This window comes from Crinia signifera, chromosome 7 (assembly GCF_055691185.1).
Source record: "Crinia signifera chromosome 7, ASM5569118v1, whole genome shotgun sequence".
NCBI lineage: Eukaryota > Metazoa > Chordata > Amphibia > Anura > Myobatrachidae > Crinia > Crinia signifera.
Window position 1 is genome coordinate 39,043,952 of NC_139223.1, and position 69,542 is coordinate 39,113,493.

General features: G+C 45.3%; 1 protein-coding gene across 3 annotated transcripts; it reads left to right on the plus strand.

Moving 5' to 3' along the window:
• The first annotated feature begins 11,445 nt into the window (after positions 1-11,445).
• USP31 (ubiquitin specific peptidase 31) lies at positions 11,446-60,093 on the plus strand. Of its 3 annotated transcripts, none has more exons than XM_083152866.1 (17): positions 11,446-12,153; positions 31,528-31,653; positions 33,294-33,382; positions 33,598-33,690; positions 35,724-35,859; positions 39,338-39,482; positions 40,471-40,636; positions 42,641-42,752; positions 42,849-42,943; positions 45,506-45,583; positions 49,785-49,914; positions 50,253-50,372; positions 51,636-51,861; positions 52,080-52,238; positions 53,668-53,820; positions 55,592-55,645; positions 56,076-60,093. In XM_083152866.1, exons 1-17 carry the CDS (start codon positions 11,608-11,610, stop codon positions 57,482-57,484), a joined length of 3,837 nt encoding a protein of 1,278 aa, XP_083008992.1. In that variant the 5' UTR covers positions 11,446-11,607; the 3' UTR covers positions 57,485-60,093. The 3 variants fall into 3 exon arrangements, with proteins under 3 accessions (XP_083008992.1, XP_083008993.1, XP_083008994.1); XM_083152868.1 differs by lacking the exon at positions 11,446-12,153 and adding an exon at positions 29,322-29,646; XM_083152867.1 differs by lacking the exon at positions 55,592-55,645 and having other exon boundaries at positions 11,447-12,153.
• Positions 60,094-69,542: the final 9,449 nt, after the last annotated feature.

Here is a 69,542-nt window from a genome sequence, read left to right on the forward strand (position 1 = left end):
AAAAACAAGTGCTGTGTGTTTCATGGCTACTGATATAATCCTTAATGCAAATGTCCACCAAGTGTCAGTGTGGTCCCCTATAATAAAAAGGACCAGACTGTGGAAAATGTATGAAATAATATATTAATCTATTGGTGGACATAGTCATCAGTGATCATCATCAGTCGGACTGTGAATTTACATTTACAACATATACATATTGAATTCATGGTATTGATACATAAGGCAATAATTTTAGAACAAATCATGTATGCTGAAATGTGACCACGATCTGACAGTTATAATTAACTGGCCTCTACAGGAAACATCCTAGATTGTAACATTCGTTAAGACCCCCCGGGGCTATGGTTCCCAACCTGTGGATCCATTTATTCTCTATTTGAAGGAGCCGTTTACCCCTGTTTCCACCCCTCAAATTTTCTGGGACATGGTCAATTAGTTGGAATTTTAAATTGGCCATGGTGTGACGGGCCATGACAAAATGTCTGGCCACTGTCTGGTCACTCTGGCCCTTTTCAAGTGCCTTGCGTATGGCTACCCTGTGGTTGGCCATCCGTTCCTTGATGGTACCTATGGTTTTTCCAATATAGCTCAAACCACAGGGACAGGTCACCATGTATATAATGAACTTTGTTGAACAGGTGAGTATGTATTTAATGGGGATGTTTTTCCCTGATTGGGGGTGTCTGAAGGTGCGACCTGGAGTCATGTATCGACATGTTAAACATCCAGTGCATCGATAGCATCCATTAGGTCTAGACAGAAAATGAATGGGTGTAATCGAGGATAAACAATTTTTTGAAGAGCCAATCTGGTTTGCAATTGTTGGTCCCCGTAAGTAAGCAGTCTGCAATTTGGTGTTATTGAGACTAGGTAAAGCGGGATCTGTGGATACTATCGGCCAGAACTTTTTAACCCTTTTAACAATTCCCGGGGTTTTATTTGTGAAGTGAGTTACCCAGGTAAAGCGCTTCTCTTGTTGACCCTCATTTTTTCTACTGGTTTTAAGGAGATCATCTCTGGACATGGTCTTGGCCTTCATCATGGCCTGCATGAGTAGATCATATGGGTACCCCCGTTGTAGAAATTTGTCACACATGGCTTCTAGTTGTAGATCTCGTGTGAGGTTATCATTGTTGATTCTACATACCCTTAAAAATTGGGAGTAGGGTAAACTCCTTACTGTGGCCCTTGGGTGGAAACTCTGAAAATGTAAAAGCATATTTCTGTCAGTTTCCTTGGAAAACAATTTGGTGCTTAATTTGTTGCCCTTTTTGGTTATTCTCACATCCAAAAAATCTAATTGGTTATCACTAATGGTGAATGTGAATTTGGCTGGACACAACGAAGCATTGTGTTCAAGAAGTAAATTTACCAGTTGGTCTCTTTCACCGGTCCAGAACAAAATCAAGTCATCAATATAACGATAATAAAATATGGCATATTTCTTAAAAATTTCATTATTCAGAAAACAGTCTGTTTCCACCTGGAACATGAATGCGTTAGCATAGACCGGAGCAGCTGGAGATCCCATGGCACACCCAGAGGTTTGAACAAAAAACTTGTTACCAAACAAAAAAATATTATGAGTAAGTATAAACTCCAAAAGTTTAAGGAAAAAAGTAATATCAGGTCCAGTATATAGTGGGTTGTGTGCCATGAGATCTGCCGCTGCTCTCAGGCCCAGTACATGCGGAATGCATGTGTATAAGCTCGAGACATCTATTCCAACCAGTAGAGTATGTTCTGGAATGTCTCCTAAAGCGTTTAATTTTAATAGCAGTGATGTTGTGTCCTTCAAATAAGTGGGGGTCCCTTGAACACATGATTGGAGATGGAAATCAATGTATCTTGCAACCTGTTCACATAAGGATCCCTCTGCTGCTATGATCGGTCTTCCCGGTGGTTTTTGGGGGTTCTTGTGTAGTTTAGGCAGTACATAAAAATAGGGTATAAGGGTGTCTTTCTTGAGTAGAGCAGGTTTGACCTCTGGAGCAATGATATGGGACTGGATAGCAGTGTCCAATAGTTGTTCCAATTCCTGATAATGTTCCATAATGGGATTTCTTTCCAATGGAGCATATGTGGATGTGTCTGATAGAAGACGCTCACATTCCATCTTATAGTCCTCCTTATTCAAGACCACAATGGCTCCTCCTTTATCAGCCTTAGAGATGATGATGGTTTCTTTTTCTCTAAGGCTCTTTAAGGCCGCCAGCTCACGCTTGTTTAAGTTAGGTTTGGAGGAACCTTGGACATATTGGCTGGAATCCTCCAAAATCCTTCCAAATGTCTTCAGGGAGGGATTATTGCTTAGCGGGTCAAATGTGCTTTTGGGTTTTAGCTTCTGTATAATAGGATCAGTGGATGCTTCCTCATTTCGTGCAGGGGCCTGTTGGTCAAAATATTCTTTTAGTCTGAGTTTACGATTTATTTTAAAATTGTCCACCATCCAATCGAAATCGTCGAACCTTACATTGGGGACAAAATTGAGGCCCTTATTCAATAGGGTCAGTTCGTCTTGGCTCAATGGGGTGTCGGAAAGGTTGAACACTACATCCTGTGTTCTCTTCCCTGCTGACGCCTTCCTCTCCCTTTCTTTTTGACGACCTCGGCGTGTGCGCTTTGTATGGTGTTGGCATCCCTTGCCCTTGTGCCCACTGATAAAGGGACATGTACTTTAGGTTTTCTCTGTCTGGTGGCATTGGTCTGATCCGTCTCACTAGCTGATGTGCTGGTTTCATCTGCGACTGATGGATTATATCGCCGCCCTTGCCTGCGCATCGGTCTCTGACGTTGACCTGCAGATGCTGATCCTTGTAGCCACCGATATACTCTATGATTGGCATAATCTTCTTTCACTTTGGCCAGTTTTGTTTTTTTAAATTTTATCAGATCTTGCTTGTAAACTTCCACCTGCTCCTGTAGTTTAATCATGCTCTCCTTTTGATTCTCAGAATTTAGTGTACTGGTTTTAAGGGTATGTAGAATCAACAATGATAACCTCACACGAGATCTACAACTAGAAGCCATGTGTGACAAATTTCTACAACGGGGGTACCCATATGATCTACTCATGCAGGCCATGATGAAGGCCAAGACCATGTCCAGAGATGATCTCCTTAAAACCAGTAGAAAAAATGAGGGTCAACAAGAGAAGCGCTTTACCTGGGTAACTCACTTCACAAATAAAACCCCGGGAATTGTTAAAAGGGTTAAAAAGTTCTGGCCGATAGTATCCACAGATCCCGCTTTACCTAGTCTCAATAACACCAAATTGCAGACTGCTTACTTACGGGGACCAACAATTGCAAACCAGATTGGCTCTTCAAAAAATTGTTTATCCTCGATTACACCCATTCATTTTCTGTCTAGACCTAATGGATGCTATCGATGCACTGGATGTTTAACATGTCGATACATGACTCCAGGTCGCACCTTCAGACACCCCCAATCAGGGAAAAACATCCCCATTAAATACATACTCACCTGTTCAACAAAGTTCATTATATACATGGTGACCTGTCCCTGTGGTTTGAGCTATATTGGAAAAACCATAGGTACCATCAAGGAACGGATGGCCAACCACAGGGCAGCCATACGCAAGGCACTTGAAAAGGGCCAGAGTGACCAGACAGTGGCCAGACATTTTGTCATGGCCCGTCACACCATGGCCAATTTAAAATTCCAACTAATTGACCATGTCCCAGAAAATTTGAGGGGTGGAAACAGGGGTAAACGGCTCCTTCAAATAGAGAATAAATGGATCCACAGGTTGGGAACCATAGCCCCGGGGGGTCTTAACGAATGTTACAATCTAGGATGTTTCCTGTAGAGGCCAGTTAATTATAACTGTCAGATCGTGGTCACATTTCAGCATACATGATTTGTTCTAAAATTATTGCCTTATGTATCAATACCATGAATTCAATATGTATATGTTGTAAATGTAAATTCACAGTCCGACTGATGATGATCACTGATGACTATGTCCACCAATAGATTAATATATTATTTCATACATTTTCCACAGTCTGGTCCTTTTTATTATAGGGGACCACACTGACACTTGGTGGACATTTGCATTAAGGATTATATCAGTAGCCATGAAACACACAGTGCTTGTTTTTAACATTTCAACCTTTTTTTTCATCTTTTTCATCAATTTTCACTTTTGTTCACTTGTATGAAACACCATCTTATTTGTATATTGCATATTATAATGTTTTGCTGCACTTTTCTCTATTACAGCAGTATGGGCATCCTCCGCTGCCAGTACTTCGCGGCAGGGCACCACCTGATGACGTCAGGGGGTAGTCACCGGCGGAAGCCGCTCGGAGGGAGACGCCACGCTGCTGTATCTGACTCTGTAAGTATAAATGTATTTCATGTTCATTTGCACATTGTGTGGTCCTGAAGACGGTTTATCCGAAACGGCGTTGACCGTTACACTGCTTTAAATATATCTTTTATACGAAGTCCCGGAGTGACGCCTGTTATTTGTCTACAATTGTATGTACGGGCTGAGCCCAGAGGAGGAAGGCACCCGGGCACAGACATCTCCTGGATAGGAGTGCCGGACAATCCATCCCAGCATTATATATATATATATATATATATAAAACAGGAAAATGATGATCAGCATTTGTGTTAACTTTACTTTAAACTGATATTAAACATTTAAAACATTTAAACATTAAAAACACAGCACGCCATGTAGTTAATGGGTGAAACACACATTAATTGAGTCCACAACTGCAAAAAGGGGACGGTACTTGTTTCCTAGCACGGCGCCAATCGGGTCCCATCACATACCTTAACTTAAGGTATGTGATGGGACCCGACCGACCCGATTTCGGGCTTTTTTTGAAGGTTTCCCTACAAATGTAAAATCGGGTCCATCGCATGCCATTATAATGACATGCGATGCAACCGACACGACCGACCCGATTTTACATTGTAAGCATTGTATGTAATGTTAAATTCCTATGTAAAATTACAATAGCCATGCAGACCCCCAGCTCCCACGCCACACCAGCACAGCACCTCCCCGCCACAACGGGGTTGCAGGGCTATTGTTACGCCACTGTTTCAAAGGAATTTGCATTTGCAAGTGAACCAGAATAAGGGCCAAAAGTCGCACACACCTTGTACCTGATCATGTAAATAGTTTATTTCTGTTCTACCTTTTGTAAATTGAGATAACCCCATTCTTGTGGTCACCAGGATAGGTTTCTACATGCTGTGGAGCTGCTGGCTCAGAGGTGAATTGCGCTCTGGGAAAAGGAATTCAGCTTTCTTATGGTCCTCCCATTACTGTAGAGTAGACAACGGTGATTTGTTTTTGGTGTTGACCACTTGTATCGCATAATAGCCTTTATTCTGATCATTTCACCCCATTGCAATTTCACAACAAGAACCGATGTAGAAGATCTGCACATGCGTATAAGTGAATATGTGCATGTTCAGGCCTTCTCTGCAGGCCCCTTGAAGACTTGCATAGGCTTTTGCAGCGGGGTGGACGTACAGAAGGTGGGTTGGGGGCATTCCAGCGTTTCCTGGGCATACCACTTAAAACGCTGGGCATCCCGGTGCGAACAGGGGTGACTACCTGCCTTGTGGGGACAGGGAGCTTGCATAGTCTAACAATGAGGGCGGCATGCATTTGCATGGACACCCCATGGGCGGGCAGCTGAAGTCACTGGATGTCAGCTGCCCGCCCTGTTCACGGAGCAGGGCACTGCTAATCTCCAGAGAGTGAGTTAGATTAGCGAGCGGTTTTGAAATAATTTGATGGTCGTCGATCATCAAACTGATTTTGGGTCCCCAATGCAAGGCTGTGAATGGATGTTTATGCAGGGGACATTTGGCAGGCGGCGGGCGTTTGTGCGGGCGGCGTTAGTTGGCTCGCAAAGCAACGAAAAAATGCTGTGTTGCAAGTCAACCAGAATGAGGGCCATTAAGTAATGGGCATCTGTGGCACTAAGAACAACTGAACCATGGATAGTGTCTAGAAGCACAGATTGAGGAACCCATGGAAATTGAACAGCAAAATGCTGAAAAAAATGGACTGTGGACTGTTTGTAGCTGAAAGCTTTAGCTGTAAAGGACATGGCATTATGACACCACGCTGACAGCCCCCAATTACTGTCTCTGCAGCAAGCGTGCCTACTGATGCCAGTGCGAAAACACCAGGCAGAGCTGTAATAAAACTCTAATATCACAGAAAAATCCCAATAGCCCATGTTTTTCCCGGGTACAAAACCCAAGTTAGGACTCGACAGAAAGCTCTGAGCCCCTTTCACACAGCACATTTTACCCTGGAATTTCCCATGTCAACCCCTTTCACACAGAGGGCGGGATGTACTATGTCAAAATTTACCGCATTTTCAAATTTACTAAAACCCGACCGCACCGTCTTCGGTGGGCAGGGTATCGCCACTTTTGGGTGGCGTTACCCCCGCCGTCCGCACCCCCCTCCCCTGTCCTCCGTGCTGCTCCTCCTCCCCCAGCAGCATGTCACAGACGGGGATGTCCTTCCGGCTGCAGGGGGTAGGATGAGACGCCGGGGACGCCGCAGAGCCCAGGAGGTGCACAAGACATCACAGGTATCGCAGGTGGCCTCTGTCACCCCACCGCGATGCCAGCCGCATATGTAAGTACATATACCCTGGCATCGCGGCCTCCGGGCGGCAATGTATATTAATACATCCTGCCCAGAAGCTGATATACGAGGCTGCTGCTTGTGCCAAGCTCCTGCATAAACACAGAGCACATATAAGGGCGCACTGCGAGCACAGATGTGCATTTCTCCAGCTCCTGTGCCCCTGGGAATAGCCATACCCCTCCGTGCGCTACAGCCGATGCCAGCGTCTAGACACCTATAGCGCCCACAGACCCTGCAGTGCTGCCACCCTGTCCTAACCCGTATTATGGGCATTAGCAGGAACACTGTGGGGATCTGGGACAAGAAATCCCCCAGGAGCAATGATCGTAGTGCCCGGGCATACACAGAGGGGACGGCAGCCTGCACACTCACTGCTAGGCTACAGTATAGAGACATGCTCGCTGCTGTCAGTGATCAGTGCCTTTCTCTGTGTATTAATCCCAAAAACTTTGGCTGCACCCTTTCAGACAGCCAGCGACCCGGGTTTTTGGAATTAAGATCTGGGAAAAACCCTGGTAAATTCCAGGATCGAAGCGCTGGCATTTTAGATCCGGGTTGACTCTTTCACAGAAAAAAAACAACCTGGGTCTACCCTCCTGGGTCAGGGTAATTTTCTGTCTGAAAGGGGTGTAAGGGTTCTGTGCATCTAATACATATGCAGCTAATCGGTCCCGTTTGGAAGCTATTGTGTGTGTGGTTGTTTTTTTTAATTTTTTTTATTTTTTTATTTAACATGTATGTGCCTTATCCGGACAGATATGCTGTTCTTAAGCTGGCCATACACTTGGCCGATTTGGCCACTTTTCTCCCTATTCCAATGGATCGGGCTGAGAAATCAGGTGAAAAGTGGCCAAATCAGATGTTTGACTTTGAATTTTTGATCTATTGATTTATCTATTATTAAATAATATGTTTTTAATATAATAATTGTGGCATCACACTATTATCCCCCCCATTCAGCGCAGTCACATCATCCACCCTTTTTCTGTACCATAAATAGTTTGTCCTATTTTCACAGACCATTGTATCCTGAAATGCTCTCCAGTATCACGGCACTTCGCAGCACGATGCCCAGGAGTTCCTGCTCTGGCATCTGAACCATGTCCATGAGGATCTGAACATCGTTGCGTCTCTCATCCCTTCTTAAGGGTTTCTTACAGACTATTCAATCTCTTCCAAATGTGGGCCGAGATTGAATAGTCTGTTCCACAAATACACATCAATTGGTTTCAGAACTGTAAAAATATTAAGTTACAGTATAGTGTTTTTCCAGCTTGTGGCGGGAAATCATATTATGCTACGGGTAGTAGCCATTGGCATTCAAGGTAAACATGAATTGCTTAAGCTCAGTATCGTTGCATTATTTTAGTCAATAAGTTGGGTTACAGCAGTGATTCCCAAACTTTTTACATTCATTATACCCTACAATATTAGCATTGTTTTTTTTTTTCATAGCACACCTAATATATGTGGTCAAATACAAGCACAATATACTGTAGGTTCTCAAAGTATATCCTCTACTTCACTTAATATACATACATCAGAGACAGACTCTACTGGAGCAGTACTCACAAACCTAAACTTTTTTTCAATAAGTTTGTCCCAGAATATCAGCATTTTGTTGCATGCCGCCCCTAGGCCAGAAGTTTCTACCGGTCATCTCTATTTCAGTAGCGTGGTGCTGGACATAGTTGTGCCTGTATCTGACAACATATATTAGGATCAGCACACACGAACACTGGGTTTGCCTAGTACATTGACCATTGTGGGACCACTGCACTAGAGAAGCTGGAAAACCACTGCTTTCTGGCCATGCATTCATGATACCGTTAGTAGGTCTACAAATTCAGCTATGGAGCAACCACGTGTCTGATATGGCACAGAGACTTTTGTGTTGTGTTTGGGTTTGGGTGGCACTGTTTTTATTTACCCACTTTCCAAAGTGGGTAAATAAAAACAGTGCCCACCAAACCCAACAAACAGAAAAACTAAGGAAAATGATACCTTACGACAAGAGATAAATTAATTGGCAAATGAAAATCTTGGCTTAAAATATAAACTGTAGAGTATTAAGGCATATTCAAAGGCCGCAGCTATAATAAGATCTTATTATTAGCAGTGGCCTGCAAAAAAATAAAAATAGTAGTCATAAATATTTTTTTTAGCAGTCTTAAGAAAAAAAAAAAAAAAAAAATGAGCAGGATAAGAAAAAAAACAACAAAAAAAGCTCTGAAAAAAACCCCAAAACTTTAGGTACTTGTGTATTATCACGGCGCCCATCGCATTGCATCGCATACCACTAAATAGGGTATGCGATGCGATTTTTGCGTGAAAAAGCCTGAATGTACAATTAAAAATCGCATGCCAGCAAATGGCATGCGATGCGATTTTTTATTGTACAAGCACCCTGATGGGTGCATACAATGTTAAATGCCCCCAGAATGTTAAATGCCCCCCATTGTCAACGTGACCCCCACTATCAACGCCAACCCGAAGTGTGGCGAGCCCGCGAAGGGCAGCAGTACACGTCCTCCGACCATTTCATACCCTCACTATCCACATCGGCGTGGAGTTGATTTCAGGTAGTGTGGCAAGCGCACGCGGAATACATGTAAAGTAATCCGCATCCGCTCGCCACGCTTCGGGCTCGGTGGCTCGCTGCGCTCGCCACACTATCTACATTCAACTCCACGCCGGCGTAGATAGTGGGGGTATGAAAAGGTCGGAGGACGCGTACCGCCGCCCCTCGCGGGCTCGCTGCGCTCGCCACGCTTCGGGTTGGAGTTGATAGTGGGGGTGGCGTTGACAATGGGGGTGCATTTATCATTGTAAGCACCCATCAGGGTGCTTGTACAATTAAAAATTGCATCTGATCGCATCGCATTGCATGCATCGCATGCTGCTATATTGCATGCGATGCGATGGGATGCGCTGCCGTACGATCGACATCGTGGGCGCCGTGATAATACACAAGTACCAAACTTTATATACTATGCTATTCAATACAATACTTAGCTATGCTATACTAACACAATGGCCACGTGGACCGCACAGAGGGACGGAGGGATTTTGGGAAGGACGCCACGTGGACCGCACAGAGGGACGGACTGATTTTGGGAAGAACACATACATTTCAATGTATGTGTTCACACAGTGCCGCTGTGTTCTCCCTGAAATATGGTTAGCAGTGTCCGGATCCTATTCTGCAGCATCCAGCCACACTGCTGTGTATGACCCACCCCCCCTTCCTCCTTGTGGCCAAGTGGGTCCTGCAGAATGGGACCTGCTTGTCCAATATGTGCGGACCGGGGACCCGATTTTCAGGGAGCTTCTCGGCCATTCTGAGAGGGTAGGCAACCCTGGCCCAAGCTTTATTCCCCAGAGACAACTACATATCCCACCAGCATAAAGATAGATGTGAGACCACTGACACTAAACATAGGCGAATCTAGGGGGTGGTCCAGGGGTGCAAAGGACCACCCATTCGACTGCCCGGCGTCTGTACCTTTAAATATTTATTCTGACCGCCGCTGCCCGGATTTTATACATAAAACATGGCCACGGGACTCGGGAGGGTTGCGCGCATGCCCGACTGCATGCAGCTCCTCCCATGGTCCTTTGCGGAGCTTGCACCTGACCTTGGGCGGCTCCCTCCATGTCCTCCTCCCCGTCCTCCCATCTCCATGTGCTGCTGCGGCGGGGGCTAGCGCGCGTGTGTGCGTGCAGCAGCCAGCACAGGGTCCGGGACCGGGTCCCATCTGGGAGAGACTGCTCCTACTGACTCCTCTCCCTCTGGGCTCCCAGCGCCGGTAAGTGCAGAGACTCACAGTGATTTCAGCAAATGGATTTTATAAAACAAAAACAAAAACACTGTAATCTTTCCCAGTGCCCTGCCCAATAAATTGAAAGGCACTGGGAAAGATTACAGCGTTTTTTTTTTTATAAAAGCCATTGCAGGCTGCAAAATGCCCCTGTTAAGCCACACCCCTGAAATGAGTCCACACCCCTTTTTTTTGCAAGCTTCACCGCGCGCAAAACCATTACGTGTTAGGGATGGCCATTGTTGCCATTGCCATCGATGGTTGCCATCGATGGCAATTCTGCAACTGGCCATCGATAGTGCTTAACTATGCAATGGATGACCATCGATATTTTTACATATCGATGGTCATCTATTGTGTTTGATTGATTGGCCTGTGGGCCAATCAAAACGCAGGGGCGGGGCTTCGCGGGTGTCGGGGGCGGAGCTATGCTCCGTGTCCCGGCACTTTGAAAAAAAAAAAGCAAAACATTGTTTTGCTATTCCATCGATGGAGGGAAACCATCTGGTTCTCCCCCATCGATGGCAAAAGTATTCGACATCGGCCATGAACCATCGATGATTTCGAATCATCGATGGTCGATGGCCATCCCTATTACGTGTAGTCTGGGACCACCCATAGCATTTTTCTAGATTCGCCTATGACACTAAACCTCGCTCCCCATTAAATCCCCCCACAGGTGTAAATTTACTTAAGCTTCTGAAAAGAGGTGATGTTGCCCATAGCAACCATTTAGATTCTGTCTATCAGTTTCTAATAATATGAAATAGAGAGATTCCAAACAGCTTCTTTTCTTTTTTAGAAGCTTTAGAAAATGTACCCCACAGATTGTAAGCTCCACATCGGTAGGGACCATTATTATATAACCAATTTAAGTTTAAATAAGTAACATCTCACAGTCTGTCAGGGCTGAGGGCGGGGGTCCACACGTCACCATGGTGATAAGGTCTTGCCCTTAGGCAAGATGGCGGCGGCCGCCTCCCCGGACCTGGCAGTGTGGTGGGCGGCTTCGGTGCAGGTCACGTGAGACGGCGGCAGCCGGTGCGGGCAGAGTTGGGTGCACGGTGAGGTGCCCCCAGAGCGGAACAGCTGAGCAGCAGGAGCCTGGGGGATGCCCTCATGTCGCAGGTGTCGGGCGCTGCCCCGGCGAGCAGCAGCAGTGGCGGCGGGGGGAAGGAGAAGAAGAAGGTCTCCCTGGGGAAGAAACTGTTCTGGCGGCGGGGCGGGTTAGTCAGCCGCTTCCTGCGGACTCTCAGCACCCTATCCCACCTCAGCAATGAGCAGGAGGCTGCCGCCGCCGCCGCCGCAGCAGCTGCGGCTGCCGAGCCGCCCCCGGCCAGGGATAAGCCGTGCTCCCCGGCTCGCAGCCAGCCGGCCTCCCCGCAGCTCCCGCCCCCCAGCCTCCAGGTGCCCGGCCTGTCCGGCCTCCGCAACCACGGCAACACCTGCTTCATGAACGCCGTGCTGCAGTGCCTCAGCAACACCGACCTGTTCGCCGAGTTCCTGGGCCTGGAACAGTACAAGGAGCCGGGCGAGGAGGCCCCGGCCAGCCCCCTGCCCAGCCCCAGCAGCCAGGACCGCGGGGAGGTGACCGAGCAGCTGGCCAAGCTCCTGCGCTCCCTCTGGACCATGGAGTACACCCCCCAGCACAGCCGAGAGTTCAAGGTGAGGGGGGGCGGCTGGACAAGACAGTGCCAGTCCTGGTGGGGGGTTGCCCTGTTATTGCCCAGGCACATCCCACCATGGACCTTGTCAACCTCTCGCTGACATTTGTAGTTCCACAGCAGCTGGGGGGCCTTGGGTCGTCTTCCTATGAGTATAGTTCTTGTTTACTGGCAAACAGGTGATCTATTCAAATTAAAGATAGAGCTTGGGGAAAGCTCTGCACCTTTGTAGGTAGCGCCCCCCCCCCCCCCCATATCAGTGACGTAGAGAGGGCTGGACAGCCCCTGATAGTGACACCAGCCAGGTGACCCCCACCCCCCCACACATCAGGCAATGCCCCTCTTCCTTGTGCCAACTGCATTGTCCCCGCATAGGATTCTAGCGGGAACACTATTCAATTGTTTGCACCCCTGGCAGCTGCTAGGTGTTCAACTGAGCTATTGAAATGTAGCGCCATTGGGGCGCCTTAAGCTGCCTGCTTTTTCCCTGACACTCTTAGGGGTATTCAATGCTGTGGGCGAGCGGTGACAGCGAGCAGAGCTTCCTGCTCGCTGTCACCACTCACCCTGTCAGTATTCAACACAGCCCCCCGCATACGCCAATTCCCCCTCGCTCCATTTTTTGAGCGAGGGGGAATTGGCGTATGCGTCTCCAGAACTAGCAAGACTCGCGGCTAAATACAGCGAGTTTTCTGCATTAGCCACGGGTCTCGCTGTTTTGGGGAATTCCCCAGAACATTGAATAGAGCGAGCGGCCGTCGCGGGGGTTAAACAGTGAGGATCGCTGGTTTTCTGCAATCCTCGCTGTTTAACCCCCTCGCCGGCTGCATTGAATACCTGCCTCTGAAGGGGTGGCAAACTTACTTAAAGAACATTTGAGGGAGGTATTCAATTAGGACAGGGGAAATAGCGCCGGGCACCTATTCAATGCTGTCTTTTCTGACAGCATTGAAGACGCAGCTTGACAGAACGGATCCAACTTTAAAAACAGTCTGATTGTGTTTTGTGCCCATCAGTTTGATCAGGTTTAATAGCTATATGCAGCTGAACCCGATCCTAATTTCATAATCAGCATGAAAAAAACATCAATTACATCAACAATAAAACCAGAGCCTTTAAATTCTATAAAAATAACTTGAATGAGGAGGCATTCGCAAAATACAAAGAATCAAACAAAACTTGTAAAGGGGTAATCAAAGCAGCTAAAATATTATATGAAGAGTGCATAGCCACTGAAAGCAAAAACAACCCAAAGAAATTTTTTAAATACATAAATAGTAAACGTTTAATTAAGGAAAACATAGGCCCATTAACTGATACTAGTGGAAAAAGTGTTACTGAGGACAAGGGAAAAGCAAAACTGTTAAATGAGTTCTTCTCATCAGTATTTACTAAGGGAGAGCAGACTGTGGAACGAACATTTACCACAAACGGGACAAATAAGCCAGATCTCATTGTGGATTTCACGCCGAAAGAATTAATACTGAGGCTAAGCAAACTCAAAACAAATAAGTCACCAGGGCCAGATGGGATTCATCCGAGGGTATTAATGGAATTAAGGGATGAACTAGCTACCCCCCTACATTATATCTTTAGCAAGTCACTATCGTCAGGTATAGTACCAAAAGATTGGAGAATAGCAGAGGTAGTGCCAATATTCAAAAAAGGAAAAAAGGAAGATCCCGCTAATTACAGACCCGTTAGTTTAACATCAATTGTGGGTAAACTATTTGAAGGATTTTTAAGGGATAGTATCCAGGAATATTTAGATCATCACCTTCTACTCAGTACTAACCAACATGGGTTCGTGAAAAATCGTTCATGCCAAACTAATCTACTAGGGTTCTATGAAGAGGTTAGCAAAAACCTCGATAATGGAAATGCTGTAGATGTGATTTTCCTAGATTTTGCTAAAGCATTTGATACTGTCCCACACAAGAGATTGATTAATAAAATGGAGAACCTAGGATTGGGTGAAAATATCTGCAGATGGGTAGGGAATTGGCTATGTAATAGAGAACAAAGAGTGGTTGTGAATGGTGCCGTATCAGATATGATACCGGTACTAAGTGGAGTGCCCCAGGGTTCGGTTTTGGGGCCCATTTTGTTTAACATTTTTATTAACGATATTGGGATAGGGTTACTCAGCAATGTATCCATCTTTGCGGACGATACAAAACTTAGCAAAGTCATCAAATCACCAGAAGATGTCACCATGCTTCAAAATGATCTTGCAATTCTAGATGAGTGGGCAAAAAAATGGAAGATGAGGTTCAATGTAGATAAATGTAAGGTTATGCACCTTGGGAGACACAACCAGTGTGCAAGTTACAACCTTAGTGGAGAGGAACTGGGTAATTCCATACTTGAAAAGGATCTAGGAGTCCAAATAGACAGCAATCTAGGATGTAGTGCCCATTGTAATGTAGCTACAAAAAAGGCCAACAAAATTCTGGCATGTATTAAGAGGGGAATGGAAACTAGGGACTCAAGGGTAATTATGCCACTATATAAAGCATTGGTGAGACCTCACCTAGAGTACGGAGTACAGTTCTGGGCCCCACACTATAAAAAGGACATCATAGAATTAGAAAAAGTCCAAAGGCGAGCAACAAAGCTTATTAGGGGAATGGAGAATTTAAGCTACGGGGAGAGATTAAGCAATTTGGGACTATTTACATTAGAAAAGAGACGTTTAAGGGGGGACATGCTCAACATGTACAAGTATATCAAGGGCCAATATAAGGAACTGTCACACACCCTATTTTCTACTAGAAAGGAATCTAGGACGCGAGGGCATGAGTATAGATTAGAAGAAAAAAGATTTCATTCAGCTAGTAGAAAGAATTTCTTTACGGTCAGAACAGTCAAACTCTGGAACTCTCTTCCCAGAGAGGTGGTAACGGCTGGCTCATTAAATGCGTTCAAGGCAAAGTTGGACAATCATTTACTGGAGAAAAACATCCATGGGTACAAATAAGAAATATAATTTGTCTGTAAAATACCAGAACCAACCAAATCAGCAATGGATATCTATACCAGGTTGAACTAGATGGACGCAAGTCTTTTTTCAGCCTTACCTACTATGTAACTATGTAACTATGTCACCCTGCGATCTCCCATCACTTTAGATGGAAGATATGGTGCGATATGACCATTGAATACAGCACTGTGTGTGTGATGGGCAGTACAGATGGTGTAACGGTTAACCTAACTGCCTCACAGGTATGACGCCGATTGCGGCCTTAATTGTGGGGAGTTTGTATATTCTCCCGTTTGCTCCTACAATCTGAAAATATTGTAAGTCGAATGTGCACATACATGTGTAGAACAGACTAGATGGGTCTTGTTTCCTAGCACGGCGCCCAGATTTTCTACGTACGCTAACGTAGTGAAATCGCATCGCATGGGCCATTTTAGTGCCGTGCGATGCGATTTTTTTTTTTTTAAATGTAATTTATTCACTGCTCTACAATAATATGATTGTATGACATACCAAGAGGTTTTAGGCCCCCCCCACACACACACTATCCACTCCACCCCGAAGCGTGGCGAGCGCAAGCGGAACGCGTCGTCCGTTTTCATACCACAACTATCCATGTCGGCGTGGAGTTGATATTATATAGTGTGGCGAGCGGATTACTTTACATGTATTACGCATCCCCTTGTGGGGCTCGCCACGCTTCGGGCTCGAAGCCAACGTGGATAGTGGGGGTATAAAAACGTTGGAGGACGCGTTCCGCCGCCGCTCGCCATGCTTCGGGGTGGGGTGCCTAAAACCTCTTGGTATGTCATACAATCATATTATTGTAGAGCAGAAACTAAATTACATTAAAAATGGCACTAAAATGGCCCATGCGATGCGATTTTCACTACGCTTAGTGGGTGCCGTGCTAGGAAACAAGTACAAGTTCTTTTTACCAGCCGTCAAAATGATATTCTATACCAGGGGTGGCCAACCGGTCAGAGGTAAAGAGCCGAAAAATATCGGTAGTCAAGCTAAAGAGCCGACATCATGCGCATGCGCCAAAAAAGGGGCGTAGTCTATTTTGACCCCTTGGGTGGGTGTGATACAAATATGCCTCCAATAGTGCAGTGCCATATATTCATATGCCCCCAATAGTGCCAGATACACATATGCCCCCCACGGTGCCAGGTATGCACCACACGGTGCCACCAACTGATATGCCCCCACAGTGCCACCAACTGATATGCCCCCACAGTGCCACCAACTGCTTTGCCCCCACAGTGCAAATTTCCCAGCAGCATCACTCACTGTTGTTGCTGCTGCTGCTGCCGGGCGGGGAGAGGACAGTCTGGCGTCCCCCTGCAGTCCTCCTGTCATGTCACCGATGGGAGGAGAGCACAGTACACCACGCGTCTCCTTCCCCCTCACTTCCCTGTGACTGGGCCGCCCACCAATCAAAGCTCGCTGGCCGGCTCCTGATTGGCTGCTGGCCCACGAGCTCTGATTGGCAGACGGCCCAGTCACAAGAATGCACAGTAAGGGGTAGGAGAGATGCGCGATGCGCGCTCTCCTCCCCTCAGAAGGAGAAGGGATTCAGGGAACTGGCAGCTGGGGGGACTGGGACAGACGGTGGGCGGCGGGCAGCAGTGGGAGCAGGAGCCTCACTTTACAAGGGGGAGAGCCGCATGAGGCTCAAGAGCCACAGGTTGGCCACCACTGTTCTATACATTTGATATGCAAGTGTGTGTATGTAATATGTATAGAGCTGTTGCTGTAATAATTGCGTGGCTTTTGGTCAATAGTACTCTGGACTTGGTGCTTCGCTCTTCCAGTACTGCTTGCTTATTTTGTTCTTTGCAGTGTTAAGTGTCCTCTTGATAAGTTCTTAAGAAACCATTGTATTGCCAGAACGTGTGCTAGTATCACTTGTATGTTCTTAGCTGATCTGCTTACTTGGCACTGGAATAGCTGGAGGATGCTGTAAGAGCACTTGGTGATATCACCCAAATGTATGTCCAGGTTGTTCTGAAAAAGGCTACAACCTTATGGGCGAGTATATAAAATGATGCAGGCTAAAATAAGCCTTTTAGGATAGAGATATATATATATATATATATATATATATATATATATATATATATAGCGTGGCTGTAACTAGGTACAAACAGACAGCGGCACTCTGGGTTTTTCAAAAAAAGCGTGTATATTCTCTAACGTTTCGGGGACTAGCCCCTTTGTCAAGGTGCAGGAACACCTTGACAGAGGGGCTAGTCCCCGAAACGTTGGAGAATATACACGCTTTTTTTGAAAAACCCACTAGTGCCGCTGTCTGTTTGTACCTAGTTACAGCCATGCTATATATATCTCTATCTCTATCCTAAAAGGCTTATTTTAGCCTGCATCATACACCATGGTAAGATGTTTAAATTTAAATGAGACTTTAAAATACATTTGCAGTGCTTGGTGTGTATTAGAGAAGAGCATTACATGTGTGAATACAATATTTGAAAAAATCTATTGGTTTGCAAGTTTTGTCACACGCATTTAAAGTGAAGCCCCATACACACTTGCGGATCACCGCAGATTTTGTGGATGGGGAAGGGGAGTGCATACACACTTGCTGATGCCAGTTCCGAGGTGAGCGATGGCAGAAGGGGGAGATTCAGCCGTGCTGCAGCATATTTAATGGTGACCTTCCTCATTCGGACATGCTGGACAAGGCATGGGTCATTCACCACCAGCAGGAGTGGGCATCGTTCATGACAGGTAGTGTACAAACTAAAGGTGGCCATACACACGCAGATTTATCCGCAGATCTGTCTGGTTGGAACAAAAACCTGGTTATGGATGAGAGCAAATTACAGTTGATCATTTGCTTGGAAATGCTGGAAAACTGACAAACTGTCACTCATCCATAACCATGTTTTTATTCCAACCAGCCAGATCTTAAGATAAATCTTACTAGTGTATGGGCACCTTTAAACTTTCTGAGCGGTGTTGTGAACATTATCGCCTAGACAACCCACATGTCTCCTTACACTATGCTGACACGGATCAAAACTTGTGCAGATTGCTCTATATTATGTTTTATCTCAATTATCACATATATAAAATAAAACCGTCAAAATTAAATGTTTACAATACAGTGTATTCAAAATAGAATTGGTACTTGCAATGGTTTGGAAACGCTGGTATTGGCACTGCGACTCGCCCATCTCACTCCAGTTTTGAAGATTTATTTTTGTTTTATGCTGCAGGCTTGCCCGGCAATGATGTAGGAGCGCACAGCAGCGCTCACCGCCGGTGCATACACAATGGGCGGCTTTGAGCTGAAAGCCGCTCAAACCTGCGGTTTGGAATGACTTTTAGCTCAAAGTCGCCCAGTGTGTATGGGCCTTAAGTTGACAATGGGAAAGTCTTTCTGAAAATCCAGAATAAGGTTCTAGGCTCTTGTATTATTGCAGCAAAACTGGTCTCCTGGGGCTGATTATGGAGAATTTTGCTCTGCGCGCAACGCACAAAGTACTGAAAAGTGTTTTATTATTTGTGTGTGTGAGGAATAAAAACGACTTTATTCTGCTCACAGGTTTATGTTATTTGGCTATTTGTAGTCTCACAGACTTTGTGTATGTGTGGGAAAAATAGAAAATCTCTATTACATTCCTGCCCTGTTCTATTAGGATAGAAATAGCAGAAAACCGCTAAGTAACTCCTCCTCTAGTAGTAGTAGTAGTACGTTTATTTATATGGCGCCGCAAAGTGTCCGCAGCGCCGTACATAGCAAACAAAAAAAAATGACGAGGTAACGTACAGGGTGTGTTGAAAAATACAGTATAAATGGGGGTATAGCTGGTAGAACTAAAATCAGCATCAGTTCAGAAGTAGGTGTCAAAATTGTCAAGGAGACTAAAGATGAAGTAGAGGAAGGGAAGAACAGGACAGGAGCACAGGTGAGGTAAAGAGGTAGGGTGAGTACGTGAGGAAGGAGGGCCCTACTCATAAGAGTTAACATACTAAAAATAGGTGGGTGGACGAACGAAAAACAATAGGATAAGTAGGAACGGAGGGGAACGGAGGCAGGATAAGAGGATCAAAAGAGGTTAGGAGGAGGGATAGGCTAGTCGAAAAAAGTGGGTTTTGAGGGAGCGCTTGAAGGAGGTAAGGGAATCAGAAAGCCTGATGGGTGGCGGGAGGTTGTTCCAGTGCAGGGGGGCAGCGCGAGAGAAGTCTTGGACACGGGAGTGGGAGGAGGTGATTAGGTGAGAGGTCAGTCGGCGGTCAGTGATGGAGCGAAGAGGACGGGAGGGAGTGTGGATAGAGATCAGTGAAGAGAGGTAAGGAGCGGTGGAGGAGGAGAGAGCTTTGTAGGTGGTGGTGAGGAGTTTAAAGAGAACTCGGAAAGGAATGGGGAGCCAGTGAAGAGATAGACAGAGGGGGGAGGCGGAGGTAGAGCGGCGGGAGAGGAAGATGAGCCTAGCAGCAGCGTTAAGAATGGATTGGAGAGGTGCGAGGCGGGTGAGAGGTAGCCCGGAGAGAAGGATGTTGCAGTAGTCAAGGCGGGAGATGACAAGAGAGTGAATGAGAATTTTGGTCGCGTCAGTGGAGAGGAATGGTCTGATGCGTGAGATGTTGCGTAGGTGAAAGCGGCAAGACTGTGAGAGAGCACGAATGTGGGGGGTGAAAGAGAGGGAGGAGTCAATGATGACACCGAGGCAGCGCGTTTGGTCGGTGGACGTGATCTCGGTTTCACCAATGCTGATGGAGATAGTGGGAGAAGAGGGGATGTTCGGGGGATGGAAGATTAGAAGTTCAGTTTTAACCATGTTTAGTTTCAGGAAGCGTTGGGTCATCCAGGCTGAGATGGCCGTGAGGCATTCGGAGACCTTGGACAGGAGTGATGGGGATAAGTCGGGGGAGGAGAGATAGATTAGGGTATCATCAGCATAAAGGTGGTAATGAAAACCTCTAGCGGCATACCTGTTTTGGAAATGGGGAATCATTGACAGCTGGCTCTGTTGTTCTCGATGGACATTAATTAGCATTTGTTCTCTTTATCAGAAGGATGCAGTTACAGTAATTAGAATCAAAATGTAATAATCAAGCGTTTTTAGTGAACGCTGTATACGACTGAATACATGATTTCTAGCATGCTTGTGTAACATCGTCACATTTCTACCCAGCACGAAGAACAAATGCTTCCTGCCGCATACGTGTCCTTGGACAAATTGTGTACAAAATGGGAAAACATTTCCATTGTCGCATTTTGACGGACATGAATTGATGTCACACGTGGGCTTATTGCTGCAAAATAAGACAGAGACTCCAGCTAGCAGAGTTTGTCTTTCATATAGCTGTAAAAACATAGCTCACTTAGGAGTAAATGTACTAAAGCTTCCTAAAATAGTCGCCCACAGCATCCCATCAGATTTCATTATTTTTCTGTTGCATCTTAGAAAATAATAGAGTAAGAGGGGTATTCAATATGGGATTCCGACTGTCGGAATCCCTGGCTGTTTTCGGTTGGTCCGACATTAACTCGACAGTCGGAACTCAATGTTCCTGCTGACGGAATGCCCGCTGATCGGCGAAGAGGTCTGTGGATTGTCGAGAAACAGAATTCAATTAGACAAAACCAATCTGACTTTTTCCACCATCAGGGTGGCTGTACAATTAAAAATTGGGTCTGGGGGTGCATTTAACATAGGAATCAGCCATCAGGGTGGCTGTACAATGTAAAATCAGCTATGATCGTGTCGCATCTTATGCCATTATAATGGCATGCGATGCAATATTAAAATTGTACATTCAGCACTTTAAACCCTGAAATCGGGTCCCATCGCATACCTTAATTAGTGGAATGCGCCGTGATAATACACAAGTACCAAAAAAAATAGTTTTGCACACTTAGCACAATGTTGTCTATTCATGAAAGACACTGGTATAATTAATATAAAGACTGTGAAATGTATTTCTGTCAAAGACTACCTTTTTTATATAGGCCCATGTAACATGTCAGGCTGTAATACATTTCCATGCATGCCAATGCCTTGTGGTACAGACACACGGAGTATTCAGCCATACGCCTCTCACTGGGAACGTGCTTCCTTCAGAGGACTTTGATTTCCCTGCAGGTTTAGTGTGGCGGGTGTGGTTCTCCCCTCCTAGGCTTTCTGTAGAAATAAGTCGCCCACGCCTTGTACCTGATCATGTAAATACTCCTGTTCTACCTTTTGTAAATTGATATAACCCCATTCTTGCTGTCACCAGGATAGGTTTCTACATGCTGTGGAGCTGCTGGCTCAGATGTGAATTGCGCTCTGGGAAAAGGAATTCAGCTTTCTTTTGGTCCTCCCATTACTGTAGAGTAGACGATGTGATTTGTTGATGCTGTTGACCACTCATATCGCATCATTTGTGTGAAAACGTCATGTGATGCAGAGCAGGCAGGCAAAACATACTTTTTAGGAAAAGCTTGGGGCGGATTTTCAGTTGAGGGTGACTGTGTCCAGCTTTTGTGGGATGCAGGCAAAAACAGCCAGCATCTACCCCACATGCAAAAATAAGACGTGTATTTATTTGCATCCCTTGCAGTTTAGTTTGCTTCAGGGGCAGAGATGTTTGCATTATTGTTTTGCCCCAACTGCGCAGACCTGTTTTGATGCTACGGCTGTGTATTATTAATTACAGATCCTGTCTGTGGTTTACCATTATGTATGCAAGTATTTTCAATTCGAGCTGTGACGGTTTTCACTTTTACTTTGAGCTATGACAGATTTTAGCCCACACTCCCCACTTCACCCCCCACCCGTCCCTATCTGCTCCTACCATTTTGGACAATGGATTTAATCTGGATCTAGTGGCATTCTCTAAAGCCGCCTACACACGGGGTGACACCGCTGAGTGATCTGAGTAATGTAGATCGCTTTGCACACAGTGCTGCACAGCATTGTGTCAGCGCTGTGTGCTGAGCGGTCTATCAGGTCCAGTGTTATCTGGTGAGAACACTGGCCCTGACCGGCGATTATGTGGATTTATCCTGCATGCTGGATATTAATGGCCAGACGATAGTGACACGTATCGTTATGGCCCCTACACACGGAGCGATGTAGGGGTATTATCTAACGATCTAGTTATATCACTTAGAAAATAGGCTGAAATGGTCCCGTTTGTAGGCCCCATAATAAGCATTGTGTACCCCAATGATGTCACTCCTTATTAGTTTACAGATATGTTGTATTCTCCAATGTCAGTCCAGTAGACATAGACTCTCATTCTGTGTAGGTGACTGGGTGAGGGAGGCTCTGGGGGTCTGTACAGCTGTGTATGCTATTGGAATACTGAGTTTATTACAGTACTCTGTCTGAAGAATACTCAACAAAGCAGAGGTTAGAGTCTTGCTGCCTCCTGATTACCGTTCTTGAGAAATTGATTGTCCGGAAATCACTTCTGATTGTAATGAGCTGAAACAAGACAGTGACCTCTAAAACGAGAGACGGTAAGAGGTACTTCTTGGAATTGCTACATTATTATGTGTAGTAAACACAGTTATATGCGAAAACTCTGCGACATCGCACCAGGCCCATCTTGCTATAATTGCAGTAACTTCACTCGAGATTCCGTAAAGGAGGGTATTTAAAATATCCAAGTAGACCCAACAGCCTACCCTATGTGGCCAAAAGTATGCTGGATAGTTGCCAGGTAGTCTGTCCGTTGGGAGGGTTCCATTTGGAATTGTTTCTCTGAAGGTGTCTTTTGCCCACAGTTTCAAGATTATTATTTTTTCTTTTGATTGTGCATCCGATTTGTTTAAGCTGCATTGAGCGATAGTCTCAAACATTCTCTGTTGGATGATTTATTGAACGTGCATGGCAGGTATGTTTAGCATGGAGAACAGAATGAGAAATAAAGGATCAGAGAACTTGGATACCACTAGTAAAGGAAGTAGAAAAGACCAATTGGGTGCTATGAATAAAAATGGGTTGTTTGGGGCACCTGATGACTCCTTTCCAATGTCTCTTGCTTCTATAATTTATTTATTAAGTTTGTTATATAGCGCACACATATTCCGCCGCACTTTTACTGAGAATATATTCACATCAGTCCCTGCCCCAGTGGAGCTTACAATCTATATTCCCTACCACATGTACACACAGCCATTGTAGGGTTAATTTGTTGGGAGCCAATTAGCCTACCAGTATATATTTTGAAGTATTGGAGGAAACCGGAGTACCTGGAGGAAACCTACGCAAGCACGGGGAGAATATTCAAACTCCGCACAGTTAGGGCCGTGGTGGAAATGGAACCCATGACCTCAGTGCTGTGAGGCAGTAATGCTAACCATTACACCATCCGTACTGCCCCATAATGCAGTTGTCATGCAGGTGTCTAATTGCCAGTTATTGCAGAACTAGTCTTCTGTTTCCTCCCACCTAACTAGCTTAGAGTTTTTGGTTGGTTCTTAAGTCCCTCATTGTATGTAATAAAGCAGTCATGGGTTGCTGTTACACATTGCCTCCTTACATGGTCTTTGGGGGCAATTCAGTTGTATCTGCTCACCTCACCCTGAGACAGCAAGCAGAAATCTGGCAAAAGAAACTCAGTAATTTGCACGGGGTTAGCTGTTTTACATATTTAAACCTGGTGCATTTGTGTAATGAGTGTCCATGGCACACAGAACAACTGTCGGGTGTCTAAGAACTACTAAGTTTTTTTTTTTTTTTTTTTTGGGGGGGGTTTGTTCGTTGCTTCAAAATTCAACAACATGAGGGGCTCTTCAATACTAAAATCTTTTGCTGCGCTTTTTTGTACTCCGTTATTGACTCTTTTTTTTTTAACTGCCCATGGCTAGTATCTTGAAGCACAGATTGAGGAACCTGTGGAAATTGAACAGCAAAGTGCTGAGACAATGGACTGTGGGCTGTGTATAGCTGAAAGCTTTGCCTGTAAAGGACATGGCATTATGACACCACGCTGACAGCCCCCAATTACTGTCTCTGCAGCAAGCGTTCCTACTGATGCCAGCGCGAAAACACCAGGCAGAGCTGTAATAAGTCTCTTAGGGCTCTGTGCATCTAATACCATCTGCAGCTAATCGTTCCAGTTCGGAAGCTATTGGCTTTGTCCGTGTGGGTGGTGTTTTTTTTTTTAATTCTTTTTTTCTTCTACGATCCCCATGGCAGCCATAACACTGGGATGTTCCCTTCCCCCATAGAATTAGACAGGATAATTTTTCTCTAGGACCGCCCACCTTGGGGTATAATAGCCTCCTCTTCCCCCTCCTCCATGTCTTTTTTCCTGTCTCCGTTAGAGTTAGGACAGAGTAGGCTGTTATGTTTGTTTTAAGCAGGGTTACCTCACGCAGCATGGAGCTGAAGGGGTGGCTCCCCGGGGAGAAGAAGTGTCTAACTAGCTTTAGCTATGTTAGTGCAATGGTTCCTGCCTGTATACGCGATGTGAATGGTGACAGTCCCACGTGGAGCGGAGGTACCTGTAGTAGATGGACACAGGGCGCCAGCGGGATCCTTGTGGCAGGGTGAAGCTGTGTGCGCGCTCCACGTGGAGTGGATGCAGACCGGCTGGAAGCCGCGTCTGCACGCTCCGGATACATCAGGCAGAAGGGGCGGAAGTGTGCGCGCGCGTCACTTCCGCCTGCAAACGCCGGGGGACGGGCGGTAAATGCTTCCCCGCGGAAACAAGGGGAAGCATATTGGTTCCGCTCGGCCATCCTGAATGAAGGTGATCCGGGGAACTGAGGGTTAAGGCGCCATATTTAAAGGTGCAAATGGACAGCGTGCCTTACACTGATCTCAGTGCCTGGCTGTTTTTGACTGCTGTGTGCATCATGGATGAGCCTTCTCCCCATAAGCCGGATAATGCCCCTCAGAGGTAAGCCCTTGGTTTTTGTGGGCATTAGCTGTTTATTTGTAGCATTTTATTACAGAATAGTACTTAGTAAATTCTCTTTTGTAGTGTGCCTATAGAACAGGATGAGGATGTACCTGCTATTCCTAAGAAGAGAACAGCCAAAAAGAAATTTATACAGACTAATTGCATGTCATGTGACAAATCATTTGCATCTGCCCAGAAGAAATCTCTATGTGGAGAATGTGAGTCCAGGCAGGACAGATTAGAAAAGAAAGAAAAGAAGTCAGATGTTCTTAGAGAACTCATGGACTGGATGAAAGAGTCCTTTGTGTCAAAGCAGGAGTTTGCTCAGTCACAGACCCAGAAAAGATCCAGAACCCAGGCGGAGTTTAGCCAGGAGGAGGATACAATTGAAGAGATAGAGGGTGATAGAAGGGATTCTACAGATGAAGGTGAAGTTGAAGATGTAAGATCTTTTAATTTGGAGCTGGTGGAAAATGTATTAAAAAACATCTATAAAGCTATGAATTATAAAGAAGAACCAGGTACGTCGGAGAAGAACCCCCTATTTGAAGATAGGGAGAAGAAGGGAAGAACGTTCCCGGTTCACAAAATGGTAAGAGATACCATTTCCAAAGAATGGACGAATATGGATAAAAAGCTGACTCTGGGAAATCGTATTGAGAAGATGTATCCGTATAAGGATGATGAGTTCCTGGGATGGTGCTCTATCCCTAAGGTGGACGCTGCTGTAGCAGAGCTGACCTCCAAGTCTACTATTCCGGTGGAGGACGCAGCAGCATTCAAAGACTCAATGGATAGAAAAATTGAGAACGGACTTAGGAAGGTTCATACGGCCTCAGCTGGGTCTCTTAAGGCTACGGTAGCAGTCGCATCGGTGTCCAGGGCCCTGAGACTGTGGGCGACTAACCTACAGACAGACGTGGAGGAAAGAATATCTAAACATTATGTATTGAAGAGTTTGGAGGTGATGCAGAAATCCATAGATTACCTGTGCGAGGCCTCCCTAGATTCAGTGGCCTTTGCAGCGAAGACTATGGCAGCAGGGGTAACCGCAAGGAGGGCCCTGTGGCTAAAACCCTGGAGCGCTGACGCGAATTCCAAGAACAAGCTGACTACTCTGCAGTTTGAAGGGAAATTTCTTTTCGGCTCAAACCTGGACGCTATGATACAGAGATTGTCAGGAGGGAAATCTGTACGTCTCCCGCAGGACAGGAAGAGTCGCTTCCCGTACCCCAGCACGACCAAGCAATCCTATAGGGACTCTAGGAGTTATAGGCCTGGTAGGCCTTATTATAGGAGAGGTGGAGCAAGCACTTCAAGGCAAGCCTTCCGCCAGCCCTTTCGAGGACGCTTCCAACCTGACAGAGGAAGATCATGACTATGCCCAGGAGGCAGTGATAGGAGCCAGACTCCTCCAATTCAGGAGCCAATGGGAGAGTACCATATCCGACAGATGGGTACTGAAGATAATCCAACAGGGTTATCATATCGAGTTTATGGAAATCCCACTACAGAACAGATTCCTGACGTCCAGAGTACCTATAGAAAAAGAAAAAAGGTCAGTTTTATGCTCCAAGATAAGCCAACTACTGAAGCAAGGAGCGATCGAGTTTGTACCCGAGATTTACCACAAGAAGGGATTCTACTCCAACCTATTCTTAGTAGAAAAAAGCAGTGGAGGTTTCAGGACAATCCTGGATCTCAGGGACCTGAACTGTTTTATCAAGAAAATGAAGTTTCGCATGGAGTGTCTGTCATCCATAGTGACAGGCATAAGACAGGGCGAGTACTTAGTGTCAATCGACCTCAAGGACGCTTATTACCATATCCCGATTTGTATGGAACACAGAAGGTTCCTAAGATTTCATGTGGCCGGCCAGCATCTCCAATTCACGTGCCTCCCGTTTGGGTTGAGGACATCCCCAAGAGTCTTCACCAAAGTCTTGATTACGCTGGTAGCGGAGATGAGAAAACAGAAGGTCCAGATCTGGCCATACTTGGACGACTTATTGATAGCTGGGAGCTCAGTGGACGAGCTGAAGCAAAGCTTGAACCTGGTCACAGAGACACTGCAGAGCCACGGATGGGTCATAAACAGAGACAAAAGTCAGTTGATACCGACCAGAAATATTCTTTTTTTGGGGGTAAGGATAGATACCAGAAACTATTCTGTAGCCCTATCTCTCGAGAGGTGCATGAAAATAAGGGAGCTAATTCTGGAAGTCCTGCAAGGAAGGAAAATTCCCCTAATAAAAGCAGTACAGTTACTAGGAATGATGGTCTCCTGTATAAAAGTCATTCCGTGGGCACAGTGGAACTCGAGACAGCTTCAGTGGTTTCTTCTGCCCTTACTAAAAAGAGGACTAAGGGATCAACATATGATAAAGTTATCAAGCCAGGTGAAGCAATCTCTTGGTTGGTGGCTCCAAGACTTGGAAAACAAGACATCAAGTTTGGAGAACCCACAGTTCTTGGTCCTGACCACGGACGCCAGCTTAGTGGGGTGGGGAGGTCACCTCGAAAAGATGTCGGTCCAGGGAACTTGGTCCAAGGAAGAAGCAAGGAACTCTTCCAATCTCAGAGAACTGCAGGCAGTCTGGGAGGCTATGTGTCAACTAAGACCCAAGATTCGGGGCACCCATCTGAAGATTATGTCCGACAACGTGACTGTAGTCGCTCACATAAACCATCAAGGCGGGACCAGAAGCCTGAAACTGATGAGGATGTCGGAGGAAATTATGAAGTGGTCGGAGAACAACCTAAGGTCAATCTCGGCAACCTATATTCCAGGCAAGAAAAATGTCATAGCAGACTACCTGAGTCGCAAGACTATATTGCCGGGAGAATGGGAGTTGAACAGCGAGGTTTTTCTGCAGACAACAAGAATCTTTGGAACACCGGAAGTGGACCTGATGGCCACCTATTTGAACAGAAAGGTGAGCGAATTCTACGCAAAGTATTATCATCCACAGGCGAAGACGTTAGACACTTTCTCAATCAAGTGGACATTCAAACTGGGATACCTGTTCCCGCCATTCCCAATGATATCCAAAGTATTGAAAAAGATCAGAGAAGACCAAGTAATAGTGCTGATAATTCTTCCACATTGGCCAAGAAGAGCCTGGTTTTCCAATGTCTTAAGGATGGCGATACAGGGACCATGGCAGCTGCCCAACAGGCGGGACCTTCTTCATCAGGGGCCTATGCTGCACCCAGAGCCGGCGAGTTTACAACTAGAGGCGTGGAAATTGAGCGGCAGATTCTAAAGAGACACAATTTGTCACCCCAAGTGATTGAAATGATGCTGAGGGCCAGAAAGAAGGTTTCATCGGAGGCCTACTATAAAACCTGGTATAGGTTTATTAGTTGGGGACAGTTCAAAGATAACTGTTTGGACATTCCTACTGACCAAGTATTACAGTTCTTGTTTGAAGGTTTCCAGATGGGTTTGGCCACAGCGACGATTAAGGCACAGATATCTGCATTAAGTGTGTTACTGGACAGACCTCTAGCAGAAGAAAGAATTGTTAAAAGGTTTGGTAGGGCGATGAAAAGGATCAGGCCACCGATAAAATCAATTGTCGCCCCCTGGGATCTAAACCTGCTTCTGACGGTGTTAACAAAGGATCCCTTTGAACCACTTGAAGACTGCCCGCTAAAATATCTAACTTGGAAAGTGGTGTTCCTAGTAGCTGTGACTTCAGCACGACGGGTTAGTGAGCTTCAGGCACTGTGGATGGAGGAACCATACTTGATAATCTTCCCTAATAGGGTAGTATTACGGACACATCCAGACTTCGTCCCCAAAGTAGTGTCAGCGTTTCATCTGAACCAGGAGATAACCTTACCTGATTTCTATCCTCAGCCTAAAGGTAGAGAAGAAGAGGCATGGCACACGTTAGACCTGGTGAGAGGGATAACGTTGTATCTGGAGAGAACGAAGCCTTTCAGGTTAACTAAACACCTGTTTGTGATTCCGGAAGGAATAAAAAAGGGTAAAGCACCGGTGAAGCAGACCATATCTCGGTGGATTAGAGAGACCATCTTATTCGCTTATGAGAAGGAAGGCAAAGTACCACCTTCCATAGTACAGGCACACTCTACCCGGGCAGTGTCTACCTCATGGGCGAATAAGGCGAAGGCGTCAACAGCTGAGATCTGTAAGGCAGCAACATGGTCGTCCATCCATACGTTCTCAAACCATTATTCACTTAACGTTTCTACTGCCCACTTTGGGACGCATGTGTTACAAGAAGCCCTTACGGGTGAATGACTATATATATATATATAAAATATTTCATGCAGTATCTAGCCCTCCCGTGTGTTTACTTGGGTATGTCCCAGTGTTATGGCTGCCATGGGGATCGTAGAAGAAAGAGTCGAATTATACTCACCGATAATTCCTTTTTCTTCCTAGAGATCCCATGGCAGCCACTGGTTTGCCCTCCCTGTGTTATGTATTTTTCTCCAGGACATATTCGGAGACAAGAAAAGACATGGAGGAGGGGGAAGAGGAGGCTATTATACCCCAAGGTGGGCGGTCCTAGAGAAAAATTATCCTGTCTAATTCTATGGGGGAAGGGAACATCCCAGTGTTATGGCTGCCATGGGATCTCTAGGAAGAAAAAGGAATTATCGGTGAGTATAATTCGACTCTTTTTGGGGGTGGGTTGTTTATAGATTTAACATGTATGTGCCTCATCTTGACAGATATGCTGTTCTTAAGGTGGCCATACACTTGTCCGATTTGGCCACTTTTCTCCCTATTCCGAAGGATCGGGCTGAGAAATCAGGTGAAAAGTGGCCAAATCAGATGTTTGGCTTCAGTACTAATGTGTAATCCCGTGTGCATCGGATTGGATCCGGAGATTGAACCTGCTGTATATAAGATGTGCATCAGATTGGATCCAGAGATTGAACCTGCTGTATATAAGATGTGCATCAGATTGGATCCAGCGATTGAACCTGCTGTATATAAGATGTGCCGTCCCGTGTGCATCGGATTGGATCCAGAGATTGAACCTGCTGTATATAAGATGTGCGGTCCTGTGGGCATCGGATTGGATCCAGAGATTGAACCTGCTGTATACGTCCTGTGGGCATCAGATTGGATCCAGCGATTGAACCTGCTGTATATAAGATGTGCCGTCCCGTGTGCATCGGATTGGATCCGGAGATTGAACCTGCTGTATATAAGATGTGCATCAGATTGGATCCAGAGATTGAACCTGCTGTATATAAGATGTGCATCAGATTGGATCCAGAGATTGAACCTGCTGTATATAAGATGTGCATCAGATTGGATCCAGAGATTGAACCTGCTGTATATAAGATGTGTGGTCCCGTGTGCATTGGATTGGATCCAGAGATTGAACCTGCTGTATATAAGATAAATCTGAATCGCAGGCGTTTGCACATTACAGCTGCGATATCTCATCAGATTTCCCTTGGACTCCTCCGGCTGCTCCCCGTGATTCCTTTCATGCTATTTTTACATCCGATAAATCGCTTGTAAAAATTACACAGGAAGTACCAAATTGAATGGTATCCCTCCTGGGAAACTGCCGGGGGAATTCAGGTGAAATGGGATGCGTCTTGCTCATTTAGAAAAGTCGCAGTAGTGCGTGGGGGCCTTAAGAAAGCAGTAGTATGAACATGTTTGACGCTGCATGCGCGGTTAGCCTGATAATGGAGTAAAGCTTTAATAGTACAGTACGCAATCTAACATGATAGTGCTGGATATCTTGCTGCAGCCCCGGGTTCAGTTCCACTTATAGTCTTGGTGGTAGCTTTACTAAGCAGCGGTTTTACTGTGGTTCATGGGGTGACACATCACCTGCAGAGTGCCGCGCCAAAGTGCCCAATTTACTCTGCTGTGACAACCACCTCGCTTCCCTATTTTCTTTGACTGATTTGCAGCAGTCTCTAAACCTGCCACTTAGTAAATCTGGGCTCTAGACTTTGGATGGTTATCCCAAGTCTAATAAATTCTCCCAGGTGCATCCTAAATGTAATAACTGAAAGATCTGGTCAGGAGGATCTTAAATCTAACTGTGTTCTTCATGATCTGCCGGGGATACTTAGCCGTGTGCACATTGGCAAATTACGGTGAAGCCTTCCCTTGTGGCTCTATGGGGTGCAAGATAAAGGGGATCCTTCTTCTTATGAATTCCTTAGAGACGTCTAATACTGATATTGTTCAGTGTGTATGCACAATATAATTTTCCCTGGCTTACCCCCAGTATCCTTAACCATATTGTCAGTGGAGTCTTTTGTTTAGTGGTATTTAGATGCCGCTGTCACACCAGAAAGCAATTGACTCTCCATTCTCACGGTATGTGTGTGTGTGTGTGTGTGTGTGTGTGTGTGTGTGTGTGTGTGTGTAGAATTTGTGTCTTTGTTTAGAAATAAAGCAGGATTTTTTTGTTTATTACGGACTACAGTGCATGTGATTTGTAATAAGATGTTATCGGTGTGCTCCCATATCTCTACCATAAATGGTTTGTCCTATTTTCACAGACCATTGTATCCAGAAATGCTCTCCAGTATCGCGGCACTTCCCAGCACGATGCCCAGGAGTTCCTGCTCTGGCTTCTAGACCGTGTCCATGAGGATCTGAACATCGTTGTCAAGCACAAGCCCCGGGTGCGTGTCTCATCCCATCTTAAGGGTTTCTTAAATACACATCAATAGGTTTCAGAACTGTGAAAATATTAAGTTATAGTGTTTTGCCAACTTGTGGCGGGAAATCATATCATGGTACGGGTAGTACCATTGGTGTTCAAGGAAAAATGAATTGCAGAAGCTCAGTAACGTTATAATTTTATTTTAGTCAATGAATCCTGTTACAGCAGTGGTTCCCAAACTTTTTAGGTTCACTTTACCCTAGAACACAGGTTCCAAAAGGCGGTCCTCAGGACCCCACACAGTGCTTGTTTTCCAGGTCTCCTCACAGAATCAAGTGAAATAATTAGCTACACCTGTGGGTCTTTTAAAATGTCCGTCAGTAATGAGTGCACCTGTCGGGGGACCTGGAAAACGTGAACTGTGAGGGGTCCTGAGGACCGAGTTTAAGAACCACTGCTCTAGAACTGTTCACTTAATTTTTTTTTTGCGTCTTACTAGCATTCGGCTAAACCAGGCGTTCCCAAACTCTGTCCTTAAGGCACTCTTAAAGTGGCCATACACACGCAGATTTATCATCAGTTCTGTCTGGTTGGAACAAAAACAGGGTTATGGATGAGAGCAAATGACAGTTGACCATTTGCTTGGAAATGCTGGAAAACTGACAAACTGTCACTCATCCATAACCATGTTTCTGTTCCAACCGGACAGATCTGAAGATAAATCTTACTAGTGTATGGGCACCTTTAATGTCCAGGTTGTAGGGAGCTCCATGGTTGAATGCAGATGGTTAAATCAAATTACCGCAGGTATGCAGCCATCTGTGCCCATGCATTGTTCTACTTAAAGGCTGGCTGTCCTATTGTATTGGCACTTAATAAAGGAGATGAATTACTATTATAAGTAGAGTAGGTTATAATGGGGAAGATGTATTCAGGCTGGTGAAGTGATAATGGCTGCTGATAATGCAGCAGCCAATCAGCTCCTAACTGCCATTCTTCTAAGCCAGCCTGTAACTTGACAATTGGGAGCTGATTGGCTCCCAGTATGTTTGGGTCTGAATTAGTCCCCTGATGTTTGTGGATTGTGAATGGGTGATTATGCGCATGCCGTTCGCATCAGGCAGGGGGGCGGTGGCACGGGAACATGCAGCGTTTTATGGGCGTTCCCCTACGAATGAAGGCGTGACAAGGCCTACTCTGGGAAATTCTTAGGATAGCGGCTGGAATAAATGTCAGTCCATTCGTGCGATGGGGGGCTGAATCAGGCCCTTATCTTTACCAGCTAAATACATCTGCCCCATATAACCCTCTCACATCGCTATTCCGGATTGGACCTGAGATCTCAATACCGGACCCAGGTCCAGCACTTTCACATTAAACCTGGGTCGCCCATTGAACAGAGGGTGACCCGGGTTTAATCCTTCTTGTAACCAGAGACGAATTGCCGGGTGGATCAACCCGCGTTACAAGCTTTGGTGCTTTCACACCGCACCTCAACCCTAGTCGGCATCCCGGCAGTTATCCGGGTCCGAGGCGCCGTGTGAAGGGGGTTTGTGTAATGTGTGCTTGTCGGGAGGTCCTGTTGTAAAGCGGTGGTGGGTTCACGATGAGGTTCTAGTACGAAGGGTTTGTTGCTGACAGAAATGCTCATTATTGCAGCCGCCAGTGGAAGAAGATCTGACTGGAGACGGGCCGCCTTTCCCAACCAGCGGAACTTTCGTTCAGGAACTTTTCCAAGCTCAGTATAGGTAACATTGCCTCTCGCCTACAACGCTGCTTTGTTTTGCTTTACTAATTTGTAATACAACTTACACAAAGATCTGTTATAACCAAAGTCTGTGTTTTTTTTTTTTTTTATTAATATTATTCTGTTTAAAAACAATTGGTCTTTTCCAGCAGTTGTTTATGTTGTTTCTAACGCTGTTGTCTTTTGGTGTTACCGTTACTTCTTCCCATACTGTAGGTCCTCCTTGACGTGTCCTCATTGTCAGAAGCAGAGTAACACTTTTGACCCTTTCCTGTGCATCTCTCTGCCAATCCCCTTGCCTCACACACGGTAAGAACAGGTTACAGAGATTAGCACGTTCTTCATCCTTACTTCCTGCGGATTTCAGCTTTGCATTGTCGCTACAGAATTAGAGTGGAATCCACCGGCAGAGTCATTGACTTTCCATGTGCTATTCTATTAGCTCCCACTGTCGGCACTTATGAAGGGGTATGTTCCATCTGCCTCCGATAGTACGGCATGCTGCGATACCACAACAGACGGATGGGTTAGGAGTTGCCTAATCCTGACCTATTGTGTTATTCCATGGCCCAAATCCTTAAGATACCCGGCAGGTCCCAGGCAGCGGGATCGCATACAATGCATTGTATGCCAGTGATGGCTAACCTTGACACTCCAGCTGTTTTTGAACTACAAATCCCAGCATTCACTGCATCAATTTTTCTATTTGATGCTAAAACTGATGCAGGGCATGCTGGGATGTGTAGTTCAGAAACAGCTGGAGTGTCAAGGTTAGCCATCACTGTTGTATGCAGCACTTTTGCGTAAAATGTATGGTATGCGATCCTTTTCTTGGCTGCAGGATCCGATAGATCATTGGTGCAGCGGACACAATCTCCGATCCGATAGGCACCGGATAGTGCATCGGATCAGAATTGGAGGTTAAACAAATAGATTTGGGCCCTTTTCATCCGATTCCTCAGCCCGATGCCCCCCGGAATCGGATGAAAAGGGCCCAAATCGCAGTAGTGGAATGGGGGCTTTTAGTGTTTTGCAAGACTCTCAGAAATAAGCCATAATCTTGTGTTCTTACTCTGCTTCTTTAACTTTTGTTTTTTGTTATATATTGTTATTTTTGTGTTTGCGCCTTTTTTATTTTTTTTATGGGTAATGACATCCTTTCTATACAGTTCTGGAACTTTGCATAAATGCCCCTCTTTGTCTTTTTATAGGCCACGCAGTGCTATGAATGTGTTTTTTTTTTCCTTAACATTTAACAAGGTTTTTTATTTTTAATAAATACATACATCAGAGACAGGCAGCACTGTGTACTGGTGAAGTGCTTCCCAAATTCTTTTGAATAACTTTGTCCCAGAACATCAGCATTTTTTGCATGCCTCCCCTAGGCCAAAAGTTTCTTCCGGTTTGTTTCAGTAGCGTGGTGCTGGACATTGATGCGCTTGTATCTGACCACCTACAGTATGATTGGCACGCACAAGCGCTGGATACGCCTAGAACACTGACCATAAATAGTTTGATCTGGTCTTGGTACCACTGTACTGCAGAAACTAGTTAACCACTGCTTTCTGGCAATGCATTCTGGTCATTGTAGATGGGATACAGGGAAACATGAGGTATCATTTCTCTCTCCTCCTCTCTATGTACCTTATGCTGGCATTCAGGGATACATTTACTAAAGCTTCTATAAATGAAGAGGCATTGTTGACCATAGCAACCATCAGGTTGTTTCTATCATTTTCTAAGATACTATAGAGAAATGAGCGACAGACAGAATCTGGTTGCTATGGGCAGCCTGACCTTCATTGTTAGTAAATGTGCTCCTCTATGTGGGACTCGGAAAGCCGTCTTCCCCAGACACTGAGGGGCAGATGTATGAAGCCGTGATAAGGGAGGAGAAGTGAGCCAGAGGAGGAGTGGCCAATGGCAACCAATCAGCACTGAAGTAACATCTATAATTTGTATAGTCTAAAATTATACAGAGCAGATGATTCGTTGCCATGGACCACATCTCCCTTATTACTGCTTCATACATCTACCTCCGGTGACCTCTATGATGTCTGGAAGCAGATCAGCATGAATGATACAGGTTGTGCAATGGGGATGAGGGGATATCCTGCCACTGCTTTAAGCTTGTGGCGATTATTTACTACAGACATGGTTGTGTAGGGGTGCTGCTAAAGAGACGTGTGTGTGAGTTTGTGGCACCGTGAGCATGTGTAATGATGGGAGGCCGTAACTTTCTTACTGCTATAAAGTTTGCCTTTCAAATGTGTCCTTGTGTTAGAACGGAATAGCAGATGCGCCCTTCTGTGTCTCACGTGTGGCCTTCCTGTCTCATCCAGGCCTTTATATGTGACCGTAGTCTATCAGGGGAAGTGCTCGCACTGCATGCGTATTGGTGTTGCTGTACCGCTGTCTGGCAATGTGGTGCGATTACGGGAAGCCATAGCAATGGAGACAAAGATTCCCACAGACCAGGTAAGTCCTACAATTCCAGTAGCCATTTCTTATTTACTACTACTTTATTATTGTGTAAATGTACCAGAACGCTGCAGTTACTTCTGACTTTTTTTTTTTTTTTTTTTTTTGCTATTTATGAATATTTCTGTGTTTTTTTTACTGGTGGTTTATTTTAGTGACTATCCTCCTATTAAAAACCATAGTAAAGGAGCCAATACACGGTCCGTTGTGTACTATGCGATGCGCGCTCCCGCGCATCACATAGTACTGTACAAAAAAGTATGTGCTGCACTTACTTTTTTTACTAGGTAAACATCGGATCGCAGTGCATGCACAAGGCATGCGATCCGATACGATGTGTGCTGTCCGATGAACGGACCGTGTATGGGGGGCTTAATTCTAATCTATCTATTGTATACTTCTGAAGGTAGTCACATAGAGATAGTAAAATCTGATACGGGTTCTTCGTTTCGTCTTTGAGAATCCAACCTAAAGGGGCGTACACATGAGGCAATTTCAGGGCATTTTCTAAGCTATGACTAGATCACTTAGAAAATGCCCCTACGTCGCTCCATATGTAGAGGCCATAGTGATAGCCATGTGTGGCCCCGCGCGTCACTATTGCCATGCGGTTATAATATCCAGCATGCTGAATCAATCTACTAAATCGCTGCCAGACAGGGTCAGAGTTCTCACCGGAGAACACTGTCCCTGACAGATCGCTCGGCACACAGCGCGGTACTTATATGTTAGTTGGGCGCCCACTATAGTTAGTACGCTCATACCCCCACTATCCATGCCGGCATGGAGTTGATTTTATATAGTGTGGCGAGCGCAGCAGAAAACTAAGCACACAGCTTAGTTGGGCGCTCAACTAACATATAAGTACCCGCAGCACTATCACTCAGCGCATCTCCCCGTGTGTGTGCCCCATAATCTCTAATTAGCAGGGCCCTTTATTGATTCGTGCTGAGCACTGCAGAATGTGATGCTTCTACTCGAATTGTAACAGTAATGATTTATTATCTTTTATTTTTAAAAAATATATTAGCATATGCCATAATTCGGTTGCAATATAATTTGTTTAAAGTAACATTCTGGGGTAAATTTGCTAAGATGGGATGTTGCCCATAGCAACCAATCAGATGCTATCTATTATCTTCTAGTAGGTGCTAAATAAATAAGTAGAATTGTATTTGTTGCTATGGGCAACATCCCATCTTCAATAGGACTGCCATCTCAGTAAATGTATCCCTCCTGTGTCTGGAGTTCTGAAATAAACATTGGGTGAAATGTAATAGGATGAGAGATTTGGTAAGACATTTCCAGGTTTTTTTAAAGCGGCAATCATTTGCACTACAAAACCTTTTGATTTTGCCGTGTAAATGATTGCCGCTTTAAAAAAAAAACTGGAAATGTCTTAGAGTGTGTACACACGGTTCGATGTTCTGTGCGATCCGATGTACGATTCGATGTTTTGTCCGATTTTTACTTTTCCCTTTTTTTTTTTTTTCTCTACTCCTTAAGATATGCCTTAAGATATGCTTAAGATTTTGACTTTTTACCATACAATTTGCTATGCGATTTCCTATTTGATTTACTATGCGATTTCCTATGTGCCTTAAGATTTGCTTAAGATTTTGACTAAGCGATTTTGACTTAACAACAGGATGACTGACAGGGCCCTGGAAATCGTATAGCACATCGCATCTTAAGCATATCGCAAGGCACATACGATGCATGCGATATGCTTGCGATTTGTGCTAGATAGAGTGTGCTGCCCACTCTATCTCCCCTCCGATCTCTCCTTAAATGGGAGCGCGCATTGGGCTAGGAAGCCCTTACAATGCATACAATCAGTATGCGATATGTATGCGATATGGCTTCCGATGTTGACGATATCGTCAACATCGGAAGCCATATCGAACCGTGTGTACACACTATTACCGAATCTCTCATCCTATTACATTTCACCCATGTTCTCATTAGACTTCAATGTTAATGATTGAAATGCTTTCTCAACAATGGCCACTGGGTGGTGCTGTTCAGCAAACTTTGTAGAACACAATGGGGCAGATGTATTAAGCCTTAACATCTGCCCCAATATGATGTATATTTTATCAAAGAATATTTACAAGTGTTTTTTTGCAGGGCTACTGCAGATTCTAGAGAGATCTGCTTCTATAGAATGTAAGCTTGCAGCAGGGCCCTCCTATCTCAATGTCTGTCTGTTGTTACCCAGTTTGTTCTGACTGTCAACAGTTGTAAAGCGCAACGGAATCTGCTGCACTATATAAGAAACTGTTAATAAATAAAATAAATGTCCATCCCCCCCCCCACCCCACTATTTTCAAAGCAAAAGTAAGCCACCAAAGGTTTCAACAGTCCAGATTCCAGCAAGACAGACATTTATTTCATGTGCTTGTCTACACCGTTCAGATTTTCTAAATCAATGTGTTGCTAGGTAAGCTGTGTGGGATGATTAAATGCGAGCTGCATTCCAGGACCTCTGGCCTGGTTTGCTAATGCCATTTTCAGATGGCATTCGAAGTTGTCTGCCGTGGGCCCCGGATCCCAATAATTACCGGCAGAGGGATTGCTTTGATCCCACCCCTGCATTTTCTGCTCGCACGTGTGTAGTAGTTGTCCACAAATGCACAGTAGCGTTGGTGATCAGTTTATTTGTACATCTTGCAGGGAGGGCTGATCACTGCATGTGGCCGTATAAGGAAATGTATCTGATCTTTACTCATTGTCGTGACGAGTGCTGTTAAGAGTTTATTTGGTCTAATTAATAGGACTCTGTCATGGATAGAATAGGCCTCTCACACATTGGCTTAGCACTTAATGTGGCCGCACCTGTTTGTACTGAAATGTGGAAACCTTGGAGTACAATGTGGTTCTAGGTGCAAGGTGACTTATTCATTATTCTTGATGATGATTAATAATAAAAATAAAAAAAAATGGATCAAAACAAAGTGGTCTCTTTGTAAGCAGTCTGTGCTTTGTGTTTATAAGAGGTTAGGAGAACATCCTTTCTGGGAATAGCTGGGTTCTACTAGGTAAAGCTGCCATAGTTCTACCTTTAACAATACACTCCTACAAACTGCACAAAGTGATATGTCTGAAAGATTAAACATGCCACCACCTCTACATCAGCAGCACCTACTCCTGTCTGTCACTGCTCAGGGCTCAGGCTGTATTTGGGTATCATCACTATAGCACAGTGTAATGTAGGCCTGGCTAACCTTTGGCTCTCCAGCTGTTGTGAAACTACACATTCCAGCATGCTTTGCTACACTTAGCATCCACAAATATCCAAGCTGTGGCAAAGCATGCTGGGACTTGTAGTTTCACAACAGCTGAGGAGCGACAGGTTGGCCTGGCCCGGCGTAATGACTATGTACTGCCCCAGCTCTCCTCACTGTGGTGTGCGCCAGCTATGTCTGTCTTACGTCTGCCTTCTCCTCTTCTCTTTTTCTCTCTCTCACTCCAGATAGTAATAACTGAAATGTATTTTGATGGCTTCCATCGCTCCTTCTCTGACACAGATGACCTGGACACCATCCACGAAAGTGACTGCATATTTGCCTTTGAGACTCCAGAAGTCTTCCCTTCTGAAGGAATATTAGGCCAGAGAGGTAACGGTTACCATAGTGATGCGTCATTGCTCACCACAGACAAACGGGCATGGGTCATAGGGTCGATAGGTTAACACAAACATTACATCATCAATGGAAGGCCAACAGCCAAAAAGATCGACATGAATTTTTCCCGTTTGTCCCGAAAAAAAAAAAAAAACATGAAAAACTCATGTCGACCTTTTGATTTCCCATTGTCAACCTAATGCTTGTGTCAACCTCCTGGATGTTTTAACCTATTTCATGTGTGGACCTGAGCCCTGTTGACCTTTTGGTGGTCAACCTAATGTATGTCGGCGTGGCAACCCTATCCCAGCCACACTCCCCCTGAGTGTATGTGGGTCGGAGTCAGGGTGGTCCTGTCTCAGTGCGGCTCTCAGTCAGTATTGGGGAGGGTCTCCCTGTAAGACACTGTAACAGCCGCGGATTCTGACATCCACAGCGGCCATCGTCTTTATAGGCATCCACGTTCCCAAGTATGCATTGCACTGGTGACGTGACATCACCCAAGCTCCCGCGCAATGCATCATTGGGACCGGGGATAACCTCTGAAGACTAACGCAATGGCCGCTGTCGATGCCCTGGATGTCTGGGGACCAGGTGAGAATGGAATTGAAAAAATATTTCAAGATCCGCAATAATCCCTTATCCAAAATGCTTGTGGTTCCGATTATTTCGGATAAGGGATACTCGACCTGTATCTGTTACTATTCAATCAATTTTGAAGACCAGATTAATATGCCGCATACAACTGCGCTGTGGTAGTGTTATTCTAAAACGGAATTTTCAGCACTGTATTATTTTGCAGTTGCCAGGAACTAATCCAATGGTTCGTGCCCCCATATCCGTCTCTTAGCGTTCGTTCGTTGTCTTTTCTTCACCGTTATGACATTCATGATGCTAACCTGTGTATGTGTGTCTCATGGGGTGGGAGTAACTGAAGGGTTTGGGTTACTGCCGTTCTGAAGTCCTTTTCTCTGGCTTACAGGCATCTGTGTGAACAATAACCAGAACTATATGAGGAATGGCATTGACCAAAATAGGTCTCCTCACTACTCTGGTTCAGTTCGGCTACCTACAAACCGGTTCGGAGTCGGGGACCGGATTGTAATCCTGGTGTGTAACCGAGCGTACAGTGGGCAACATGGCAAGAGGTGGGCATTTTGCTTCTGTTTTCTTTGGCCTGTCCAGGTCTGATGCATGTTAAAGTGCAACAAAGTTGTCTGTTTTAAAATATGGATGGATCGAACAGCAAAATCGTTCGACATTACGTGTGTATGACACCCGATCCGATGTGCGGCCCTGTGCGAATCGGATCCGGAGATCATACGTACTGCACATAAGATAAATCTTTTATGTGCAGCTATCAGCAGCACCCACAATGTATCGCATCTGATATGGAGGGGACGCAAGGAGGCAGGCATGGGGAGCCGGGCAGTGGCGAATAAAAAAACATACAAATAAATGGGCAGCCACTGATTGGCTGAGAGCTATCAGCCAATCACTGTCTACCCTTTCATTTGGATTATTTTTTATATTAAACTGCAGCCCGGCTCCCTCTGCCCCACTACCCTGCCCAGCTATTGGCTCCCCCACCCGGCTCACTCCACCTTCCGCTCCTCCGGGGTTGCATGTGATAAAACTTGGCACATTAAGGGGGGTATTCAATCCCACCAGTGACAGTCCGAATTGTCGAGCATTTGTTTTTCTCGTTTTGCTCGCCATGAATATTTAGCTCGACAAGTCGAGTTCTCGCCTATTCAAACTATAATTTCAATCCCACCAGTAACAGCCTGAATTGTCGAGCATTTGCATTTGTTTTTCTCATTTTGCTAACTGAAAATTTAGCTCGACAAGTCGAGTTCTCATCTGCTCGACAAGTCGAGTTCTCCCCTAGAGAGGAAAGTGGCAATTGTCAGAGATAGGCTTCATTTTTATAGTCAATTATATAAAAGTAGATATCTTGTTAAAAATGAAAATTCTCCTATAAAAACCATTTCCAAATCAGCAGACTGCACTATGCTGGTGTCTCCCTGAAGTCTCAGTACAGGAATGAGAGCTCTGAGGTAAATTGCAATGCATTGCATTGTAGAAGTAAACAAAAGAATGGCAACAAACAAACATTGTATCCTGAGTAATTCTGCCCCAGGATGGATACAAGAGTCCTAAACATAGGTGTTTGATCAAACCAGAAGTATACATAAATAGACATGTATACAGAAGACTTTCAATGGGCAAAATGCAGCACAGTGAACATGAAAGGTGAGCAGAAAAAAAGATAATACTTCTTATATGCCAAATGGAATAATTTAAACAAATGCGTAATAATACAAGCTGAAAACTGATGCTGACAATGGAATAATGGGTACCATATAAACATGCAGCAAATGTAAAGTTAATCAAAAGAGGAATATTTAGCAAAATATCACAAAGACAGAAGTCAAGATAAGCACTACACACATTAGTACAATCCTGCATATACATTTAACACAATTTATGAACATGCAACAAGAGAAACTCCCTTGTCACGACAGAAAGAATTGTCAAGTTAAATTTGAGGGAAGAGTGATTTCAAACAGTCGAGGTCAGGTGAATTCTTTGACATTGAATAGGATGCAGGAATTATCTCGACAGATTTTACCCAAAATAACTCGACAAGTCGAGCAAACCGAAAACCAAATCAGGTGAGCTCTGCTCGACAAGTCGAGAAAACTAGACAATGAATAGGCGACCTCATAAATAACCAACCTCTCGTCGAGAAAACAACAAAGCTCAACAAAAATAAGGAGCTCGACAGACATTGAATACCCCCCTAAGTGCCTAATCGTGTTTGTCATCCTGGGGAGCTGCCGGGAAATTCCAGTCCGACTTCAGGCAAGTCTGCCTAATGTATGGGGGCCTTTAGTTAGTCAGACTTAATCAATAAACAAGCTGCTTGGTGACCAAGGCCAAGAACATAAATAAGTATGTATCCATATCATTGCTCACCATTACATGCCATGCATAGGGTTCTTGGCTGGTCACATGCAACATTTTACGCTCTACCCTAGAAATCGGGATGGTCACTGCTGTCCAATAGAACCGCTAGACAAATTAGGGAAGAAGCTTTCATACAAATACTATAATGAGCACTTTTCTGTCCTTCTCTCTGGACTAAGATTTGGGCAGCCCTTTGTTCTGCACTTGGAGAGGAACATCACCTGGGATGTCCTTCAGAAGGAGATCTTGGAGAAAATGCAGTACTCCTTGCGCCCTTTGGTGTGCGTTCAGGTGGGTGAGCCTGTATTATCGGAACGATCTCCCCATGTGGCTAGCCTTGCTCGCTTGTATACATGCATGATGCCACGCACTGTGTTCTTATTGCAGGTGTGTCCATTCAGTCTACGGGTGGTTACTGCTGTCGGGATAACTTACCTCTTACCTCAGGAAGAAAAACCTCTCTGTCATCCCACAGTTGAAAGGTAAACCCTGGCTATGTTCTCCTTCTTTAGGAGACATTGGGGGATAGTTTTTCGTCGAATTGGCTTCTTGTGTCTCTTACCAAAGGCTTTCCAATATCTGTAGTCTATAGATAAGGTTACACTAATGAGCCATAATATTAAAAACACCTTCCTAATATTGGGCAGGTGCTCCTTCCTGCCACCAAAACACCTAGGGCCCTTTGAGAAATAGGGGAAGATGCATTAAGCCTTAAAAATAGATAATCATGAGGGTGATAAAGGTCCAGCCAATCAGCCCCTAATTGTCATGTTATAGGTTGTTTGAAAAAAATGACAGGAGCTGATTGGCTAAATGTTTATCACCACAGGACACCCTCAGAGATCCTGCGAGGGTCATATAGTATCTGGTGCCAAGATGTTCGCAGCAGATCCTTTAAGTCATGTGCATTGGAAGATGGGACCTCCTGTGTGTGTAGGGCTTCTTCTAGCACACATGTGTTTTAAGTTTTAATAGGGTCCCGCTTCTTCTGCATAACGAGGAGAAACGGGCACCCGTTACAGCCGTATGTATTAAATTCGCCCACTGCCAATAAAGAGAGCCGTTATGTCCTGCGTCCTTAATGGAATGCGCATTAAAACACCCCTCCCCCCAGCCGCCTCACAAGATCTCGTAATTATCACAAGATCTCGTGTGCAGCCAGGACCCAGCAGCAGGGCTAGCGTTGTCCCTGCAGGGGTATAGGACAGTGCTGGCCGTGGCGGTTTAATGCCAAGGTGGCTGTTAATACATCGCTCCGGGGGAATTGTCCCTAGCGCACGTTAGGTGCGCTGTTCATACATTTAAAGGATTGAATCCCCCCCAGCTAACCAGCTTTAGGTGCAGCATACAGTAGGAGCAAGTTTCATCTTTGCTCCTTTGTCCATGGCTAGCCATGGCTATTCTATTGTTCTCAGCTGCAATACAATACGTATTGCAGCTGAGAACAATAGAATAGCCATGGCCAAAGGAGCAAAGATGAAACTTGCTCCTACTGGATATGCACGTAACGCTGGTTAATGCATCTGCCCCAGAGGGAGGTATTCAAACTGGGATTCCGACTGTCAGAACGTTGCGACAGTCCGAATAATCCGTTTCCGTTACGTTTGACAGCAACTCAACACCTGGAATTCAATGTTGCATCTATCGAGTGTCAGAAACTCTGCGGATTGGGAAAAAAACGGATGCAGGTTGGCAAAAAATGTCCGTAAATTTGACAATCTGTGGCCGTTTTCGACAAAACAGATCCAACTTATTACGATCTGTTTGGTAGGAATCTGCCTTCAATGCTGTCGGTAACTGCGGCATTGAATAGGTGGTGGAGCTGTTTTCCTTGTCGGATATAGCGGCCAGGATTAAATGCCCCCCCAGGGTTTCTCTTGCATTGAGATCTGGGGGAATTGGAGGCCAAGACAACACCTTGAACTCTGTTCCTATGAACATTTATAAGCAACGTTCATAGTGTGGTAGGGTGCATTATCCTGCTGAGAGGCCTCTTCCATCAGGGAATACCGCTGCCCCAAATTGGATACCCTGAACTGTAACAATTGTTAGGTACAGATGTAGCCACACTCATCATTGCTGCAACAATCGCCAAGTGCGCTTCCCGCAGTGATTGGCGCCATTCTGCCACCATTCGCGTGTGTATAAATTGCTCCCCTGGATCATAGAAACGCATGAAGTGGCAGTAGCGCAGTGTGGCGATTCTACTCCATGGGTGTGAATTTGGCGCAACAAATGGGCACGAGTGGCCAAATCGCAGCAATGATGAGCGTGGCTAGATCTGTATGCTTCAGACCAGTCCTTCATTGTTCCATGGTCCAGTTCTGTCACTCACATGCCCATTGTAGGCCCTTTCTCTGGTAGACAGGGATTAGCAGGAGCACTCTGACTGGTCTGTGGCTATGCGCCTCTATAGGCTTTGATGCGCTGTGTGTGTTCTGACACTTTTCTGCCATAGCCAGATGTGACTTATATTGCAGCAGCGTCTCTATGGGATCAGACCTGAGGGGGAGGTAGCCTTCAATCACACAAATCAATGAGCTTTGTGTGTCTGTCGCCCTGTTGCTGGCTCACAATGGAGGACACATTGAACAGTTGTATTGATATGGTCGTGTGTGTGTGTGTGTATAGCGATCACATCCTCTGAAGCACATATTGTCCAAATTTCTCCACGATGATCCTTATTGTGCACTTAGTAGGGTTGCTTTTATTTTGGCAACCTTGCGTATGTACATAATAAATGACCCAGCGCTGCAGTTTTCCAAAATAATAGTTTTTCGGTATTTCATATTTGTTCTCTCTCTAGCTCTATAGTTACCCATACGCAGTTATTTTTATTGCATTTTCTAGTTATTCTATTTTTGCAGTTGACAAGATAAAAATTTGTCTGCCTTTTGCTACAAAAAAAACCACCTGTTTTGCGGTTCAGACCCGCTCGTAGCTTGTTTAGCACATGCTGAGGTTCCCAAGACAAGTGCCAGGTTTTGTTACTGATCATTCTCCGTATTGTGCGTCACAATTGTGCTTCATTCTTTTTGTTCCAGGGCTCTGAAATCCTGTGGTATTGGTGGGGCTGCTCATGTGAAGCTGGTGGTGGAGTGGGACAGAGAGACCAAGGAATAGTGAGTATAGAAACCTCTGCAGAGCCCAAGCTACAGCACAACTCGAGTCCCACGCTCATACATCTGTTCTGTAAGCTTCATACACGGCTGCAGCGTTCCCCGGTGCTGTAATAAGTAACGGGGTCTCTCTTAGTATCTATGTGTGGGGGAAACGGCAAATGCAGTCACATCTCAGCATCGCATCTTGTTTAAAAGTCGGATCTGGTTTGTCATAATCTGCCTTCAATTCTGTCGGAAACATCAGCATTGAATAGGCGTCCGCCGCTATTTCCACAGGCAGAAATAGCGGCTACGATTGAATACCGCCCTTATACATTTTTATTCACACTGTGGGGGTTATTCTAGTTAACTCGCAAAGGCACAATCGCTCTCTAATGGACAAAACCAAATGCACTGCAGGTGGGGCAGATGTAACATGTGCTGAGAGAGGTAGATTTGGGTGTTTTATTGTTTCTGTGCAGGGTAAATACTGTCTGCTTTTATTTATTTATATAGATATCAGTTTGAAGTACACCCCACCCAAATCTAATTCTCTCCGCACAAGTAACATCTGCCCCACCTGCAGTGCACATGGTTTTTCCATCTAAGAAGGATTTTGTCAGAGTGAACTAGAATAAGGCCCCATGTCTGTCTATGCTCCCTGACGCTGCACATATAGAACATGTAGCTTGCAGTGTGTATGAGGCTTGGGATCGGAAGCTGATTCCCGGCTGCACGTGATCATTAAATTGTCAGAAACGCATCAGTCGGAGCTGACTTTAGTGCTTTTATGCTGGTGATGGTTTACAGACACGCATGTGACATCTTCCCAGGCGTGTTCCTTATTCGTTAGTGTTATTTATTACAGTGACTCGTTCCTAATCAAGCGTGACATAGCACTGACGATTCCGACTTGTTATTTGAGCAATGTTCTAGAGTTGGGCGGTGTCCACAGAATCCAGCAGCGAGCTGCACATGTTAATAAACAGCTTTGCCGGCTTTCCTCTTTCCCATGCTCCCTAATTGTTTCGTAGCATGTCTCTGGTTTGTCCTTGTCCAATTCCGTTTTATAGTCTTCGCATGTCCAAGCACACGGCTTCACACCCATTACTGCAACAACTTGGCAGGAAATAACATTTCCCTTCAGAACATGGGGGCAGATGTATTAAGCCTTGTGAAGTGATAGTGGAAGGTGATAGCGCAGCAGCCAGTCAACCCATAACTGTCACTTGCCAATCTCTGCCTGTCACTTGTCAGTTAGGAGCTGTCTGTTGCGTTACCGCCTTCCACTTTATGACTTCACCAGGATTCATACATCTGCCCCATGGTTGCTTATGCTGGCCATATATTAGAACGATATCAGACCCGACCGCACGATTTTGATGGGTGTGATTGAGTGTGCACATTGTGAGGTATTTCTGTGCGATTTGTGGTCCCGTAGGTCGAGAGGTTGCTCAACTGATCATACGTGCTGCACGTATGATCAGTCTGCATGGCCTGCGGTCATAAGCAGAGCTATATATTGTATTGAACCAATGCAATCTATAGCGATCACGAACGAGCTCACTTTTTTAAAAATGAACAGACCTCTAAAGTGCTCACAATACCAGCGGTGTGACCATTTTAGCATAGGTCTGTAAGCGTGCATCCGATCAGCCGGCACACCCTGGCCTGCACAACCCATTTATGCACCAGAGAATTTGACAAAGGACAAAGACATTTAATTCATTATCAAACTTTCACCGTTTTTCTTAGCATTTTGAAAATGCTTTTTTTCAGGTAGTAGTATTAGGGACTTCAATGAGAACACGTGGATATGATTTTTAAAATGCAATGGGCAACACCTCCACTTTTCTGTTTAAGAGGGTTTATTAAATCTACCTAATGCATACATTTTTATGACTGAAAAAATAAAAATAATATCCGGCTTTTTGAAAGAACCAGAAGCTCTAGATCAGTGGTTCCCTTCCTGGGGTACGTACCCATGGGCGTACTTGAAAATAACACTTTTAATGGCAGAAGAAGTCTCCGGTTCCCGTGGAGAATAACCGCGTCACTCAATCAGCAGCGCCATTAGTGTCTCCTTGTGCTTTTGCCTGATCTGCAATCCACTGGGAGCTACCCTGACAGATCGCTCAGCAATGACACATTGCTGTGCGCTGAGCGATCTTGCTGAGCGTTATAAACATTCTAGCATCACTCAGAACGCTCAGCACATCTCCCCATGTGTAGGCCCTTATAGACTTATCCAAACTACAATCCAAGTGTTAGCCAGTGAGTAGATGAAGTATGAAGAGTTCCCGGCAGCTTCAGCTCCTGTTTGAAAAACTGTTTTGACAGCTGAGTTTTTACAGGTTCCACCTGTCTGGTTTCATTCAGTCCCTGTTTTCATTTAGGCTACTGGACTGCGATCTGTGTGTCTGAACTAAACACGCTCATTCATCTCTAAAATCTGCCACGTTCTGGACTATCTGGATTCGATTTCACCACAAGCGTTGCCATATCTCAGCCTACATTTTCATTACTCTGGTGTCATCTGGTCGGTATTATTCAGTTTTTTTTTTTTAAATGAACTTTGGCCCTTATTCTGGTTCACTCGCAAAGGCAAATTCCTTCTCAAATGGACAAAACCAGGTGCACTGCAGATGGGGCAGATGTAACCTGTGCAGAGAGAGTTCGATTTGGGTGGGGTGAGATCTATATTGCAGTGTAAAAAAAAAAGAAAAGCAGCCAGTATTTTCCCTGCGTGGAAACAAAATAACTCGCCCAAATCTAACTCTCTGCACATGTTACTTCTGCCCCACCTGCAGTGCACATGGTTTTGTCCATTTGAGAAGGAATTTGCCTTTGCGAGTGAACCAGAATAAGGGCCTTTGTCCGGTTCGTGCAGTCTGCATTCTAGTAAACCTTTATTTAACCATCCCATAAAGTGGCTGCTACGCTGATTGGGTTTATGATCCACCTGATCAGAAAAGATCCATGTAAACCTCTGTCTGTTAAATAAGACTTTGTCTAGATGACCCCTTGAAAAACCAGACTTGTTGGTTTATACAAGCCTACATGTCCATGGGCCTATCATGAATGCATGCACCTTTTTGTTGTCAAAGAACATAATTATAAAGCTGAAGGTCCTTTCCGAGGGAGTGACGTGCTGTGGTGTGGTCTGAGAGATGCCGGTTACTCACCCACCACCCAATCTGGTTCTTCCAGTTGCTGCTTTTTCTCTGCCGGGTCCTGACTGCATAGTCCTGTAAGTGTAGATCATACCTACCATTTCCAGCCTATCCCTCCTCATTTACAGCATTACTGACCGTCTTGTGGGAAATATCATCAGCTGCTGCGTTCCTTTATCCTAAGCACCAGCTAGCACAGCGGTGACCATCTTGAGGCTTTCATTGGCTCCTTTAGCCGTTACGTAAGCATGCGTCCTGCCCGGTGCAGGCACTGCAAAGCCATGTGTAAGTGATCCTGATCTAAATGTGGATACCTTTTTGGGTGGGTGTTCTTGCCGACATGACTTCTTCCCGTTATGTATTCCAAGGGACGGATGGGTTAACAAACAGCAATGTTTCAGTCTCGGTGATCATATGATTGATCAGCAACTTCGTTCATCTCGAGTTCTTCATCGAGTCTGTATACTTACCCGCTGAGGACGTAACTCCCGCTCCTCTCGGCGCACCTGGACGTAATAACATTTTGAAAAGGCGTCAGCTGCAGACAATTAGGGGGTATTCAATAGGGGATTCCGACTGAACTTCCAGACAGAATTCTGGAGGTGATCCGTCATTACATTGACAGTTTGTATTCAATGCACCGAGTGTAGGAAAGTCCGTGAATTCGACAGTCCAGGGCTGTTTCTGACCGAACAGATCCGACTTTAAGTGGGTTTATTGTCTGAGCACAGTACTAAATATACACATAACGGTGTTCTCTTCACACTAACTTTATCATTGCTGTAAAGCAGTGTTTCCCAAACTGTGTCGTGGTGCCATGGATTGGGATTATTTATGGTAAATATAATGGTTAAAATCAGTGCCTAAAAAAATGATGATACGCTAGGGTACCATGATTCCAAAAAGTTTGGGAACCACTGCCGTAAAGCATTCTTCCAGTGACGTGTATAGGATTTTGTTTTTCGTGTGCAGATTTCTCCTTTCTGAATACCTGTTTTGTTCTAATGGCCCGTGGTGGAGACGACAGTAACTGTGCTTGCTCATTGCAGCCTTTTCGGTAACACAGAAGAGGAATATGTCCCGGATTCTGAGAGTGTTCGCCTGCAGAGGGAGCTTCATCACCAGCCACAGTGCTGCAGCCTGTCCCAGTGCTTTCATCTGTATACCAAAGAGGAACAGGTTAGTGAACAATGCCTCTTGTGGTGCCGGAACGGTTTGCTGTCGGTAGTTAGAGGTCGCGTACAGGGTCCAACACCAGCTCAGAAGTCTAAATTAATAATTGTGTGTCCGCTCTTCATGGAACCAGTCGTTTTGTGGCTGTGAAATGTCCATATACATACATGCATGCTGGGGCTTAGATCTGTTTGTATTTTTGAGGTTGGTTAGAAACGGGCGGGGCTCATATCTGGAATGGTCTCTTTGTGGAGCTGGGGATCACCAGTCACTGTACGGGATGCTTAGCTTCTTGTGCTGTCTATTTGTACTTGTGCCTGACTGCTTATGCCGCCTGTTTGCAGCTGGCTCCTGGCAATGCCTGGCGCTGCCCTCACTGTAAACAGCTTCAACAGGGCAGCATTAAACTCAGCCTGTGGACCCTGCCCGATGTGCTCATTCTACATCTCAAGAGATTCCGACAGGTAAGACTGCGCGTTTGCTGTGCTGCTTACCACTAACCGTCACTGCCACTAACTGCTGCAGTATGTGGTACCCTCTAACCAAGTGTTTCCTAACATCGGCCCTCAAAGCACACAGACGGTACAGGGCATCAGCGAAATGGTTAAATCCTAAGAGGTACTAATTAAGTCACCTGTGCTTAAGTATGGCTATCCTTTTAAAGCCCTGGGCTGTTAGTGTGTCTTGAGGACTCTTGGGCAGATTTATTAAGCCTGGTGAAATGATAAAGCAGCTGGTACTTTATCACTGGCCAGTCAGCTCCTAACTGCCATTTTTCAAACCAAGACTGTGACTTGACAGTTAGGTAGCTTTCAAATTGTTAAATATACCCGTGACCACCATGAAGGCACTGTAATATTACTATTGCCAGATACAGTGGTGACACCAATATCCGTATGGTTAGATACCACTCTGTTCGCTATAGGCACACTGTTGTGTCCGTGTTATTGCCACTGTAACATCAGTATGGTTAGAAAGCGTTGTGCACACTGTAGGGACTGCGTTAGTAGATAGGCCTATGGTGATATAACAATACCCTCTATGGTGACACACAAACATCAGTTCAGAGCACAGGTACTCACTCGGTCGTCAGGGCCCCACACAGTGCATGTTTTCCAGATCTCCTCACGGAATCACAAGTGAAGTATTTAGCGCCACCTGTGGATCTTTTAAAATGTGTCAGTCCGTAATGAGTGCACCTGTGCACCTGCCGGGTGACCTGGAAAACATGAACTGTGTGGGGTCCTGAGGACCGAGTTTCAGAGCAGTTCACCTGTACTTGCTGTATTGTCACTGTAACTTCAGTATTCTATACACCTGCCCTGACGATGTGGTCATACTAATACCCCACTACTCACTATACGGTACACACTAACCTCGGTACTGCTATATACTTTGTACATCTCTGCTCACCAGAGGACACACTACCTGCTGTATTGTTAGATATATATATATATTTTTTTTTTTTCTATCTATGTGAGTTATTCTGGTTCACTCGCAAAGGCACAATCACTTCTCTGTGTGCAGCTGCTACACTATAATGTCTGCGAGTAACACCTGTAACTGGTGACTCTGACTTCTGTCATACTGCAGTACGTGTACAAGGTGACTGGCATCCCCATTGGTGACACTGGCATCTCTAGTGCTCTGTACTGTACCTGTACACGGTGGAGTCCCTGTAACCAGTCTACTGTTAGATGCACATTGTACTTGCTGTGTCTGTACAGGACGGGGATCGGAGGGTGAAGCTGCAGAACATGGTCCGCTTCCCTTTATTGGGGTTGGATATGACTCCTCACGTGGTGAAGCGCAGCCAGAGCTCCTGGAGCCTCCCATCGCACTGGTCACCTTGGAGAAGACCTTACGGCATGGGCCGGGATCCCGAGGACTTCATTTATGACCTCTACGCTGTGTGTAACCACCATGGAACCATGCAGGGTGGTCACTATACAGGTATAGAAAACAAATCCTTGCATTACCCTTGTGTCCTGCCCCAGCCTGGTGGTACAAGCCCCTACATGGAAGCATCAATATACCTGCTATATATTGTTGGCCAGTAGCACTGTTTGTCGTGAATAGAGTGGGCGGGCCTATGATGAACAAAGGCCTGATTCCAGTGTAGTTGTGGTGCATTTGGACTATTGGTGTAACCAGCATGTTTCTTCTACCAGCTTACTGTAAGAACTCTGTGGACGGCTTGTGGTACTGCTTCGATGACAGCGATGTGCAGCAACTTGCGGAGAATGATGTGTGCAAGCAGACGGCCTACATCCTCTTCTACCAGCGTCGGGCAGCTGTGCCGTCCTGGTCAGCCAACAGCTCTGTGGCAGGTACGTCTTCTCACTATAATCCTAAGCAGCTCGGCGTGATACCACACTGCATCCTATGTACTGAGACACTGTCTTCTTACCTGGACGAATATATGCAGTCTGGCACTCGCTGGTGCCATAAAAGTGCTTCCTGCCTGGTGCCCTCAGGGCTGGCTGCCCTGCCAATGAAGGAAACGGCTGTAATCCCATGTTTAGGAAGAACATGGTACAACATCGCTGCACTGCTATGACATATGGATACGTTCTCTTTATTCCTGTGAGTGCCGCCATTTCCGACATATGTTATGTGGCAAATGATGAGTAAGGGGCAGACCATGAAGAATTGTGTTTTAAAACGTGATGATTAAAAGCATTCAGGCACGTAACAATTAAGAAAACCGCTGGAAGAATATTTATATAGTGCAGTTCTCGAGGAAGGTTTAGGTATATTACCTATCGCCCCGCCCCTATCCATTCTACCATAAAAAGTTTATTGTTGGAAGGCACCGCGCTAGCACAACCGTGTGTATATATATAAAGTGTTGAGGAACGTGGTGTTCGGCAATGTACCTGTGCGAAACAAAGCCGGGTCTTAAAACAAGTTCGGAACTGTTTTGTTGGAAATGGCCGCGGATTGGTGCGGTGGCTGACAATACCCATTAGGCATGGGCCTCTACTGCTGAATTTCCTCGGTGGCCCCAGTTCGACGCTTCCACCTGCACTCAATTTTTTTTTCCCCACTAATATCTAAAAGCTCCTAGCCATAATAAATGATCATTGAACCTACTTAGAAGAGAAGTAAGAATAAATAAGGGGGGACAATACGTTAGTCACAAAAGGAACTGTGATCCATTATTGTCTTTTTTTATTTTTTTTTAACAAGGAGAGATGAAAGAGAACATACTCTATTAAAAAAGGTGTCGTCACACCTGTCATTGAGACCAAAAGGAACTACTGTATTTAAGTTATGACTCAAAAAGGCTTTACAACTATGTAATATTATGTATATATAACGATGCAGGCGCCACACTCTTGGCAGAGACTAAAACATTAGAAACTTATGAGAACTGAGAATATTTGCCAAGTCTGTAACCACTGTTGGCCTTTTCTCCTCTGCACAGCTAACTTCCTTGTATGTAAGCCGCTCTGACATCACTGTTTAATGAGCATAAAGCTTTAACCCATATTCTAGACGTGTGTTTGGCCTGCCTTTATCTTACTGATCCGTTTTGTGCAATGAGCAGTTGAGTCTTCACACTTCTTCTGAAGATCTCCCTTCACTGTTAGTTATTGTGGTTCCTAAATATTTCCTGAATCTTCTGTAAGTTTTTATCTGTAAAAAAAAAAATGCTTCGTTCAAGAAAACTACTGTGACTTAAGTCAGCCGGCCTTTCTTAATCTAACTGGAATCCCATTGGTTCTTTATGTTCTCCACTTTCCTACCATGCAGGTTCCACAAGCTCCTCGCTGTGTGATCATTGGGTTTCTAGGCTACCGGGAAGCAGACAGCCAAGTATCGCTTCTGCTGCCTCTTCCAGACGGACATCTCTGGCTTCGCTGGCTGAGTCTGTGGAACTGACGGGGGAAAGGAGTGAGGATGATGGTGAGAAGAGCGGCTTCTATCTTATTGATATTGTCTTCATTATAACGAATTTACTGATCAGCGTCTGCCTTCTGTGCTTTGTAGGGTCCGTTTGGATAAATGCTGGGGTGTGCTTATTTATTTATTTTTATATGTGGACAGACCTTTTGATTTGTATTCCGTAAACTCTTGTTCTGAAGAAGTCCTGTGTAAATTCCACTGAAGTAGCACTTCTGTAAGACTGGGTACACACTAGTAGATATATCTGCAGATCAATGGATTGGGCAACGTGTTCTACATACACACCACCCGATCCTTTGTAACTGACTGAAGCTGGGCCACCTAGATCAGCTGTCAATCACCCCCAAACTCTTGCTGGTGGTCGGTGGATCGTCCATACACACTGTACGATGTGCCGATTTACATCTTTAGCTACATCGGGCACCGGCTGTGTTGCACAGGCGACGCAATAGGTCTGTGAATGACTCTGTTCAGATGTATTGCTGGTACACACTGGCCGATGGTCCAGCGATATATTGGCCTTCCAATTGTGTGTACCAGTTGTGTTCCAGTGTGTGCCCCAGCGTTAGGCTTCTATTACTCTGAGGCGCCTGCACATCTTGGCTTTCCACATAAGATAAAAGCTAGTGTGTTTGTGCTGTCCGTGGTCTTAGGGTCACCTTTCATTGGATATGGTGAAACGTCTGGACTTTTAATGCCATACTAGTAGTTTGGTGTTGATCTTCTCATACACACGGTTCTTTCTATACCACAGACCCCTGTTATTCTTCTACATGTTGGTAGATCATTAAGGGGAAAAAAGGGTGGTTTAATTAATAAGGTAACAAGACCTCTATTTGCATAAATGTATTCAGCTATTTAGTATGGCCTTGTTACAGATTATTGTTCCACCTATAGTACTAAGCATTCGTTCCAGTGGTACACCACACCCAGTGCATCATGGCATAAAACACAAGTTCTCAAACTCGGTCCTCAGGACCCCACACAACGCATGTATTCCAGGTATCAAATCGAAATAATTGGTTCCACCTGTGGATATTTTAAATTGTGTCAGTGAGTAATGAATGCGCCTGTGCATCTGCCGGGTGACCTGGACACTTGGGGAACCACTGTTATAGAAGAAATCAGTGTCTGGAGTCAGGATATGAGGGCTTGCTGCATATCACTGTTACAAATTGCCTCCATCCAGATGCTGCTTCAGTGGTGGTGGATATCCCTCAGTGCCAGGTGTATTCTGTCCACCTTTATCGAAGGCAGTCCACAAACATGTTTCTGTACCGTTATCCCCGTACACCTGGAGAGGTTGGCTGCTGATGGGCCCTTTAGGTGCAGAAATCTGATCACACCTCAGTGTGTGACCATGCCCCAGCATCACCTGATATTGGGACAGTATGACTGATGAGGGGCACTCTAATGGTCATGAGGGAAAGAGGTGGTCTACCTGCTCTGGCCTGGTGGAACATTAGAATGAAATTGCATTACACACATGAGAGGACTTGTTGCCTCACTTATTGAACCACCTTTTGTTTTTACCTTGCTGCTTTCACCGCTGATTTTCTGCTCCGTTTATTGCAGATCTAATACAAGTTACTTGTCAAATTTGGCTAAAATGCGATCATTTCCTAACAAGCAACTTGTGTCATTAATTAGTAATGCCATAGATGTAGCCTTACCCAAAGGCCCCCTTTTCTTTAATTAAGATTTGCTTATTAGGATCTTATCAGCTGGAGTAGTGCAAAATACTCCCTAACCTTCTTCTTTGTCTCTCTAGTTCTTCACACCTATCCTGCACTAATGGGCCCCAGTAAGGGCCAAACAGTCTCTGGTGGGTTTCTCTATCAACACTGGCTTGTTGCATGCCCCCTAAATACCCAGTATTGACTGTTTTCATATGTAACGTACTAGAGATTGCATGTGCAGTTATTAGGCATGAGCACCAATTCGGAGACCCTGATCTTACAAGCGTTGGTACCAGGGAGGTGGTTCCTGTAGTGGGCAGTGAAGTTTCCATGGTAATGAAAATCTGATTTGGAAACCTATTGGTAAAAGATCTCCTAAAGGCTCGTGAGGTAATAAGCCAAAGCTGCTGATTGGCCCATATTTACGCTCTACTGTGTCAGGGCCCTCCTCAGAGATAGCATGTGCTTAAGTCATCGGCATAGAACGATCAGATTTATATAGAGCAATTGCATAATAACTTATGTCCTGCATTAGATGCTGGTTTTTTCCCATGATTTTTTTTCTTCTTTTTCTAGGTGGCTTCTCCTCCCGTCCATTCGTCCGCAGTGTCCAGCGTCAGAGTAGCGGGCGGTCCTCGGTCACCAGTCCTCTTGTCTCGAATGAGAATGGTTTTAGACCATCTTGGTCCCTAGCTGCAAAACTCCACCTGCGTGCTGCCACCTCCTGTCGGCATCCGTCGGACTCTCCCACACACGCCTCTGCCCTCAGCAAGATCGGGGAGGCCGACGACCATGTCTCAACGTCCTGCTTTGGAAGCCTACGGAATTTGTCTGGCAGCTTCCATGATCACATCGATGGCGTTCGGCGTGAGCATCGAGTGACGTCCCGGGCCCCATTGGCTGTAGCAGAGACTGGAGTTCAGGGAGAGTCTCTTGTGAAAAAAGCTGTTCCCACTGAGCCACCTGTAAGCAGTGCAGCCGAGCTAGTGGGCAGGAACCCACTGCTGGATCCTCTCGACAACAATAACCATATCGCCTTTGTGGATCAAAGTGATTCCGTAACTTCCTCACCTGTCCGGGAGAACTCGCCAGCGAGTGAGGAAATGCAGAGCAAGAAGCCTTTGACTAGTAAGGCCGTAACGGAGCAGGAAAAGCCAGCACGAGGGCCAGAGAAGGACTCTTCTACACCTACTTTGGCAGCATCGGCCAGTAATGGGAAACCGGCTTCTAAAGACAAAAGGAGTGCAGCGAAAACACCCACCCGTCGCTCATCTGCACCGCACAGGAAAGACCCATTAAAACCACAGGAAGTGTCCACGCCCGTCTCTCAACAGAAGCAAAAAGTGACCAGCTCTTCAGTCAGCAACACCTCCCAACCACCACAGAAGAAACCTGCCTCAACTTCCAAAACATCTTCTGTGCCCAGCTCGTGCAGTAAACATCGTGCATCTGAGAAGCCTATTAGCAGGGAAGCATCGAAAGTGAGCCTGGGCTCTGATAAAGCCTCTTCTGCAAAGCAAGGTAGCACAGCCCGTGCCCCACAACCCAAGAGCAGCAGCGATACTTCAGCAGATAGTAGGACTGTACGAAGTTCCTCCATGGCCAGCCTCCGCGCACCTCAAAGTGGAACTCGGTCCAGCCTTAAGAGGGACAGCAAGTCTGAGGAGAAGGGGCTGAGTTTCTTTAAGTCTGCCTTGAGGCAGAAGGAGAGCAGACGCTCAACAGATTTGGGGAAGACCAGCCTCCTATCCAAGAAACCAACGGCAACCAAGAGCTTAGGGCAGGAGAAACCCGAGGTTGCTCCTTCCTTGCCAGCCAATGATGTTGCCCCAAGTCCAAAAAGACATTCTTCCTTACCTCAACAGAAAGCCAAGTCTTCCCCTGATGAAAGACCAGCTCATCCATCGCCCAGTGGGAAAAAGACTGCTGAAAAATACCTAAAAAGATTCCCATCTTCAGCAAAGCCATCACCTAAAGCTCAGTGACCGAGGGTGCAGGGGCAGCTGTACAACATGTCCTGGCTCAGATGAATGCAGGAGCGCTGTCCCTGCCTACAGCTGTTGGGAATGTATGCACTTTCAGATTTTGATGGTTTTTGTTTTTAACCTCGTGGGGTAAGGTCTTGCCTTGTCTTCTCCCAGCTATGCTTGCCGCATGGAAGCTGACTCTTGTGGTGTTAGGTTAAACTATTAACATGCTGGCTGAGTTTGCTAAATGAACCATGCCAGCGGATACACTGCTCAGCCAGTCCTGCTGAAACTCAACCTGCTTGTTCTAACTCAAGGGAAGAGGGGGGAACCGTTGTTTTCTCTTCTGCCATCCGAATGCTGCTTTTATCTCTTTATCTTCCTTACCAAAGCCCGGCCATGACTCTTAGCACAGTGGAGAGCAGGATGAGGGTTGGGTTACTCTCAAAGAAGACTGAGTGGCCTGTTCTATGTGCGGACATGAAGGGAGCTCTGCATTACATACTCCTGCTGGAAGGCTGAAAGCACATGGGGCCACTTACCTTTAATTACAACTGTTTATCCATGCCATGTCTAGACTGGTGTATATGACCTTAGTAATCTGCTCTGGTGTTTACCTATACCATTCCACTCGTTCCTAGCCTCTCTTGTGCCAGTCACTGCCCTACATACATGTATTACTCCATATCACTACATTGCTACGATAAGTCTAAGTATAGAGGTTGATCTTGTACGTTAACCAATAGCAAGTCTGTTGGGAGACTTATCACTGTTGGACTCCCGTGGTCAATAATTTTATGCCAACGTTCTCTTCCCACCTTATTGCTGGGTTTTGCTAATCCCAGTGCTCTTGTGTCACCAGGTAATGGATTGAGAGCTTTTTTTTTTTTTTTTTGTTTATTATTATAAATATTTTTTTTCTAATTCTTTTGATATCATATCTGCAGCCTATGCAGTACTATTGCACTGTATTATTACTAGCCGGTAATGAGTTTCATACCTGCTGCCATTCCATGTACCAGACCGTTGGGTTAATGAGTTTTGCATTTCCCTCATAGTCATTTAATATTAGCTGCCCGGCAAGACCGACTGACTGGTTTGTGTCTGAAATACACTTTATTTGTATATAGATAAACACTAATGTTTGCCGTACATGTAACGCAGTCTAATTTGCTGGGACATCATAGATTCAGATGAATGAACTCCATATTTTTGCTCTCCTGCACCACCCAAGTGTTTAACTCTTGCATGTGCTCACAGTGACATTTGACCTCAGGAAGGAAACCTAGCAGTATTTGTAAGGCTGTCAGAAAACCAGACCGGTCAAGTTGGTGGGTGGGGGAGAAATCCTTACACGTCTCCCTTTTTATAGCACCTGACGTTCACAGACCTCCTTGCGCAGACCACATTTGCTAAGCAAGCCAACCCTGTACTCTACATGGTGCTTCCCTCATAAATCCATTATTTTGTGAATGTTGCTGGTGCCGGGTTCAGAGAACAATGTAGTAGAACACTAAAGTTACGGATCGGGTAAAAAAAAAAAAAAAATGGATTGGCTCCTTACAGCGACCCCTGCCGCTGTGGAGCATGCAGTATTGTGAGTGTACCGGTGACTGCTGGCCTTGTAGGATCCAGTGATGGGGTACAATCTAGAACGGTCTTTACCACACAGGACGGCTGGAAGCATTCCCTCCCCTATCTCCCTGGTGACAGCAGTCAGACCCCACAGCTGCCCACTACAAGCTCCACAGTGGCAGAGATTGCTGCAGGGAGCCGGAGAAGCAACACTTGTTTGAGATGGTTTCCGATTAGGCCTGTATGTATTTTCTTTTACTTTCAGTGCTGCTCTAGTGATAGACCCTTGCTGCGCAGTAGTAGTTGAATGTAGTGGCACAGTAGATTTGTGCAGCATTCCTTCCTCCTGTAGTGCAATCTGGCATACACCCGGGTGCACGGCTGAACAATTACCCTTACATTTTAGTTCTCTCCTCAGGCACTCTCTGCATGGCAATGTGTTAATCTGAACGTGCACGCACTTATAATCTATGCAAGCAGCCAATTGTTATTACTCGGTTCTCACACCTCTGGGCAACAGTGTCCAAGACAATTCTGTGTGTATGGTGTTGTATTGTGAAGGGCACAAGATGGTTAGAATTTGATTGCTAACAGTTTTTATTAGTTATTTGCACCTCTGGTTAGTGATGATGTTATGATCTGTGTTTATGTATCAAATTACCTCTCGGCGTCCATTTTGTCGGAGCACGGATGTATTTTAACCCTTTGAGTGCTGACCTCTCTGAGAGATGTTTAAAATATCTGCTAAAATTGCCAGCGCGTCTCACATTTGTTATATAAATTCAAATAAAAAATGTGACTGGAAAAAAAATATTCCTGTGTATGGTAAACATTGCAGGTCATTGTGATGAATAATAATGTATACCTGGCAATTTTCACACCAAATTCACTCAATTCGATTGGCACTCAAAGGGTTAAATATTCCTGGCCGTCGAATTTCCAATTTTTTTTTTTTTTTTAACCTGGGTTCCCCTAGTTTTCCTATGAGGGATTGTGTTACACTGGGATAAATGTATGAAGCTTGGAGAAGTGCGATCACCATAAAGAATGTTATGTGCAAGGTGATAATGCACCAGCCAATCAGCTCCTGACTGTCAATTTACATATTGGAGCTGATTGGCTGGTGCATTATCACCTTGCACATAACATTCTTTATGGTGATAGATAGCACTGCTCCAAGCTTCATACATTTACCCCACTGATCCTAACATTCGGATGGGGTAAATGTGGTACTGCTTAAATTTTAACCGTCAGACTTGCATTGGCGACATCCTGATCGGAAACACTTAGGGGGGGTATTCAATCTCCCACCGCTTTTTCCGACAGGGGAAATGGCGGTGGGGCACTATTCAATGATGTCTTCCCCAACAGCATTGAACAGGGATCTCGGCAGAACGGGTCCAACTTCACAAGCATTCGGGCACGTTCTGCGGAGACCGGCCAGGAATGGTCAAGCTCCCGGCCGTAGCTCGACTGTTTACAGCCGTATCTCCCGGCCACGCCCCCTTTTCGGCAGGCAGGACATTGAATCCCGCCTGTCTAGCCGGCAGACAAAGGGACCGGGTCACGGCTGTCTGGACACCAGATTGAATATCCCCCTTAGCCTGGCTTTTATTTGTAAGACCATGAGGGCTGTTGATTTAATTCTTCAGCATTCCATCAAACTTTTACAGAATGACGGCGTCCACTTTCTGACGGGCTATATGGAAGGTCCGTGGATTGCCAGCATTTGAGTATTCCATAAATAGTCTGAAAAGAGAATATATTGGGGTTCCTTTAAAAGTCCAGTAGAGTCCCACTCTTGAGCTGTTATTTACAGATATTGGTTTATAAATCCTCATTGTTCTAGATCTGCTACTTAACATTCAAAAATTGTATTTTCCATGCTTACAATCACCTACGGGTCCACATCGGAAAACTGCGTCTCGCCGTGTGTTTTGTTACACACGCCTTTCATTTTTGACTGCCGTCTCGATTTGTGATATCTCAAAGTTTAATTGTTGTTTTTCAGCGACTTGAAGTGTAAAAAGGTTTGAGGAGCATTGAGCTGCCAAATGCAGATTTTATGCAAATGTGGAGCAATCTAGAACAAAAATATGCTCCATTAAAGATTGGGTTCTAAAGGTTAAAGAGAATCTAACTTTAATAGGTTCCTCTAAATGTTATGCAATTTCCATTTGCATATCGCTTAAATTTTCATCATTCCTCGGCTTTTGGCAGCACCGCTCCATTCCCTGGGATTTTAAAGTCAAACTTTTTGGCTTGCGAGCGCTGCGCTGCCCGAGGCTTTCCAGCTAAGTGTATTGTGCCAGCTGTACAAGGTCGCGCTATCAAGACCTTATTGATCAGATTGCCTGCAGCAAAAACCTTAGTAGTGCTAAACTGAGTGTACAATTCTTCATCGTCTGTAACCCTTACAGGGCCTGGTGCAGAGGTGGATGTGAACTGGGCACATGTGAAAACAGGCATTACAATGTCCTGTACGCTATGTTCCATGTTTTCTCACCACTCAGGCTGCAGAAAATACGCTTCATTAGGCATTAGTTCACCGCTGCACCTGCCCCAACATGGGGAATTTTATAGCGCATAATTTAGCCAATTGCATCCATTAGATTTTCACCAGTTTACCATGTTTTAACTCAGCGACTCAGTGCGGCAACAGCTACTCTTTAACCCATTCACTGGTAATCCCAAGAATTTTCCTGAGCTATGCCTCAATGCCCAGGCTGGCAAGCCCGGAAAATTCAGGATTGCCAGTGATTAGCGCCAGGCAGCGCTGCACTCAGCTGGCTTTAGCACAGCCCGGCTCGGTTTGCAGACCTATAGTGAGCAGAAGGGTAAGATGCAGTTCCGTTGTCAGAATCTCCACACCGTCGCAGAAGCCACTCCGTACTCTTCTCCCGCGGCTGGATTGACCCCTATATGTTGTTCATTTTTTAGTAACCCAGACCTGTACTCCATATCTTGTATGGTTAAAGTGCAGTGATGTATACAGTGGCAGCAGCCGTTTTGTGGGTTTAACCAGTATATGTGAGGAGACAGCGCAATAAATCATTAGGAGGCTGGAACCTCAGTGCATAAATGACATATATGCTTCAGCAGGTGGTGGTCCATTAGTATGGTCTGCACTATTGGGAAAGAGGATCTGCCGATGCAGCTGTGAAGATATTCAATAATAAATATATATTAATGTACACATCTGTATACATATATTATTCTAATACACAGCATGAGATGTCTGGCACAAGTGATCTGCCAGGTTCCGTGTTACTCTTACGTCGCACACAGATATACAAAGTCAGATCAAATTAACCCCACAGTCGAATTGCAATGGTGACTAAGATGCATCTGTGACCAAGAAACTACGCCCGGCGTTAGATTTTCACATGACCTGGCATGCCAAGAGGGACTGCTTGGCGTGACTGCAACAAAGATGAATGATGACACATCTGTATTTATATGGGACACCACAGACTCGACAGATAAGGCACTAATAATAACGGATAAATAGTGATCACTTTAAAAAAAAAAAAAAAATTTAAAAGGTCAGATAATATAAGGTGACAGATAGATGATACTATTGCATATCTGTCAAAGTCTATTTATTATTCATTACATATATATATATATATATATATATACTCTTTAGAACTTTTTTTCATAAAGTGCAGGTTTCATCACACACAAAGTGTAAGCGGCCATTTTGTGCATTCTACAGTAGTAACCATTACCAATTCCTCGGTAGTATGTGATGTCATTGAGGTAAGATTCACAGTGTTTTATACCTCAGAGATGGCGCTTGCTTCATCTGAAATGGTCATGTCTGTTGGTTTAACCCATTAAACATCTGTCTCTTCTGCATATAGACAATGGTTCTACTGTTATGGCGCCTCTCTCAAAAAATGCCCTCTAGAATCCGGTAAACAGTCTCCTTTGATCTAATTGGGGACAACCTGATAAAAGTAGATGTCTGATTGTTGTACACTACATTTGTTACTTTTTCGTTGTTTAATATGACTTTAATGCTTAGATAACCTTACTTTTACATGGTTTTATTTGCTGCTAATGAAACTCGTTTCGCCATTCACTTACATAGCATCAGTTAATTTGTGCGTCGGGGACAAGCATTGACAGCATTTTTAAGTTGTATTATGACACAGTAATATTCCACTCCTGGTGCTAAAGGCCATAAGTTTTCATGGACTCCATATCTTCGTACCTCCAGTCTGTGCGGTTTTGTTTAACATAATGTTTGTGCTTTCCTCTGTCTGACGGCGGCATTCTGACCTCTCAAGTGTTTTCAGGAATAAACTGTTAACTGCCTTTATTGGCGCTACTCCCATAATGCATCTGTTCGCGTTTCCTGACTACACTGGATTTTTACATTGCTTTCCTGTTTATGGGTTTTCCCATCTCTATGGAATTTTTACAAGTTGCCTTCCCAGCACCTCTCATTTTGCAGTATAAACTTCATGGTTGCTTTCTGCGGAACACCGGTCTACTGGAATTGCTACCTGCAGGTTTGGGAAAGTGTGATGGACTTTATCCGACCGCTGCCACTGCCTCCTCTGCTCTTTGGGAACACTGGTTGTAATACGTCGGGCCTGGTGCATGATGCTGTAACAATGCCTTTTATTTATTTTAATGTTTTATCATGCCAAGTGTATGCACTTTTAATATGCAGAATTTATATTTTTTACGTTTAAAGAATGCTTCTATGTGGGAGACACGTTTGATAACCTGTAGTTGACAATATAATGCGGAAATAAAAGCATCAAAACTAACTAAAACAACGCAGACCTTTTTGTGAATTTATTTGGAATCTAGTGTGCTGCCTCTGTCTACCACTAGAGGGCATGAGTGGGTTGTGTTGTATCACAGGCCAAGCCGTTATCTTTATTAAATAGAGCCATCGGTTTTAGTATCCATAAACACCAGAATATTTTATTTTTTATGGGAGCAAATAAATGAATGCACACAAAGGGTTACTGCTAATTTCTCCACATTTCAGTATTTCAATCTAGTGCCGCTACACGCAAAATTGTGCTTAACCGGGTTTAAGTGCAGGACACTAGGCGTGTGATGTCTAATGTTTCAATGCTGCTGCCACCGCAACTCTCACCTTCAGCACATAGTTAGATTGACCCCTAAATGTAGATTTCTAAACTCACCCAGAAATGTATTGCTCGGTGTTCCACTGACCTTTCACCCTCATGCTTGGGGGGGGGGGCGGCATAATTTCTAGTTCTGCCACTGAGCAGGTGAATAAGTGAAGAGTACATGCATGGTGCTGTGACATCACTGCTCGCGTGTGTTTTAATCTTGCACAATCTGGATTAGTAGGAACACAGTGAGTGTAGTAACTTCCTCCTACTTCCTCCTCCATCTCACGCATCAGACCATTCCTCTCCACTGACGCGACCAAAATTCTCATTCACTCTCTTGTCATCTCCCGCCTTGACTACTGCAACATCCTTCTCTCTGGGCTACCTCTCACCCGCCTCGCACCTCTCCAATCCATTCTTAACGCTGCTGCTAGGCTCATGTTCCTCTCCCGCCGCTCTACCTCCGCCTCCCCCCTCTGTTTATCTCTTCACTGGCTCCCCATTCCTTTCAGAGTTCTCTTTAAACTCCTCACCACCACCTACAAGGCTCTCTCCTCCTCCACAGCTCCCTACCTCTCTTCACTGATCTCTATCCACACTCCCTCCCGTCCTCTTCGCTCCATCGCTGACCGCCGACTGACCTCTCACCTAATCACCTCCTCCCACTCCCGTGTCCAAGATTTCTCTCGCGCTGCCCCCCTGCACTGGAACAACCTCCCGCCACCCATCAGGCTATCTGATTCCCTTACCTCCTTCAAGCGCTCCCTCAAAACCCACTTTTTTTGACTAGCCTATCCCTCCTCCTAACCTCTTTTGATCCTCCTATCCTGCCTCCGTTCCCCTCCGTTCCTACTTATCCTATTGTTTTTCGTTCGTCCACCCACCTATTTTTAGTATGTTAAGTCTTATAAGTAGGGTCCTCCTTCCTCACGTACTCACCCTACCTCTTTACCTCACCTGTGCTCCTGTCCTGTTCTTCCCTTCCTCTACTTCATCTTCGGTCTCCTTGACAATTTTGACACCTACTTCTGAACTGATGCTGATTTTAGTTCTACCAGCTATACCCCTATTTATACTGTATCTTTCTACACACCCTGTACGTTACCTTGTAATTTGGTTTTTTTTTGTTTGCTATGTACGGCGCTGCGGACACTTTGTGGCGCCTTATAAATAAACGTACTACTACTACTACTACTATGGCGGCCTTCTGTTTTGGGTGAGAATTACTTTCCAACATTTGCTTTAGACATTTGAAGGGAAACCGCTTATTACCAATGGGGTGGTGTCAGGTGCTTTGTGTTTTTAGGCACTGCCCCCTTACCGATTATGGGTCTATGAAGAGGGGTAGAGCCTAGAGTATGTCTACCATTTTAAGGTGTCAACCTACTCAGTTGACCATTGGTGGTCGACCTAGTCACAGTCTACCATTCATACCAGAACCGTTCTACAGTGGGAAAGCCCTCCCCATGCAACAGATATAGGGGAGGGATGCTCTAAACCAAGAATGCGGTAACAACCCTGTTATTTGGGTTCTGCATTTTCGTAAGCAGTAATGCCCCTCCATCGGGTTACTGCTGTGGAGGGAATTGACGGCTTTTGCTAGCGATCCCTCCCAGCATGCCCTGCGTCTCTGCACATGCGCAGAGGGACTCCCGGGTCTCAGGCCCGGAAGACCAGGGACGGTGCCACAGCTCAAAGGACATCTCTTTTTTGCAAGAGCTGTCCTTTGCGTTACGGATACCATATCTTTGCGCATATGCGATTATTATTAATGCGGATGTTAGAACATTCCGCCCATAGTCTTTCCTGTAGCAAGATGTAAAGTAAATGGCCCGATGGCAAAGCTGTTGCATTCTTTGCTAATTGTTGTGCCTTTTAAAAACCTGGCTTGTGTCTCGGAGAACCTTAATGAAAATCAAATAAACTCCATCTGACACCGCAGGTTCCATTTTTAGACTGTGCTTTATAACCTGAAATTATTTAGAAAGCTTTTATCGCACTAATTCCAGCAATATGATAGACTGTAGAGAGCTTTTTTCTTTCCTTTTGTGCCGCTTGTAGTCTAATCTAAAGCTGCAGAACACAATCAAACGCGGCCGTTTCTCTCTAGATTTATACTTTTAAAGATAATCATTGTTGTATCACACTGCTGCATTTTAATTTGTTCGCATTTCCCAGACGCATTAAGTGATCTATTTAAAGAAAGCTTCTATCCATTAATCAAACTTGACACTGACCAATAGGAATGTGGGTTTTTATTCATCTTTTGTATAGCGCCAACATATGTAACGGCTCCATCAAATGTTTCATCGTGTTGATCGGAGCCTGACTCAGTGATGCTTACAGTCTCTAGGTCAGTGGTTGATGACACTGCAGACAGAACCGGAAGTGAAGCAACATTGTTCATCTCCATGGCAATGGGTGACCCAGGGGCGGATTGGCCCACCGGGAAACCGGGCCATTTCCCGGTGGGCCGGTCCAGATTGCTACCAGGCCGGTGCTGGCGTCTTCCTATGCGGCGGCTGCATAGGATGACGTCACCCGACTCAGCGGGGACCTGGAGCTTGCCGGGACAAGGAGACCCTGTGTGGCAGGACTCGGCATAGGTGAGTAGTGTCGTCCCTCCCACCCCCGGCACCCGGCAGCAGCGTCCGCTCTCCCACCCCACCCCCCCACCCCCCCCCGGCAGTAGGTGAGCACCCCCTGGCCCAGGAACAATTTGCAAGCAGCTCCCGACGCCCCCGAGCACCCCCCCCCGGCAGCACGAGAATCCCCCAGGCTGCTTACAGATTGTTCCCGGGCCAGATCGCTTTACCAATCCGTCCCAGGGGTGACCTCTTCAGCCATTACCAATATTATTTTCAAGTGCCCCAACCAGTGTGCAGTGTACCCCCAGGTGTATGAATACCCCAGGTTGGGAACTGCTGGTCTAATGCCTTGTACACACGGTGAGATTTGACATTAGATTTTGACTAGTCAAAATCGTATGCAGATCGCACAGGTTTTTTGCCTTGCAATCCCAATGCACGCATCCGTGACGGCACAAATCAAAACCCAGACAGACAGGGCAGCAATGAAATGAAATCCTATTCAAAAGACTGGGCCACCGCTGATTGGCTGGGAACTCAGCTAATCAGCGTCTGCCCAGTCTTTTGAATAGGATGGTTTCTATTCTCCTGCTGCTCTGCGGTCCCCATGGCGAGCGGGAGAATAGAAACCATCCTATTCAAAAGACTGGGCGGCCGCTGATTGGCTGAGTTCCCAGCCAATCAGCGGCCGCCCAGTCTTTTGAATAGGATTTCTGTCTATTCTCCCGCCGCGCCCCCGGTCTCTCTGCTCTGCATCTGCGCCTCGGTCCCCGCTCCCTGCCTGCAGCTACATCTCGTGCCGGTCCCCACTCTCAGCCTGCTCCTGCCGCTCCCCCAGATTTATCTTATGTGCAGACCGTCCGACATCCGGATCTGATCTGATGCGCACGGGACCGCGCATTGGATCAGATCAGATGTCATACCCTACGCAATTTGGCCAATTTCACCCGATTTCTCGGCCCAATCCTCCAGAATTGGGTGAAATCGGGGCCAAATCGCTTAGTGTATGGGGGCCTTAAGACAGCAGTTTTATCAGTGTTATGTAACTGGCACTACTGGGGACATCTGTAACAGCACTACTGGGGACATCTGTAACAGCACTACTGGGGACATCTGTAACAGCACTACTGGGGACATCTGTCACAGCACTACTGGGGACATGATATGTAACTGGCACTACTGGGGACATCTGTCACAGCACTACTAGGGACATGATATGTCACAGCACTACTGGGGACATGATATGTAACTGGCACTACTGGGGACATCTGTAACAGCACTACTGGGGACATGATATGTAACTGGCACTACTGGGGACATCTGTCACAGCACTACTAGGGACATGATATGTCACAGCACTACTGGGGACATGATATGTAACTGGCACTACTGGGGACATCTGTCACAGCACTACTGGGGACATGATATGTAACTGGCACTACTGGGGACATCTGTCACAGCACTACTAGGGACATGATTTGTCACAGCATTACTGGGGACATGATATGTAACTGGCACTACTGGGGACATCTGTCACAGCACTACTGGGGACATGATATGTAACAGCACTACTGGGGACATCTGTCACAGCACTACTGGGGACATGATATGTAACAGCACTACTGGGGACATCTCTCACAGCACTACTGGGGACATGATATGTACCTGGCACTACTGGGGACATCTGTCACAGCATTACTGGGGACATGATATGTAACTGGCACTACTGGGGACATCTGTCACAGCACTACATGATATGTAACTGGCATTATATATGTGCAAGAAAATGATTGCTTGGCATTCACATTCAGTATCTGAGAGAGTACACACATTTAGTTTCATGTTTTGAAACCTTGTTTGAACAAATAAAATATTTTGTGTGTATTTCATGTGTTTATACAGCGTAAATGCAAGATACTTCAAAATACATCATTGAAATATTCAAATATTTCAAAATACGGAATAATCCGCTATTCAAAATTCTCCTGGTCCTAAGCATTTTGGATAAGGGATACTCAACCTGTAATACTGTGTATGCAATGGGGACTATCGGCAGCATCTGGTACACATGTCCTTCCTCCCTTCAGTCCCTGCTTGCTGGGATCTTCAGTTCCGTTGCTATTTGACTGGATGCTTCAATATAATATTAGTGCCTTATTTAAAAATCTCCATTTGGAAAACTAAGCAATATCTAAACATCGGAGAGCCCCCCCCTCCCCAATCCTAACATTACATTAATAGCATCAGATTATATATATATACGCATACCATCGATTTGGGATTATCTATGTTGTGAGTCACTCCATCAATTCATATAAGAGGCGGAGAAGAGGAGACGATTATAGGGATGGCCATCGACCATTGATGATTCGAAATCATCGATGGTTCATGGTCGATGTTGAATACTTTTGCCATCGATGGGGGAGAACCAGATGGTTTCCCTCCATCGATGGTCCAGCAAAACGATGTTTTGCTTTTTTTTCAAAGTGCTGGGACAAGGAGCATAGCTCCGCCCCCGAACACCCGTGAAGCCCCGCCCCTGTGTTTTGATTGTCCCACAGGCCAATCAATCAAACACAATGGATGACCATCGATATGTAAAAATATCGATTGTCATCCATTGCATAGTTTAGCACTATCTATGGCCTGTTGCAGAATTGCCATCGATGGCAATGATGGCCATTCCTAGACGATTATCCCTTACCAGAGATGTACCTTTTCCCATCTCCTCTGTTAGCGCAGGTGAAAGAAACACGTCCTTTGTGCTTTTCTTGAAAAACACCGTATTCTTTTGATATACTTTTTTTG

Coding starts and splice junctions, on each gene's coding strand:
- USP31 (XM_083152866.1), top strand. CDS start 11,608: ATGTCGCAGGTGTCGGGCGCTGCCCCGGCGAGCAGCAGCAGTGGCGGC. Junction 45,584..49,784: donor GACAGAGAGACCAAGGAATA/GTGAGTATAGAA, acceptor TGCTCATTGCAG/CCTTTTCGGTAACACAGAAG. Junction 49,915..50,252: donor TGTATACCAAAGAGGAACAG/GTTAGTGAACAA, acceptor GCCTGTTTGCAG/CTGGCTCCTGGCAATGCCTG.